General features: G+C 37.2%; 1 protein-coding gene across 1 annotated transcript; it reads left to right on the forward strand.

Moving 5' to 3' along the window:
• The first annotated feature begins 12,627 nt into the window (after positions 1-12,627).
• On the forward strand, positions 12,628-60,707 carry LOC112051759 (apolipophorins). The gene is made up of 59 exons (XM_024090538.2): positions 12,628-12,811; positions 23,305-23,331; positions 23,895-24,091; positions 24,373-24,537; positions 25,032-25,181; positions 25,648-25,840; positions 26,155-26,318; positions 26,848-26,918; positions 27,183-27,348; positions 28,204-28,386; positions 28,954-29,106; positions 29,829-29,976; positions 30,416-30,536; positions 31,319-31,481; positions 31,757-31,951; positions 32,238-32,417; positions 32,761-33,298; positions 33,568-33,744; positions 33,918-34,261; positions 34,379-34,594; positions 34,738-34,870; positions 35,140-35,515; positions 35,952-36,180; positions 36,820-36,974; positions 37,199-37,352; positions 37,766-37,990; positions 38,377-38,552; positions 38,791-38,899; positions 39,125-39,281; positions 39,933-40,102; positions 40,386-40,531; positions 40,653-40,907; positions 41,099-41,240; positions 41,653-41,797; positions 42,523-42,714; positions 43,301-43,539; positions 43,976-44,074; positions 44,156-44,209; positions 45,046-45,211; positions 45,563-45,744; positions 46,079-46,278; positions 46,760-46,889; positions 47,510-47,681; positions 48,444-48,562; positions 49,352-49,480; positions 50,295-50,435; positions 51,195-51,360; positions 52,034-52,239; positions 52,689-52,820; positions 53,415-53,519; positions 54,216-54,400; positions 54,836-55,067; positions 55,717-55,864; positions 56,803-56,943; positions 57,231-57,346; positions 57,733-57,856; positions 58,370-58,485; positions 58,913-59,107; positions 59,667-60,707. Exons 1-59 carry the CDS (start codon positions 12,730-12,732, stop codon positions 59,682-59,684), a joined length of 9,912 nt encoding a protein of 3,303 aa, XP_023946306.2. The 5' UTR covers positions 12,628-12,729; the 3' UTR covers positions 59,685-60,707.
• Positions 60,708-60,948: the final 241 nt, after the last annotated feature.

The raw sequence follows: 60,948 nt of genomic DNA on the forward strand, positions 1-60,948 counted from the left end.
AGGACCCTAACGTCGTATTTTTTCTTGGCCTTTGATATAGTTTGAGGTTATATTCGGTGCAAAGGACCTTACATTGCACTGAGAGGTCAGATAATTGTACTATTTATATAATAATAATATTATTTATGTTATTGAGTTCATTTAAAAACAAGATATTATTAATGCAGGATATCAAGGATGCGCTTACGAGATTCCTTATAGTAACGGTAGGTATCTGTTACTAGGTACCATTAATGACTGACGTAGTCATACTTGGACGAGGCTAACGGTAGAGCGCAGTGGGGAATGATGGACGAGGATTTTATTTATTGTACATCGGTATCAACCCATATTCCGCTCACTGCTGAGTCTCCTCTCAGAGTGAGAGGGGTTAGGCCAATAGTCCACCACGCTGGCCCAATGCGGATTGGCAGACTTCACACGCAGAGAATTAAGAAAATTCTCTGGTACGCAGGTAAGGCTGGTATTTCTTCACGATGTTTTCCTTCGCCGTTTGAGACACGTGATATTTAATTTCTTAAAATTCACACAACTGAAAAGTGCATGCCCCGGACCGGATTCGAACCCACACCATCCGGAATCGGAGGCAGAACTTACACGTGAACTAAAACGTGGGTATCAACTACAATAATAATAAATAACTATAATATACCGAGTAACATGTCAGATAGGCGTGATTTACAATAACTATTATATAATAAATATAATTATTAATTAGTTTTATTGTAACACATTATAACTTTATGATATCAAAACGTATAATTATATTTTTCACAGTCAGCACAGTCGGTAACTCGGGTTACAGGTCTTAGGGGAGATATGCAGCTTTGACCCACCACTCTCTGATATGGCTCAAGTTACTATCTCTAGCTAGTTACTTTTCAGTTGTGTGCATTTTAAGAAATTAAATATCACGTGTCTCAATCGGTGAATGAAAACATCGTGAGGAAACCTGCATACCAGAGAATTATCTTAATTCTCTGCGTGTGTGAAGTCTGCCAATCCGCATTGGGCCAGCGTGGTGGACTATTGGTCTAACCACTCTCATTCTGAGAGGAGACTCGAGCTCAGCAGTGAGCCGAATATCTCTAGCTGTTAAGTTAATATTATAAAACTTTATTAAGTTTACTAGTGATTTTTATAGTGGTCGTAAATTCATAATAAAAAAGACGTCATGTCGTAAAAAAAATTAATATTCTATAAATACGTAAATCGTAGTTGTAAAAAGATAAAAAACAGACAGATCGACTTACTTTCGAGTTTATAATATTAAGTATGGATATGACACCGAAAAATTTTAACTGTTGTATTTTCATACTTAGATCAACTCTTGAAATCTTCTTCTAAAGCTTACTTAAGATGGAAAACTTTTAGCATTTAATTTTTCTTTTTATTCTTTACAAATTAGCCCTTGACTGCAATCTCACCTGATGTTAAGTGATGATGCAATCTAAGATGGAAGCGGGCTAACTCGTTAGGAGGATGATGACAATCCACACCCCTTTCGGTTTCTACACAACATCGTACCGTTACGCTAAATTGATCTGCGGTACGTCTTTGTCGGTAGGGTGGTAACTCGCCACGGCCGAAGCCTCCCACCAGCCAGACCTGGACCAATTAAGAAAACCTCAATCGGTCCAGCCGGGGATATAAACCAGATACTCCGTCTTGTAAATCCATCGCACATGCGTCAAAAAATGTGGAAGATCTGGGTATGACAGGCCTTTAGTCCATTAGTATTGCTTATATTAATGTATTTAACAATAATAATATAATAATCAGTTAATAGGTACCTAGAATCATTATCGTCTGTCAACAGAGTGCCAACAACACAAGTTCAAAGTTTAGTGATAGCTTGGGTAAATGATCTGGGCACTTCACTAGTTCTTACACCCGGCTTTCGTCATACTCCGCCTCTGCTTTCACAGCCTATTTGAACGGCCCGCTGAAGGGCTGGGTTACTTATATGGAGCTTAGAACAACCCCTCTGCTCTTATGTGGGTTGGGTGATAATATAAAGCTGAAGAGTTTGTTTGATTGAACGCACTAATCTCAGGAGCTACTGGTGCGATTTGAAAAAATTTTTCGGTGTTAGATAGCCCATTTATCGAGGAAGGCTAAAGGCTGCATTTTATTCCCGTATTCCAACGGGAACGGGAACCACGCGTGCGGATATAAGTGCGGTAAGTTGAAAATTACAGCCGAGGCGATATTGCAGCTCGAGTCATTGGCGAGAGCTATTGTAAGGAAGCAGAGGCTGTAATTATCAAAGTGAATATCATACGACGTTTTATAACACTTTTGCGAGGAAACAAACTTTGAACATATTTTCTGAAAATGAATTACAAAATGTTACAATGAATCACAAAAATACCGATAACGATTTCCACACCATGGGATAGACGATAAAAAAATAATCCTCACTTTGCATTTATTTATTTAATTATATTTAATTATTACAATGATAAAAATTAAAAGGTGCAGACATAAACTTGTTAAAGTTTTTCTGCGCATCCTTCGCCGTTGACAATGCTGTAATTAAATCTGCTATGAACTTAAAAATAATTAAAAGTTTAAAAGAGAAATCTAATTTTACAATTAAAACTACACATAATACATAAAACACTACGTTTAACTTAATATAACAATAATTAGAAATATAACAATTATTTAGGAAGGTAAACTAAAAAAAAACTTTTTTCACATTTTTAATGTAAGTACATACTCATGCTAATTTACAACTTTCTAGTAGTAATAGTCTCTACGCTAAGTCACGGACGGACAGACAGACATGGCGAAACTATAAGGGTTACTTGTGGATTACGGAACCCTAAAAATACTTATAAAAAATTTCCGCACTTGCTAGGGTGCCTATAACGCAGGCGGCATTCCCGCGTTGAATTGCGATTGAATTTTTTGTGAAAGCTGCCTGCCCGAGGGTCGCCTATTGCCTCCATATAGCATTTACAGCGCTTGTAGCCAAGTTGCACGTCGATTTTCTTTCTACAAATGCTACGAAAACTAGAAAAGCGTGTAGAAATTACAGATCCGATCGACAACCTAATGACGTGACCTGTCAATATCAAATGTCATTCCTATACATTTTTGTAGCGTTTGCGATCGTAGAAAGAAAATCGACATGATACTCAGCTACAGGCACTGGATCTCCTTGTGGAGAGTGAGGCGCTCCTGCCCCATGGACCTAGTGTCTCGCTGACGAATTCATAATGGGCGCACAGACTTTTGAGCTACTTCGACTTGGTACCGAAAAAATTTCGAACTCACCTCAAGCGGAAAGAGTCTTTAACTATGGTTTAGCATTGAAAGTTACGTATAACCGCGCTCTCAGAACACGCTAGTTTGAATTTCATAATTTTCGACTTTTCAGCTACTTCGACTTAGTACCGAACAAATTTCGAACTCATCTGAAGCGAAAAGAGTCTTTGAATATGGTTTAGCATTGAAAGTTACGTATAACCGCGCTCTCAGAACACGCTAGAACTGTATTTCAGGACCTTTGACGCTCTTTGACTTTGGTTTTGCGGATCTTTTGTGAGTAGTCACTGATACGATCACGTAGTAATAGTAGGTAGGTATTTCGCTCCCTTATGAAAAACAGCAAAATTATAAATGTTCCCGACCGAATTGTTTTTTTTTTCGGCAACGGCGACCAATTTTATTTTGAGATTAACCATGTACACAGGAGATATTATAGTACACAAGTGTGTGCGCAAGCAAAGGTGCACTCTCTTTTCCCTCACTCTCATAGTCCAAAGGGACGGTAGATCGACAAGACCGGTGAAAAATCGGGCGCAGGATCGACGGCTTTACGTACTCTCCGAGGCTCGGATGTAATTCAACACCCCCAACTTCCAAACTCCAGGCTGCTATTAAGATTTTTATTGTAAGAAAAATCCCAATAACGTATTTTTTTTAACCTGACACGAACTCTGAACCTTATTGACCATAATTGAGCCAGCTAAGTGCAGGATCTATGAAGCAGTTAAATTATACACATTGTACTTAAGTTATAAATGCCTGATTCCACAATATTCCATCAAGGATGCACTATCTCAGTAATAAGTAAGTAATGAACTCGTTATCAGCCTAGGGGCCAAAGTGAACATTGTACTGCAAGCTTGCAACTATTTATCGACTTAGCGAGTGGCGGATGTAGGCATATCTTGCACGTGTATTGATTCCTAATAGGTATAATGGGTGAATCATTCCGATAAATACATGCCTAAGCAAAATGCTGTGAAATTTTCAGAGATCATTTTTGATTTCCTTTATACAAGGCTTTGCCAGTTGCGGATTTACTAATTTGCCGCCAGTAGACTTTATGTAGGTATATAGTAGGTTTTACAGAAGGTATAGTAATTTTTCCTAATGTTTTTGTTAATTATTTAACCAGATCTTTATTTATACATTATAATATCATCTCCGTATATTTTTATACGTGGGTATATCTGTGTTCCGGGGGCCGACGTTGTGATGGCCCGTGGGCATCCCCATTTGCTACCAAAGCTACCACCACAGTCCAAACTTTATTTTTTGGTGCCGTACTGAAGCTGACAAACTCTAAGCATTCTCTAAAATAAGATAGGTACCTATCTATACTAATATAAAGCTGACGAGTTTGTTTGTTTGATTGATTGAACGCGCTAATCTCAAAAAAAACTTTTTCAGTGTTAGATAGCCCATTTATCGAGGAAGGCTATAGGCTATATATAATCCCCGTATTCCTACGGGAACGGTAACCACGCGGGTGAAACCGCGGAGGCGTCTATTAGTGTCTAATAATGGCAGAGTATTATTCCAAACTAGCCGTGATAGCCCAGTGGAACCTCTGCCTCCAATTTCGAATCCGGAGGGTGTGGGTTTGAATACGGTCCAGGACATATGCATGCATGAATGGTGTGCATTTTAAGAAACTAAATATCATGTGTCTCAAACGGTGAAGGAAAAACATCGTGAAAAAACCTGCACACCAGAGAATTTTCTTGATTCTCTGCGTGTGTAAAGTCTGCCAATCAGCATTGGGCCAGCGTGGTGGACTATTGGCCTAACCCCTCTCATTCTGAGAGGAGACTCGAGCTCAGCAGTGAGGCGAATATGAGTTGATAATGATGATGATGTCTAACAATCGCAGAGTGTAATTCCAAAATGGATTTTAATTTAAATTGCGAGCAAACTGTCTATCTGGGTTCAAAAAATTTTATTAGTACCTAAAGTATTACGTATATGATGCTTATTTTAGACAGTTTCTTGACTCCGAGGCTACTTCTCTCGCCTTCGTGGTGGGATCAATGTTCTGGCAATATAAACAATGCTGTTATCATTTCGTGCCTCTTCATAATTGTTCAAGTTTATTACCATATAGGTCTATTTGTGTTCAATGATTTTTGATATTATTACAAAACATTTTTTTCTTTATTATAAAGATCACGGACTCTGAACGTTCTGTGATAAAGACCCATTTGAAAGGTTAAACGTAACCTTTTTTTACAAACTATTGATTTTCAGTGAATTACTTATAAATTATGTAAACTCCTACTTTTTATAAGCTAACTAGCGGACCCGGACAAGCTTCGCTTTGACATAATATATGCACTTCTTCCCTATTCCTACCCTACACTACCCACTTCTACCCTTACCCCTACCTTACCCCTTCCCCACCCTATTGTTTTGTTTTATATATTGATTTTTATATGCATACATATATAGATATATGCTGATAATGATGATGAATTCAGTGTAAAAGAAAATTACATAATTATAGAATTAAAATTAAAATTTTATTTAATTTCCAAAGGTTGTAGGTATATCTGCTGGTAATAGTAAGCTAGGTAGGTACCTATAACAGGTAGGTATCTACCCATATTGTAGGTACACGAATTTCCTAGTATCCAGATAAAAATATAAAAAGAATCAAGCCGAAGAAAATAAAATACTGTTTTACTTATATTTCGCCGTACTCTTTTATTATTTAAAGTTAAACCTTCACATCTGTTAAGAGTTAAATAAGCCAATAACAAAACTTCCCATCCGTAACTTAGGTAGGTACCTACATAATTATATCCCTTACTTTTGTAGAACTTTCGTTACTTAAAGTAACGTTAAGGTATAAAACATTTAGGTAAAATAAGCTGATTGGTCACTTTCAGAAAATGATAGACGTCGAAGTAGTTTTCCATTAATTAAATGCTATCTTCTATCTAAATATATACAACTCAAAGGTGACTGACTGACATAGTGATCTATCAACGTGCAGCCCAAACCATTGGACGGATCGGGCTGAAACTTTTTTTATTTTATTCTTTACAAGTTAGCCCTTGACTACAATCTCACCTGATGGTAAGTGATGATGCAATCTAAGATGGAAGCGGGCTAACTTGGCAGGAGGAGGATGAAAATCCACACCCCTTTTTTGTTTCTACACGACATCGTACCGGAACGCTTAATCGTTTGGCGGTACGTCTTTGTCGGTAGGGTGGTAACTAGCCACGGCCGAAAGCCTCCCGCCAGCCATAAACTTGGCAAAACTTGGCATGCAGGTAGATGTTATGACGTAGAAATTCGCTAAGAAAGAATTTTGCACAATTCTACCGCCAAGCGGATAAAATAAGGGTTCAAAGATTGTATGGAAAGTCCTTAATTTATAGAGTTATAGTTTCACATAAATCATAAAAAAATGAGAAATATAAAGTTATTCAAGAATTTTTAAAATTCAACACCTTACTTCGTGACATAGGGGTTGAAAGTTTACATTGACTTCCACGCGGACTAAGTCGCGGGCGTCCGCTAGTGAATAATAATAATAAATAATTCACCTTCTAGGCAAGCGTTCCTTCGTATACTGCATTATCGTCTACTTCAAAACGCGTGGCAAAAAGAAAATAAAAAACAAAAAAAATCTGTACCAATTTTTTTGGTACAGCAAAAGAAAGATGACCAATCGACAAAATAGTCTAGCTAAACCAATTCAGAAAAATAATACAATATGGAACTTAAGCTAACTTATCCTAAAAACTATACAAATCATGCCCACGTGGAATGGTGGCAAGAATACTGGCTGCATTTCCGCGCTGGACACCCAGGCTGATCCTTTGCGAAAAAATGAGCCAGTCCTTCTGTCACCAGTCGAGGCAACTAGTCGCGGTGAAATGATTCGGTAAAATTTTTTGGCACTGCGACTCCATGGCCCAAGGGTCTCCACGGCAAAAGGTACAAATATGTAACTCTCTGTCAGAGAGGCATATTTGAGCCACTTACCGGTTTCAGCTTTTTCTGCTGCGGCTCCCGGTCTTGATTCTGTCTCCCTGATATGATACGGTGCTAATGTGTCGACGCATGTAGCGTCCCACATTAGGGCCCGCCCCATTTCCCAGGGAACCAGCGTCAATCCATCAGGTCTCTTGCCATCATCCCGACTGATTCCTAACGGCTCGATTAGCGCAGGAATATTTATGGTGGCAAGAGCCCTTTTTATTACATCATTAAGAGAGCCATGCCGAAATAGCCTACCGCCACTCCTTTGGCATGAAAGCCCGTGGATTCCAAATTTACTCACCTCTTTTATATTTATATTCAGAAAATATAAATTGAATTGAATGAAGGACGTCACTTTTATTAAGCATGGTATTCTACTTTACGTTTCAAAATGGGCGGCAAATAATCTTTGAAAAAAAAAATAAGTAGGTATAACTACTCGTATAATACTAGTAGATAGTTATTATAGAATAGAATAGAATAGAATATATCTTTATTTGTCCACACACGAGTAATAAAATAAAATAAAATAAACAAACAGAACATACAAATATCTGGTCGTGGACAAAACAGGTATCCACCTCAGCACGATGCCGCAGCGAGCTGTGGCGCTGGTTTTCAGGTGAAACCTTGTGAGTTCACGGACTTGTCTACGTGACGTGTCTTAACTTAAAACTTATACATGAAAATAATATTTATTTATTTTTAAAATAATGAAACAAAAACGAACAGAGTAATAAAATAACAAAATTAACATTTTTATGGGAAACTAAATTAACAAGGAAAATCGAACAATAATTAATACGAGTCAACCTGTAAAATGAACGATCTGCCGCCACCATAGTGTTGTAGTAAGGAGAAAAGGAATTAGTACTAGGGGTTATTTGTTTGCTGATCCAATAATAAAAGAGCTTTATATTTAGTCTTAAACTTATTACGGAGCATCTATATTAATCCAGATTAGAAGATCTTAGAAAATAACAATTAGTGTAACTAAGAAAAAGAACTCTTTTTGGAACACTAATTACACGGATTTGTTTGTATTGTTTGTCTATCCTATTGTTTGGTTCATAGCAAACTTAAACCAATATGATATTGTTAAGTATTTCTTTGTTAATGACTATATTTTGTTTGTGTATTGTGTATTTAGATAGTGTGTGTACAAAACTCTCTAAGCCAAATTAAAGTTATAAGAATTAGGATAGTTAACTCATATCAAAATTAATATAAACAATATTCATTTCGTATAAAAAAAAATAAAAAGACAATTAATTTCTTACAGAAGTACAAGTTTACAAAGTTTGGTTTAGTAAAGTTTAGTTTAGTTGTGTTAGTATCAAAAAGTAGATGATTATTTAGTAGTTAGTGCTTATAGTTTTATTAAAGAAGTTTTAGTCAGGTATGTTAATATTATATTGCAACTATTCTGTAGGAACCCCTCTGCGGGTAAAGGCCTCCTCCAAATTATGCCAGTTTTCTCTGGATTGCGCTATTTGTATCTAGTTTGGACCCGTTGCGCGTTTTATTTCGTATAGTACTTAGAAAAAGCCTCTGAAATGTATCAATTTTAATAAAAAAAAAGTGTGTGTCAGCTCCGACGCACGAATGGAGTGTACTCTTTCAGGTCGACTGTCTAAACAGTGTATGTTGCCCCGCAGCATACACTATGCACGTCTCAATACCTACGCCTGATCAGTCACGGCGCACAATGAAAGGTGCGCAGAATAGGTTGCGCACAAAAACGTAACCACAGAAAAATTTTAATAAAAAAAATTCAACCGACTTCCAACTAAAAAATTAACCTAAACTAAAAAGCAAAAAATAACATCTTACCTATGTGCTACCTTCTGATCAGTTTGAAGGCGGTGCCAAGCCAGTGATGTTTTAATTTAAGCCGTTTAAATTACAAAATTTCTGTGGTTCTTTCAGAAACGGCTTTAATTAAAACATGACACTGGATTGGCACCGCCTTCAAACTGATCAGAAGGTAGCACATAGGTAAGATGTTATTTTTTGCTTTTTAGTTTAGGTTAATTTTTTAGTTGGAAGTCGGTTGAATTTTTTTTATTAAAATTTTTATTTTATAATTTTTAGTGTTAGCACACCTACTGAGTGTGAACAAAAATTAATAAGCATTATGATAAGTATCTAAGTCCTACAATCCCAATATTAAAAATACTACCTTAACTCATATACAAAATTTCACTCCCCCTTTATCCACACGTAATATGAATATTCAGAAAATCGTGAAAGGTGACTGTCCTCCGTCTTCATCACCAGACCCCCTATGCAGTCACATTCTCATCAATATAAAATTTATCAAGTCCAAACACAAGGTAGCTACTGTGAACCGTCGAGGAGTTCCCTTAACTATCCATCATCTTCGTCACCAGACCCCTTATACAGTTACAACCCATCTAGGTGGAAAGTTCTCATCAATACAAAATTATCAAGTCAAAACACAAGGTAGCTTCTGTGAACCGTTGAGGAGTTCCCTTAACTATCCTTCGTCTTCATCACCATACCCCTAATACAGTCACAACCCATCTAGGTGGAAAGTTCTCATCAATACAAATTTATCAAGCCCAAACAAAAGGTACCTGCTGTAAATCGTTGACGAGTTCCATCGTCTGTGTTTCGGCTCCATCATCAGACCAACTCCAGATCTTCATAAAATTGTAGTGGTTTAAAATACCTTATGGAAACACTAACAAACGCACTAGCCGTCCCTACAATTTTCGAAAGTTCCCCTCGATTTCTCCAGGATGCCATCATCAGATCCTGACATGAAAAAAATGGGACCACCCTGGAATTAAACCCTTCAAAACAAAAAAAGAATTTTCAAAATCGGTCCACAAATGACGGAATTATCGCTGGACATACATAAAAAAAAAAAAAAAAAAAAACATACATACAGCCGAACGTAGAACCTCCTCCTTTTTGGAAGTCGGTTAAAAAGATATTACAACCAGTAGTTGGACTTCATACTAGAGGTCGAAACGCGAGCTATACCTACGCTCCTTGAACATGGGGTGATCGTAGGGTGAAGACAGTCGCGACTGTGCCGCGGTGACGAACGAACGCACGGTGTATTAACAGAGTAAAGTGTATTAATAGTATTAGATTTTTTTAATTATGACCAGTAGGAAATACTGTGCCGTTTTTGGATGCATGAATTCAAAATTATCCCATCCAGAGATAACTTTTTTTAAGTTACCTGGAAACTCTGAAAGGTTAACTTTAAAATAAATTTACTTATTAGTAGGTAGGTACATAATCTTGTATTTTTTAATGGATAAGGTGTTTCCTTTTATCTCCAGAATAAAGGTAGGTATCTGGATTAGTAAATAAAGTGAATAGAGTAAAGGAAAGTGATTGACACGATTGAAATATGTAGCTATACGCGGTTCATGAATCACGATACAGTAGGTACGATAAGCTTGTATTAAAACCTCGACTGCTTGTACAATGTATTGTGTGACTGTGCTCGGATCATTTGTGTTTTGTTACCCGACTGCGGCGAAGCCCAAAGGAGGAGTATGTGTTTGAATGTTATGACTTGTTGTTGTATGCGGGCGACGGGAGGAAAGGACTGCGCGGGTGTGAAGTCGTACGCGCTGGGCATCGTCACCCCCCTCCCGGACCGCGCCGACCTTCGGGAGTGTTACGAACAAATTTGCCAAGCACACATACTGATAAATGATATGTCATTAGACTCGTCTAGATAGGCCGAGTGTCACTGGGTAACTTAGTTCTTAAAAAATCAAAATGGCGGATTTTATGCACTTTAATGTGCAAGCTCATAAAACTTTTGCTCAGCTTGGCATTGGTGACAAGAATTTTAACCGACTTCCAAAAAGAATCGTATCGTATTTACAGCGATATTTCCGTCATTTGTAAACCGTTTCTTTTTTGTTTGGATGAATATTCTTTCAGGTTAGTCCCATTTTTTTCATGTCAGGATCTGATAATGGCATCCTAGAGAAATCTAGGGGAACTATCGTATCGTAGGGACAATTAGTGCGTTTGTTCATTGTTTCATTATCTATTTTAAATCACTACAATTTCATGAAGGTATTTATCTTTTTTTTTATTTGTTCACGTAGTGTGGAGGTAATACCTAGATGGCATCACCGAAATAAATATGTTTAAGAATACGACCAATCCTTCAAGATCATTGACGTAGTATCAGCCTTAATTAAATCAACCAATCAAAAAACACGCATTTTCATTTATCACTTCCCATTTTACTACAATTTACAAAGTATTTTATTTGTTTATATAAAAAAAGTTTATTTACAATCACAAAACTAAGTGGAAACACAAAGTTAGCAAATGTAATTAAATTGCTGCATGCGGGCAGCCCTATGACATGTTTACGTACCGCGCGGCTGTAGGTATTTATTTCATAAATACGGCCGAGTTTTTATACTGCTTGTAATATCTTTACTGTGACGTAACGCTGTCATTCGTTCATCGAATTTTACTGCCCATATTTTTTTCATACCGGGGGACTATATATAAAAAATCGATTCTTAATTCCAAAAATAGTAAAAGTTTACTTTAGGAACTCAAGTTACTAGCTGCTAGCCTCAACTGCAACTTGGCAAATTTTTGCATAAAATTACCTTTATTAATAATTTATATCGTCTTTTTTTTATTTTATTTTTTATTCTTTACAAGTTAGCACTTGACTACAATCTCACCTGATGGTAAGTGATGATGCAGTCTAAGATGGAAGCGGGCTAACTGTTAGGAGGAGGATGAAAATCCACACCCCTTTCGGTTTCTACACGACATCGTACCGGAACGCTAAATCGCTTGGCAGTACGTCTTTGCCGGTAGGATGGTAACTAGCCACGGCCGAAGCCTCCCACCAGCCACCAGCCATATATATTTTGTTATAGTATGCACGTAGGTGTTTTAAGGATTTTAATTGTTGGTAAAAACTAGCCAATTTAAATCTCGAGCTTTAAATCTTCTAAGTTCTATAATCTATAGAGTTACACCACCACTTAGAAATCATTTATTTTGTTGGCATAATCGATAACGACACACATCACAGAATTTGTCTCCCATTTTCACATTTGTGTTTTGATGAGATTATCTAGATTGAACGCGTAGAAACGAAGCGCAGAATATTGTAATCGGTTATTTCTTAGTAATATCATAATTTCTAGTTTTATCAATCAAAGCAAATCCTGGTGACCTTTGCCACTAAGCTCCATTCTACGTATCAATATCGACAGTAAATAATCACAATAAAAGTTTTATAATTCGATATTCAAACACCGCCCGGTGATTGGTTATAAGATGGCGCTGCATCTATAAAAGGAGGAGAGGGGCGCGCAGTCCTGCATTTGCCATCCAGACGTGGTGGTAGCGATACGTCTATATAGTATTTTTAGTATAAGTATCTAGAGACTGATATATTAAAGTGATATACACCCCGTCACAATGGGGACATCTAGCATAAGTTTAAGCATTTTTAGTGTTATTTTATTACTCTCTGTTTTGTGGACCCCTGCTCTCTCCGATGGTAAGTTTTTTTTTTTGTAAATTTTACTGTATATTTTGAAAGTAAGTTTATAAATAATTTAATTTAATTTTTTTTTTCAAAATACATAGACATATGAGTAACAATACACTTAACTAAACTTTATGAAATCTAATAATTTTTGAAAGTTACAAAACTTTATTTTTTATGTTAAAACATTTTGTCTATTATAAAATATATTCTTAAAAAATATAAGAATTATGGATATTCTTGGTTCTTGAAAATTTCAATAAGATTCTTTTGTTCGTATTATGTTTAATCGCCATATTGATAAGCTCTTCTTTCTTAAATAGGTATAGACATTAGTAAATATAAAACCTTTATAAGTTTTCAGATTTTATTTACTCTATTTTAACTATAAATCTATTATTTTTTATATTTTTCATGCCAGAAGTTAGTGGTGTATAAAATTCAAGAAAAGTATGCATTATAATGATTTAAACAGTTAAAAAATAATTGTTTCTACAATCGCACCCTAAAGAAAAAGCTCGAAAAAGACTAAATTAGTAACACACTTAAATTTAGTAGATTAACATAACAAGAAAAATTTTGTCAATCACTCTGGAACAACAGATAGGCCCTGGATTCGATTCTCAGATCTTAATCCTGATCGATGCAATGTAGGATTTTATACTTTTTTACAATAGACTTCGGCCGTGCTTAAATACTACCAGTAAGGATGAACTGGCAATTTGTCAAACCATGATTTTATCGTTCCATTGTGATGTCGCATCATCATCATCATTATCAACCCATATTCGGCTCACTGCTGAGCTCGAGTCTCCTCTCAGAATGAGAGGTGTTAGGCCAATAGTCCACCACGCTGGCCCAATGCGGATTGGCAGACTTCACAAACGCAGAGAATTGAGAAAATTCTCTGTTATGCAGGTTTTGTCACGATGTTTTCCTTCACCGTTTGAGACATGTGATTTAATTTGTTAAAATGCACACAACTGAAAAGTTGGAGGTGCATACCCCGGACCGGATTCGAACCCACACCCTCCGGAATCGGAGGCAGAGGTCATCCATTGGACTATCACGGCTCTTACTAGGCTATCACGGCTCTTGATGTCGCATATAAACCGACAAAGGTAGGGGTTGAATAAAATTGTGTAATATTAGAAGATAGCAGCTTAGATTAGACCCATCATACAGTTCCCATGCAAATGGCAGGATTGGGGTAAAGTGATTGACTAACTATCACTATCTCCTACTAATATTATAAAGCTGAAGAGTTTGATTGTTTGATTGAACGCGCTGATCTCTGGAACTACTGGTCTGATTTGAAAAATTCTTTCAGTGTTAGATAGATCATTTATCGAGGAAGGCTATATATTATCACCGTATTCCTGCGGGAACGGGAACCATGCAAGTGAAACCGCGCGGCGTCATTAATAACCGAGACATGTTATAATAATGACAGTCTCCACGGCGCAGTGGCGTGTGCGGTAGACTTACAAGAAGAAGGTCCTGGGTTCGATCCCCGGCTGGGCCGATTGAGGTTTCTTAATTGGTCCAGTCTGGCTGGTGGGAGGCTTGCACCCTAACGGCAAAGACGTACCGCCTAGCAATTTAGCGTTCCGGTACGATGTCTTGTAGAAACCGAAAGGGGTGTGGATCTAATAAGTGAAATTGCAGTCGAGGGCTAATTTGTAGATAATAAGAAAAAAGGAATTACTATAGAACGTGCTCTCCGAGGCTCAGGAATGTTCAAACTTCCAACACCGGCCTGAGAATGTTGTACAACCGCCAACTTTAATGGCTAAGAGCGAAAAAGGCTCTGGAAAAATCTATAAAAAAGATAATCTATGAAATTAGAGAGAATTTTAGCAAAAAAAAACCGACCGATTCGAATCCAGGACTTCAGATGCCTAAGTTAAACCAATGAACCAATGACACAGTTATTTCACTTAATTTACCGATTAATTAGACAGTCCGTCAGAGCAATCAACATGTTGATAACCTTTTTACCCCCTAGGTGGAAAATTATTCTAACGCTTCTCAATAGCACTTTTATAACGGAGGTCAAGGCGCAAACGCTAAGTAAACACATCTCTAAATGTTAAGGTTAAGGTGTTTTGAGATAATGTGTAAAATAAGTAGATATCATTTATTTATTTACACGTTATTTGTTCACCAGAATATAAGAAGAAAAAACAATTAATAAGACAGAAAAAGAATACAGAATGCCGCCTTTTGTACCGATACGTAGCGATTTCTTCCAAGCATCCTGGATGTTCTGAAATTTATTCTGAAATATTAGGATACCTATTCTGAAATTTGCTAACATCTAGGAGGTACCAGTATAAATAGGTAAATCATTAATTTATTTAAATTCCTTTTTTTTTTTATAAAAAATTCAAAATTCATTTATTTCAATTAGGCTTAGTTTACAAGCTCTTTTGAAAGGTCAAGATTATGTCATAATTTAATTTAATCTAATGGTGGTAATAAAAGTCGAAAACTTAAAATTAAAGTTGCGAGGGTTCCAAACGCGCCTTGGTCCGAGAAGAGCCCACAGCAAACTCAGCCAAAGTTTATAATCTACGCCAATACTTTGAAAAGGAAAGAATGGACTGTTTTAAATTGAATTGACTGATTGAAATTTTCAGTCAATATTCTCAGTAAACATTCAATAAATATTTTCAGTAAATATTCTGAAATGAAATGAAAATTTCAAATCCGATCCGATCCGGATCCGGTCCGGGTCATGCACCTCCATCTTTTCAGTTATGTGCATTTTAAAAAATAAATATAGCGTGTCTCAAGGAAAACGAAGGAAAACATAGTGAGGAAACCTACACATCTGAGAATTTTCTTATTGACATATATTCTCTACGTGTGGTCTCTACTAATTTTGGCAGCGTGGTGAAATATTAGCCTAAACCCTCTCATTCTGAGAGGAGACTCGTGGCCAACAGTGAGCCGAATATGGGTTGATAATGACAATGACGAAGAACTATTAGGCACTTTCTAGGCAAGAGCGTCTCATCCTAGAACTCATCTCCATCAGGCATGATTGTCAAGCGATTATTGATCATAAATTAAAAAAAGGGATTCAAAATTGAAAGCAACTCAGTACCAGCAGATATGTCTGTTGCTAACACAATGATAAGTGAAATAATTGGCAATAAACATCGCGACAGATAGGGGCGCCCTCTGACCCCAGATTGCGTTATCAATTCACTCCAACCATTATGGTGTTATTACCTCTACTGCCGACCACGGATCTTTTTATTTCTGTAAAAAAAAATACAATAGAAAAAATCACAAAACCGATAAAAATATTGATATATAAAATCGAAACATACCAGTTAAAAAAGTAATTGAAACAAAAATAATCTTACAAGTTTTTAACTTTTGTATTCGAAATCCCTTTCATAATATTAATAATGATAAATGCTTTCATCAAATCTATGGTCTGACTTAAAAGCTAAGAAATAGGTCCCTGAAATCAGCTTTCTTAAAAAAATTGACAAGTGCAAGGAGAATTCACATACCAGTGGTTCCGTACAAATGTGAAATAGACAACATTCCTAAAATTCATAATTTGTGAAGGCCTAAAATTTTAAGGATAATATAAATACATACTTAATTCCTCATCTACAAAGATCACAGTAATAAAAACTGGAAATAAATATTTGATTTAATTGACCTTTTAGCTGCTAGTCAACATATTTCAAAATATGAAGTAGGTATAACACGGTATCACGGAGTAGGTGCGGTTGTTTATTTTCAGTACTTTGCTTTAAATTTTCATTTTTTCACAGCTCATAGAGCCTTAAGGTATTGCAAAACTTTGAGTCATCATCATCATCATATCAGCCGATGGATGTCCAATGCAGGACATAGGCCTTTTGTAGGGACTTCCAAACATCACGATACTGAGCCGCCTGCATCCAGCGAATTCGCTGGAAACTCTGAGTATTTAATAATAATACGCATTAGCGCTAAGAGAAAGGAATTCGAAAGACAAAAGAACAATAAACTCATACTATACCTAAGGGTTTAATATTTTGTCCTTATAAGGTACGGGACCCTAAAAATTAGTGTCTTACAACAAATATTTAAATAAAACAGATACATTATCAAATTAACCTTGTAGAGAAAAAGTACGTTGATGTAAAGTTAGTTAAATTAAAGTAATTTTAGTTCTCCTTGGCAATGAATGACATACAAACATACTGATAAACTTGGACGTTTGCGCGAATTATCGGCGACCTTTTTATCAAATTGGTTTATTAATAACGCTTTGTATATTGTAATAGACTATTCATTGTGTGTGGACTTTTTATTGAGATAACTTATTTTGTAGTAGAAAAGCCCGCGGTCTCGCTCATAGGTATATGTTTTTTGACAGGAAGGTAAAATCTATACTAATATTATAAAGCTGAAGGGTTTGTTTGTTTGTTTGATTGAACGCGCGAATCTCAGGAACTACTGGTCCGATTTGAAAAATTCTTTCAGTGTTAGATAACCCATTTATAGAAGAAGGCTATAGGCTACATTTTATCCCCGTATTCTTACGGGAACGTGAACCACGCGGGTGACCGCGCGGCGTCTACTAGTGCCTTAATACGATTGAGAGGTTTAAATAGATTTTTAGTCCCTACTTAACTGTGATAGTATTTATTTCTATGTCATTATATTTACATTAAAAATCAGTTTTTGACGTGCCTATCGATAAGTAACCGTATAGCTGGCAGAGAGATGATACCTTGACTCAAACAAAAATCAGCTCTTTAAACCTTAACAAACATATCGCTATAACAAAAAAAAGTTACTACATCCACAATATATGTTGATGATGTAGTAACATCATATAGAATAAGTCCTATTCAACGTTGTCTTACACTATGAGGTAAACGATTTTAATAAAGCATGTACACTTTACATGTGCCTATCACCGGCGAAGAGTCACAGGCCGATTCCTGACAGGTTACCTTTTAAAAATCCAAAGGTACATACATAAATTCATTACTATAATGAATATATACAAATGTATGAGAAACCGAAGTTTGTATCTACCGGTATGAATTGCCTTTTATTTGGGACGGCTTAACTTCGTCAAAATGAAATTTTTCGCCACTGTTGCCTACCTATCACTAAAAGTCGCCATAAAAAAATATTTATCAAGATTATATTTCACGACCTAACGTGCTTTTAATGTAAATATACTTGTGCTATATCACAACTTTCCTAATACTAATCTAAGATAAACCACTGACGGACAGACGGACATGAAGAAACTGCTGTAGATAAATTCCTTGTTGACAATTCAGCAAATAAATGATTATTATTATTATTATTATATTATCTCTGATTTATTTATCTCTTCTTTTTTTCTAAAATGTTTAACAATGTTACAAATACAAAATATAATACAAAACACTATTAAAAATTCAACTCTCCCGCTGCGGTACATTTGAGTGCCCAAGCAACCGGTGATCAGGGCTCTAGAGTGAGGAACCTCCTCACAATGCCGTCTCAAGAATCACTGCCTTCTGTATCCGACTCTTGATCCAACAGTTTAGTGAAAGCTTCTAAGGTGTTGGTCGAAGGTTTTCGCTATTAGACCATTGACTGAAACAACTATCGAACAATAATAGTTGACTCAACATTCCTCATGGCGGTAATCTCGTGAGCAAGGTTACTATTACGGATCCCTAAAACCCCATAGGCCGTGAACATCCGTTTGTATTATAATTACAAAATAATATCTGAATATGCTTCCCAGAATTGCGTAAAAACTACGTTGTTATTGTAGAATGAGTGCAAAGGTCCCATTGAGAAGAGATGCCAATCAATAGCCGTTACGTTTTAGTATTGTTTAGCAAATTGTGATAAATACTTTACGCTTAGATCAAATGTTATCAACTTATCAAAACATTTGGACAGTTGAATAACTTACAGTTAAAGAAATTAATGAATTAAACAAAATCATTTACACCTTTTTGCATCATCATCATCAACCCATATTCACTGTTAAGTACGAGTCACCTCTCAGAATGTTAGGTAAGGCCTTAGTCCACCACGCTGGCCAAATACGGATTGGTAGACTTCACACACGTAGAGAAGTAATTAAAAAATTCATCAGGTATGCAGTTTTCCTCACGATGATTTTCCTACACCGTTTGAGACACGTGATATATTTTTTTTTTTGAAATGCACACAACTGAAAAGTTGTGCATGTCCTAGGCTGGATTTAAACCTACACTCTCCAAGTCGAAAGCAGAGGTCATATCCACTGGATTTTCACGCGACTTGACGACTCAGCCTATTTTAATACTACTTGATCAGGCCTTCCTACTTGAGTGGAGCTTAGAGCCTCCACACTCTATGAGAGTAGCTTCATCATCATCATTATCATAGGCCGATGGACGTCCACTGCTGGACATAGGCCTGTTGCATGAACTTCCAATCAAAACAGTCTCCAGCCAGCATCCAGTGGCTCCATGCAACCCGCTTGATGATCTCAATCGACCAACACTGCGCTTTACGGTGCGGGGTCGCCATTCCAGCTTGGGAACCCCAATGTCCATCGGCTCTTCGAACTATATTATGTCAGAGTGTCAATTATACTTTCCAATACCGGGCCTCGAATTTTAACTAAAAATATCTTAAACAGAGGAAATCTCAGAAAACCTAATTACCCGATTATAGAAGCAATCTAGATCTACCTATATCCAATATTGGTTTCCCACGTTGTAATACCATCTATATAGTTGAACGGATGGCATCTCTTGTCTGTTTATTCGTCAACTGTGTAATGTACTAAACGATTATATCCGATACTCAATTGACTATAGGTACAACTCTTCACAGCGTATCTCTCTCTCCTTAGTTTAATAGTTAACGGTATAAGCAAATAACTCTCTTCCTAATTTCTAATTTCGTCTCTTTTCCTAATTCTACGTAACAATCCATTTATGTCTGGTACATTTTCAAGGAATTTTGGTATTCTGGATTTTAGAGCAAAATATACGCTACTTTTTATGCCTGAAAAATCCATGGCTCCGTTTAAATTAAATAACAGCTATCTATCTATTAGTACCTAAAGGCTTGTTCGGACTACTTTAGCAGTTTAGTCGAGTTACATAAAATTTAGCTGCTAAACGTGTCTGAACACCTATAATTTTAGTTTAATTTAGTAAATAGCTTAGTCGACTCAATCCATTTTACTCTATTTTAAAGGGCATCTAGCGTCTCCGACCACGCGTCCACGCTAACTTATTCACTACTAATCACTCAGGCCAAAACACCCCTTCCGAACGGCACTCTAAGCCGAGGTCCGAGTCTCAAAGGAGACGCCCTTAGAGAGTCGTTCCGCCCATCTACTCTGCTTCTGCCTTCGGGCCCTATCAGACGATGCTTCTGCGCTCGCCCAAACCCCCCGGTGACGCCGCTGAGGTCCCATAAGGAGCCTACGGAACTTACACAATAAGGAAAAAATCAAGTCCGAACCAGACGAATTAGTTGAGTTCATTGGTTGCTCCTAAAATCATAAAGTGATGTTTCGCTGGTGCGAAGAAATAATTCGCCGTCAATTTTCGTACCCATAGCTTATTTTTATAAATCACATAAATTCCCTCTTCCACTTCTTCTATTATAGCCATTGTGATTAGCTTAATCAGTTTGTTTACTTTATTGCATTGTAGGTTCATCTTGTAAACCACTCAACTTGTGAACTGTACTCGAATAAAGTGCGAACGATTTTTGGGCAGTAGCAAGTAGTTTACTACGCTACTCGACTAAAATGCTAAAGTAGTCAGAACGAGGCTTCATAGTCTCTTAGCTAAACCAGGGACAGACAGACAACAGACAGTTCAGACATGGCGAAACTAAAAGGGTTCCTCGTTGGTTACGGAACCCTAAAAACAACAATGTTATTGAATACATAAGTCGTAATCAATATCTCGTATATTGATTTGATTAATATATAATTATTTATGTAACTTTACTCATTATGATTGAATGTTATGAGAAAATAATAAAGTTCGCTTTGTTCTTCCGAATACGGTAACTTTAATGCAAGTAATTAACCGATTTACTTTTTTTAATGTTGTTATGTTGGTGCATTGCTGTTTTTAGTTTTCTATAGTTGGCAACATTGATTGTGTAGCATAATTTGTTTTTTCATTTCACTTGCACGGAAAAGTTATACTTTCATTCTTTTTCTTCTTCCTAGCCTGGCCCCACTACGTGGGGTCCGCCCCCCACTTTGCCCAATCTTGGACAAACTTACTTTGTTTGGCCATAGCAAGTTAAAATTAACTTTTTTATACCTACCTAACTTAATTTTATAATATGGACATTTAGAAATGAGGTTGCTCTTAGAGTATTTATTACATTATAGTTATCACAAAGGGTACCTCTCAGCGGCGAAGAGTTCAGGCAAGCTGATTCCCGTCGGGTTACCTTTAAAAATCCATGCATATTCATTGTTGCACTTTATCTAAATATATGAGAAACCGTAGTTGACTTTTCTTTGGGACTTACCTTCTACTGAAGCGATTTGGCTGAAATTTGAAATGTTGTGTGAAAATGTGTAAAATTTACACATAGACTACTTTCATCACAGAAAACTCCACAGTCCCCGTAGGAAAAACTGAATTCCACGCGCTTGTATTTATTTCAAAATAACTCGTCAAGTTGTCCAAAATACATGAAAATTTCTGGATGATTCCGCGCTGTACATATACCATACTCTGGGCCCCAAATAAAGCTATAAAGACAATCGGGTCCCCCTGCGGTTGTGACAAATTGGGTAATTGGTTCACTCATGCCTGAGATCGATCATACACGGAGATGGGAAGATTGATCGTGGACCCCAATCGGGCTTTCTTTTGACCTCGGTAAAGATATATTTAAATCTGGGTGTTTTGTTTTGTTTACATCTTTTCAGGGGTCCATTTTTCTATAATAAAGAGATAACGATTTTATTTTTGTGACCATTTATTTCAAAAACTATTTAGCGTTTTTTTTTTAATTTCTTTCACCATTAGTTAGCTACAGTTTCACCCAGCATAAGCTATATGAATATTACAAGTTTGCTTTCTTATCAAAAAGTACAGAAGTACTTATACCTACGTAAACAAAATAACCGGAATCACCCAATAGGTATGCAAACATCCGTCAATAATTAGATCACAAATATGTATTAATTAATCTAATTACTATTTGCTATCGTGCTGTAAACATAAGGGTCGTGATAGAGGGTCGAGGGTCAAGGTACAGAGATAGTGGACTCACTACATAGTAAGAGTTCCTTTAAATGGATCAGTTAAATCGCAAACATAATGATTCAGAACCTTATCATAACTGCGTGCATATATAAACAAGTGATAGTTTTAAATGAATTATAATATACTAGCAGACGCCCTGTCTCGGCCTCTAGGTGTTTATAAAAAAAAACACTTTATTGACCCCTAAATGGCTGAATGTATTTTGAAAATGTGCACGTAGAGAAATTATAATCTGGAATAGCAAATTTTATTTATTTTGTTGCGATATATTCACAAGAAACAGACATAAATTTAATAATTCTACATTTATGAACATTCAGATTTACATATTCATCATCATCATCATTATCAACCCTTATTCAGGTTTAATCTCAGAATGAGACGTGTTAACTGAATCTAGTTTTTATTTTATATTTCTATAATTTTCGACTTTACACTTCAAATAGGGATGATAACAGTTTTTTTAATTAAAAACAGGTTCTCCGCTTTATGCTCTGTCCTAATGACCAATTTATCTATTTACAAAATTTCATCCAAAAATTTACAAATTCTGCGAGAACTATGGATTTTTTCGGGATGAAAAGTATTATATGCTCTGTTCCAAGGTCCAATTTGTGTATTTACCAAATTTCATCTAAACATTTACAATTTGCGAGAACAATGGATTTTATCTGGACAAAAACCTACTCGTATGTTCTGCTCCGAGGTTTAATGTGTTTTTACCAAATTTTATTCAAATCGTTTCAGTGGTTTAGCCGTGCAAAAGTTACACACAGACTTTTTCGACAGACACAGATTTTTAATAATAATCTTTTAAATGAGGTCAATATTAGAACCCTTAGTATGGCGTCACAGTGTTTGCCTAGATAAAAGACTTTGTACTAAACGCAAGTTTGTAGAAATGTTATAAAAATGTTAAGTAGGTATATGAACGACTACCCAACGCTCCGCTTCCTCCACGTGAGAATACGGGAATAAAATATAGCCTATGACACTCACAAATAACGTGGCTAAAGAAACTTACTTACTTTTACTAGTGGTAAAAGAATTTTCAAAATCGGTTCCATAAATCCAGAGATCTAGGGCTAGTTGACTAAAACTTTATAAAAACAACTAGGTAGGTATAATTTTGTAATTACGTCAATACTATCGATGTTTTTTGTACTGATAAAATAATTATGGTCATACATAATAATTATGGTTTATTTATGAATGTGTTGTTTGTTTCAGATAAATGCGATCTCTCGTGTAAGAGGTGTAAGTAACTTGTCATTTTGTTTTTAACTACAACATAGACCCGACAGGACTTCCATCATGCGCGTTGACTTAAAATTATTTATGAATTATTTAGAGATAGAGAAAAAGAAGTCCATTTTAGATCAGCAGCACTATTTTGAAAGAAAGAAAGAAAAAAAGAAAATTATTTTATTTGGACACACACACACACATAATAAACAGCAGACAACAAAAAAAACATATTAAATTAATCCAGAAAAATATGTGTGTGGTACATTGACAGCACTCAGCATGTGCTACGCTAGTGGTGGATGCACCAGCGCAGCGCTGGTCTTCCGTTTATTCTTTTGTTAGTAAACAGTGCACATCCAGTATGGCTTTAGTATAGATAAGTAAAGGAAACTATCGAATTACCTAATCAGCTACTGTCCACAAAGTTCTGATCCCATGGAAACACTTCATCGTACAATTAACATGTTTTAATGGTGGTGAAATTTGGGAGTTAGTTACAAGACAACATAACTATGCTGCTTCGTGGCAGAACTTCCTCCAACTATAATTAATGAAACATCTTTTTCTTCTAGCATCATCCGGAGCGTCGTTTCTAAATGGGCATACATACAACTATGCGGTGGACGGCACGGTGAGAGTATACCTGACTGGCGGAGACAAACAGGAGACTACGGTGAAGATCTTCGGGCAGGTTGCAGTCACTGCCTACGGCAACTGTGAGCTGTCGTTGAAGGTCAACTCGCTGGCAATATCTGGACCTGATGGAAAGGTAATTATACGTGCTACTAGTTGACGGTATAAGCAGATAGATCACCTAGGACCAAGATGCGCATCACGACATCATCCATCCTGAGACGAAAGAAAGAATCTACCAATAGAAAATTTTACTCTTTCTCTTCTCTTCCTCCGGTATGATTGGGTTCAGAGTTCGTTATGAGTCCACGGTCCAGGCAGTGCATTTCTGCATCATGACGCGTCTAATTCTATGATACGAAGTTGCATTTCAATTTGAAGCTGTAAAATCTCAACCACAATTCTTCTATTTTCTAGAAATACCCAGCTCCGAAAGGAATTGAGAAAGTCGTGAGGTTCAACCTGGAAGACGGCCGCGTCGGACCTGAGATCTGCTCAGAGGACGGAGACACGCGCTGGTCCCTCAACGTGAAGAGAGCGATCATCTCACTGCTGCAGACAGAGCAGAAGCCTTCGACACAGGTACAGATAACTTGCCAGTCATTTAAACTGTCTGCTAAATCTACATAGCTGTTCATTAACTCAATTAAAGGTATTTCAAAATCAAAATTCATTTATTAAAAGTAGATTTAGACAAGCACTTTTGAAGACTCTACCACCGGTTGGAAAGGCAGGTTAAAGGCAAAATTAATGGCACCAACTTTGGCAATGATTTTCCATGGAAGATATACTAGAAATATTTTATTGTGTCACTTCAATTGAGGTGCAATGTAAAACAGATCAATGTGGACTTTATCATCCAAAAGATACTTAATCTGTGGAGTGACTTTTAAGAATCATCAGTGAGCAATTCAGCACGTCAAAAGGCCGTCTTTATCCGCAATAAGAAATACCCTAGGTTAAATAGCGGTGTTGCCGTGAAAAGGTTACAGATTGAGTGACAGACATACGTACATTCGAATTTATGATGGGATGGATAGATAGACTAAATTTTATCAATGTGTTTGTTTCTACAGACCGACGTGTTTGGCGCGTGTCCCACGGAGGTCAGCTCATCGCAAGAGGGCGGAGCGGTGCTGATCCACCGCACGCGGGACCTGAGCCGCTGCGCGCACCGTGAGCAGACCAGGAACGAGCTCATCACAGCCGTCTACAACCCTACCGCTGTAAGTCTCTCCCCTAATCCCCAATCCACACACCATAAGCCTGAAAAATTTCATCCTCAGTTGGCTGGTCTTCATGCACCAACTGATTTACCTACCTGATATTTTTTTGCGAAATGCAAAACCTCCAGGGTATCCTGGAAAAATAATTATTACCATAAGCCTACTTTAAATGTCGACGTCAAGAGTAGAGGTCTCTTTTCCTATAAAAGAGGAGAACTGACCTCACATGCACTATGGCAAGATCAATCAATCTACCTCAATCGTTGTCTACCTCTTCGTTTTTTATCAGGCGTTATGGTAGTTTAGAATTAACCTATAGATATGGAAGACTTATCAATATCAAAATCAAAATCTGTGATCCTATTAAAAATTTCTTTAAGTAAGAAAAACCTATATCAAAATAAAGAAACAAAAGTAAATTATTTAATGCATACAATTTCTACATGACAAATGGTTAATTCAACAGGAAATCAAGAACACCCAACTTCTCCAGTCAATCCTGAACGTAGAGACCAAAGTCAACAATGGAGTGCCGGAGAAGATCGCAGCAGTCGAACAATACCTGTACAGACCCTTCTCTGTTGGAGAGAACGGCGCCAGAGCCGAAGTCAACACTAAGCTGTCCCTCAGTGGCACCACTAAAGGAAACGGAGCGGGAGGTAAGAATTATTCATAAATTGAAAACTTTGGATCTGTTTTGAAGATTATTGCTCTACAGAATTTAAAAAGAAATTTAATTGAACCAGCCTGTTAGAAGAGTGATACTGTTTTAACTATTAATTTAATAATCTATTAGTAATTTATCATGAAGCATAAAGGCGTCCTAGGATGTATAACAGGTTTCAAGTGGCCATGCAAGAAGCCCATACCCAGCAGTGGACGTCCATCAGTTGTTAAATGATGATGATGATGGCAAGAGCATGAATATCCATTTACTTACTTCCTGTACTATAAACTTGTGAATAATTTCAAGGTCACTGCACGGTACCTCGCTCCATCATCTTCGACAACCCTCACGACGGCTCAGCCAAATACAGCAGCCCGCAGAACGTGCTGACCGCCGTCAAGGAGGCCTCTAAGACCCTGACCACTGAAGCCAGTTCCAAATCTGCTGGTACTTTCGCTCAAGTCGTCAGGGTAAGAACATACTATAGTTAGTGACTAGACCTTTTTAAGTCTGTTATGATTTAGATGTATTGATGATATATGATGTTATATGATTTTCAGACTAAAACATTATTCTCTCTTTAATTCTTCATTTAATTTTTACTTGAATTATTTTTAAATACCTATAATTATCGATAGTAAAAAAATCAGTTGTCTGTAAAGTCGGTTTACTGACGATAGTTGAACGTGACAACGTCATAAAAAAATACTAATGGAATAGTTGCATTTTTCAAAAGAAAATGTTCGTTTTTCTAAAATACTGTTTATAAAAATAATCTTCATAGACCAGAATACACCTTATTTCTTGTAAAAAAGTTGGCAACCCTAGAGCGAGGAAACGAAACATGACGATCTTTTTTCGAGTGTGCAGCCGGCTCCATCGAATTATTAGACGTCGTCACGTCAAAAAGAAAACGTTTATATTATTGAACAGAGTATCTAGTAGTAAAACAATACTTAATGGAGAAATGGAAAAATAAATTATATGTTTTTTTCACAGATTTTCCGAACAGCAAACAAAGAAGACTTGTTGAAAGTTTTTGGACAAGTCAAAGGAAACAACTTGGAAAAGTAAATTTTCATTTTATTTATTCTATACACTCTATCTCCTGTCTTTTTTCCTAATTTATACTCGTAATTATTTTATCACACCTTCAGCGGTGACATGAAAAATTGTGTATTATTACTACAGCCACAACTAGATCGAATCTAGATCCGTTGAATCCTAATCTGCAATTTGGATTGTATTTCTTGAATCTTGAATCCTTTGCTTCCTCCATCTTCAAACACCTAGCTGCAGCAAATCATAAATTTTAAGCTAACTTAATTTTTCAGGCGTGTATACTTGGACGCTCTGCTCCGTGCTGGAACAGGCTACAGTATTGAGGCATCCATCCAAATTCTGAAGAGCAAGGAGTTGAATACCATTGAAGAGAAAGTGGTCTTCTTGTCCCTAGGAAACGCTAGACATGTGACCAGTGAGGCAGTCAAGGCAGCTGCAGTGAGTAAATCCCATAATCCCTATTTTAATGACTCATGATAGGGCCTTCGTCCCCATAATCAGCCTATTTTATTGCCTCATGATAGGCCTTTCGTTCTTATGAACATAGATGCTAACTACTCCAATGTAGGTAGGCGGTTAGGTTATGTTTGAATCTAGCGATCGTTATCAGATGAACTCCTTGTCAGCCGCATTATAGGTCCAAACCAAGCTAACATTTTACTCTGAAAATATTTAGTTACTGGCACCAGTTCCAAGCTCCTTCCTTGCATAGTAAATCTGTTCGGAGAGAGCATACGTCCGGACGTCATGCCTGGGACTTGATAGTTACGCACAAAAGCAGTTAAGGATACGACCGCTCGTAACGCTGTCAATAACCGGGAACGACAACTTAAAGAACGAGAGAAAAACTCAGCTCTTTATAGCGCGATAAATCCTTGAACTTCATGAAGCGAAGCCAAATAGGCTAGCCCACAATCTACCTTTTAAAAACGCATACTTGAATGCAATGTGACAGAAAGTAGAACATTCAAAATATTTTATTGTAGTTCTTTTACAGCCCATTTTTGTTTTTGGTAGTTTTATTGGAAGTAGGTACATTCAGTTTCTATTCTTTTATTATTAGATAACAAGCAGACGCTGCGCCACTCCTCTTCCACTTTTCTGGTAAAACTTGGAGATAAAGTGGTAAAGTGTAGTTTCACAAATAACGTTGCGTCTTATTGGTAAAAAAAATTTCAAAATCGGTTTATTAGATCCAAAGAATATTCTCTACAACCACACACACTGACAAATTTTACTTTTTTTATTAGTACATATGAGGATTCTATAAATACGATTTATTGATTTCCGTAGAGTCTTCTGGACCTTCCCAACTTGCCAAAAGGCGTGTACTTGGGAGTAGGTGCGCTCGCAGGCACGTACTGTCGCGACCACAACTGCCACTCGGACAAGTCGGACGGCGTGGTCGCTCTGAGCAACAAACTGGGCGCTAAACTGCAGAACTGCAAGCCCAAGAGCAAGCTGGAAGAAGATAATGTAAGTTTTTAAATAAAACTTCTTTGCGAACTACATGAGTAAGTTGGTAGTGCACGAATCACGGTGATTCGTGCCGCCACCTACAGGCATAGTTTAAAAGTGTGTATTATTTTAAACTACCAGTAGATGGCGTTTACAAAGAACTTTGAAACAATCCCTGTTTGCGCACTTCTAGAATAGATTCTTGAAATGAGGTTTCTCAGTCTGGAGCCTTCTTGACCGGTTGCTTGGGTACTCAAATGCGCCGGGTAACTTCAAATGGGAGAGCTGGATTTTTGGTTACCATACCTACGGTTGAACGATTAGATGGCGAATGTATTTTGTAAATATTTTTCTTTAAATTGCAAGCCTCTAGAAAAATAAAATACTGTGGCAAAAAGGAACAAATTTATTCTAATAACACAACAAAGCACAGGCTACTAAAAATTATTGTGGCACCCCTAATCCAGGTTTTTATATTTCTGGTTCAAGAAGTTTATTCAGATTACGAGAATTATATTGTGGTTACGTTTTTACTTTTTATAGTTTTATGGTGTAACTTAACATACTAAATATTTCTTCTTCCAGGTCGTGGCAGTGCTGAAAGGTATCAGAAACATCGGCCATTTGGAGAACAATTTGGTTGACAAGGTGGTCCATTGCGCAGTTGACAACAACGTCAAAGCTAGACTGCGAGTAGCCGCCCTGGAAGCCTTCCAAGCTGACTCCTGTGCAACTAAAGTGAGATACCTTGAACTTGTGCTAAGTATATAAATATATTAAGACAATACACATATCATAGCTATCAAGCCTCAAACAAAGTAAGGATCGAACCCAAAGCCTTGGATGCAGTAGGATCATTACTTAGTGTGCGACTCGGCTGTGAAAATCATCATAAGAACTTTAGCTATTATGAGGGCGTACTAGTAAATCAATTCAACTACAAAAAGCGTTTCACCGAAATCGATCAAAATTTAATCATTAAAGGCAGTTTTAGCTGGGTTACCAGAAAGCTACATGTTTGATATGAAGATTATTTGTCATAATTATCCCAAGGAAAATGAAAAAACACGCTGTGTACTACGCTTGAGTGTCTGGACTTCCAAAACTTGTTACCTCGCGAAGCTGCCATGATCCAAACTCTATTGCTGCGCACTACCTATGAGTTTATTAGGAACTAAAGCTGACAAACTCTATAAAAAGCTCTAACTTTCACACTTTCTTATGTCCATATTAATAAACGTTAGTCACCGCAAGAACACGTACATGAGTGCAGTGTTCAGTTACTCACCATGTGAACAAACATCGCAACAATAAGTTGCTAGAACTTATAAGATTCAGAGAATAAAGAGAAGAAAGACAAACGAAAACTTAGTGAAAACAAAAAACATCTTACAATTCAACAGTTTATACACGGTATTCACAAAAACGGATTATTCTGAAGCATTGTTTTCGATTTTTAGATAAAGAAGACAGCTTTAGACATTATGAAGAACCGTCAACTGGACTCCGAGATCCGCATTAAGGCATACCTCGCCGTCATCGACTGTCCCTGTGGAAAGTCTGCCAACGAGATCAAGACTCTACTGGACTCTGAACCTGTACATCAAGGTATGTAGTTTTTAGAACTTTACTGACTCGCTTGAAAAAAAAATCTAAGAACAATGACGAACTTCTAAACAATTTCTTGTTAACAATTAATTTTTGCGTCTATGGATAACAATTCTGTGAAATTATAAAAAATTAACTCCTAAACAGTTTATCCTAAAGTCAGAAGTCTGAAATCCAAAGTAATTCCGTTTAAAGTTTGTATTGTTTGCTGCTTATTTCTACTAATAATATAAATGCAAAAGTTCGTACGTTTCTTATATTATGCTTTTACTAAAAGTACAAAACAGATTCGGCTGACATTCTGATTGGGGATAAATTATATCGTGACTACAAAGGTTACTTTTATCCGCAAAAATCCTAGTGGTCTGCAGAATGCGGGGCTGAAATTCACTACTACTACATGAACGTTAGAATATATTATCATTTGTTTGTTCTGCAGTGGGTAGATTCATCTCAACATCTCTGCGCGCCATCCGCGCGTCAGCTAACCCCGACAAGCAGCACGCCAGACAGCACTACGGGCTCATCGGTATCCCCAACAAATACAACGTTGACGACAGGTAAGAAATTAAAAAGAGAAAAATCAATATTATATAATCGACTCCCTGGGCCATATCATGCGAAAGCAAGCTTATTATTCAGGGAAACATATTATCCAAGGAAAGCCTGTTCTTAAACGTACATTTTAGAACAAAAACTTGTGCTAATGATACAATATGAGTACCAGATCACTGTATCGTGAAGCAGTGATCAATGTTAAATTAGCCCTAATGATTGCTAACCTCCCAAATTAGATGGTACCTATTATTAACGAAAAAAAATCTATATAAAATTTGTGTTAATGGCAGAATAGTAACTAATAAATATAGGAAGATAGCAGGTTTCAAGGATCCAGATCTGCAACCGACTAAGTAAATATAAATGGTATTTTTTTCAATATTTTCCTCGCCTTAAAATGTGCGTCAGTGTCAAGTCACTTAGCTTCGCAGCAACCATTTAACAAACCTCAACAGTTTTTTCTCGAGAGAACTTTAAGACTCCTTAGCGAAGTTGCAACAAAGTTATGGGTCTCGCGATACCTGGGCCTGATACATAATTGTTTGTGATATTCAGTATCTACCATAATATCGAAACAAATAATATATTAAGATTGGACAATTATTGAGAATTTGGACATTTAAAACTTGCTACCTTCCAAAGCTCCTCAAACAAACTCCTTGGCTATCTCCATAATTATTTACCTGTGACGGTGCCTTGGTTTGATAAACTTTTAGCCTTCATAAAATGAGATCTGTCAGACTATCAGAGGCTCCTTGATCTGAAAGATAAACTTGATTTCCAGGAAGTATTCCTTCTACCGTGAGATGAGCTACAACGTGGATGCCGTGGGTGTGGGTGGTAACGTGGAGGAATCAGTCATCTACTCGCAAGACTCCTTCCTGCCCAGATCCGTCAGTCTCAACCTCACTGCTGAAGTTTTTGGACACAATGTTAATATTCTTGAGGTAAGTGAAACTGGTACTAACTTCCTTTATTACTGCAGGCGGTTACAAAAATAATTTTCAAAAATCTATTGTATACAAGTAGATGATACGTTTTAGAAATCTATCTCCTTTCTTTACTCTAGTTCTTTCTTCTTTTTCGATGCAGAAAATTAAAAGAAATAAACATTTGGCGTTATAATCAACATTTTAAGTTCTTGCTGTTGCTCACAGTCATTTGTGTTATAATTCTGGTTTCTGACATTTACGCATTTTAGCAGAATTTTTGATTATTGCAGGTCGGAGGACGTCAAGGTAACTTAGATCGCGTAGTGGAGCACTTCCTGGGACCGAAAGGTGTCTTCCGTACTAAGGATCCACAAGAAATGTTCGATGAATTGAAGACAAAACTGGGAGAATCTGTACATAAAGCCGAGAAAAGTGTGAGGGGAAGACGGTCCATCAAGAGTGAAGTTGACAATTTCGATAGACAGGTAAGACATTTTATAAACTTCATCCAACATCTACTTAAAGGAACAATGTCTCCCTTTCCGCTAGTGTCGCTAATCCACACTTTAAAACTCTAAATCATCAATTTCCGCTATTTTTAGAACTATGTCAATCCACTGTTGCTTTCGCTACTAACTAAATTAGTACCTTCTATAAGCGGATGTAATCCTCTGTAAGTTTGTTATGTGCTTATCACAAGAGTACTCATAAATGACTGGGATTACTTATAAACATATTTGTGCTTTTAACATTCTACTTTTTTACTTCAAGGTGAAAGAAGAGGCAGCACCATACAACAATGAACTGGATCTGGACGTGTACATCAAACTCTTCGGAACCGACGCTGTGTTCCTATCGTTCGGTGATGGTAAAGGTTTTGACGCTAACGGCTTCCTTGACGAATCTCTGAAGATGGTGAACGAGGGCATGAACAAAATGAAGCACTTCCAGGTAAAAAACGAGTTTTAATGGTACTTTAGATTTTGATAGATAAAGTATTTCAACCCGTATTTATAGTTAACATTACACTTGAATAACCAAAATAAATACAATCATGACGATTGTTTTTGTGTTGGTTACTATTCAAGTTGCTCACAAGTCAAACAATCGTTTCAACATTTTAAGATCAAGTTCACTTTTGGATTTTCAATAACAGGTTCTTGTAGTTAAAGAAACGCCCATTATTTTGACCTGTCATATTCTCTACATAAACACCCTAGAATCTGCTCCCTTGCGCTCCAAAATCTAAGGTCTCCTGACCTTCACATTATTAACATGTCTTATTTATTTGCAGCAAGAGCTCCGTGGTCACCTTCTTTTCCTCGACGCCGAATTGGCATACCCAACCTCTACCGGTCTCCCTCTTAAACTGGACGCAGTTGGTGCAGCCACTGGACGCGTCGACGTGTCTTCTTCCATAGACATCCGTCAATGCCTCAAAAACCCTGAATCTGCTAAAGTGGACATCAAATTGATACCAAGCACTGATGTTGAAGTTTCCTTAATGATGCTCGTAGATGCTGGCGCGGTTGCAACTGGTCTCAAGGTTATGACAAACCTTCATTCATCTACCGGTAGTCACGTCGTCGCTAAGGTCATTGAGAATGGTCACGGAATCGATCTCCAATGGGGCTTGCCTCTTGACAAGCAGGAAATCCTTACGGCATCCAGTGATATGGTATTCTTTACCACTGAAAAGGGTCAGTTGGAGAAACAGAAACCTATATCGGCTGCCACTGAAAAGAATGAATACTCCGGTTGCTTCGACCAGCTGTCGCAAGTGTTGGGCTTGACTTTGTGTGGAAAAGTGTCTTTGCCTTTCTCATTCTCTGGTAAGTAAAATAGTTGGTTAATTTTTATTAAGTTATTGTAATTTAGTTTCCGTAAACAATGTTCAGTCGATGATGATATTAAAAACTAAATTATAAGTTCTTGAATTTTTTTTTGAGATGATTTAGAAACATTTAATTTCTTAAGAAGAGTTAGCATAGTCATTATTTAATTATTATTTATTTTTATAACCTAAGCTGAAATTGCATACACAAATAAAAAACAAAATCCGGATATACTTACATTACTTTATAGAACTTATTATTTGCAGGACCAAAGTCACAAAACTCAATATCCCAGTACTTGGCCCACTATCCACTTGTTGGATCAACGAAAGTTAACTTAGTTCTGGAGAAGAATGACCTCAGAGGATACCATCTCAAGGGAGTTGTTCGCTCTGACTCCAACGGCGGACGATATGGAATCGAACTGCTATTCGATGCTGAAGGTATATTTTAAACATCTAATGTATTAATAAAAATAACCACATGGATCAGTATTTGCTCTGAAACCGATTCAGATCGAATAATTTGGATTTCTCACGTTTTGCATTCAGTTAATTAGATCGAATTCTCGAGTTTGTTGATCCTAATTAATCAGTAAGTAAACATGATTTTACAGGATCCAAAAACCGTCGTACCCAAGTAATAGCAGATTTTATAAACAACCAAGAAGAGAAAACGATTAAAGCAAGTCTGGAATCACCTATCAAAACTTTGTCTGGCCAAGTCTCAATTTACACTAAGTCAAATGAATACGCCCTTCTTCTGAAAGCAAAAATGGATGAAGCCTCATACTACGGACGCGTTGGATTAAACATTGAAGGAAATGATAGACGCCATGTTTACAAACCAGTTCTGGAGTACCAAGTGCCGAATAGCCCTAAAAAGAATATCAATGTTGATGGGCAAATAGTAGAGGAGAAATCTGGTGGTGGCGTCAAATATACTGTATCTGGTGTCAAGGTAAGCATAAACACATAGATAAACTGAACAACGATCAAAATTTTGCTGATTTGGTTAAATAGAAAGTTGAAATTATGAAAGACTGCTTTTACTGAGGTCTATTCCACTCTGTTACAGTTTACGCTGCCGGAAACTAATGAACCAGTGACCTTGATGGGACACTTCAGTAGAGAACCCAGAAAATTGGACATGGACTTAAAACTGATGAGAGGACAACACAGCATACTTCTGTCTAGCTCTTTAGCAAATTACGACTTCAAGGCAGATTTCCAAAATACATTGAATCCTTATATAAACTTCAAAGTTAACGGTCACTTTGAAAATGGCGGAGATGTAAGTAATGAATATTATAGGTTCATCTATATTTGATCTTTATGGGATGGTAGCTTAATAATATCGCTTGTTATTTCAATGTAAATACATTTCATATTTTTCTTTTAGATTAGATCAACATTTAACTCTTTATAATTTTACAGGTTTATCATAACGATATTGATCTCTACTACAGCGAAGATTGCCGCAATCCTCAGAACCGCGTTACTTTCAACCAGTTGTACAAACGCCACTACGTTTCCTCCGCTGAGTTCACTGTTATTACCAAAAATAAATGTAAGTTTATCTAGCATATTATTACCATAAACCACATATTTTTTAATTGTCACATTACACCACAAAAATGAATATTATAAAGCTCCTCGCAAGGAATTCGTAAATGAAGGTAAGTATTGTCCCGTTCCTCGGAAAGACGTAAAATTATTTCTCCTAATATAATTGCTCATACACCTAAAATCCTTGCAAACTGTTCCATCCTATTACATTTGGTTGAATCTTTAGTTACTTACAGTATTATTGAGCTTTATTTTTTATTATTATTTCAGTTGAAATTCATGCACTTCCCTTCACACTTAAATATGATATGGAAGTCGATCCCAAAAAGATCGACCTTGATGTTGGTGGAGTATACATGGACAAAAAGGCAAGCATTGAGCTAGACGGACGTACGCATATCAAAAAGGAGGGAGACTACAAAGTTAAATGGGTGGTCAATATTAACAATCAAGAAGTCGAAGGGTTTTACAAACGTGACATAGTTTCCGCTGAAAAATCTAATCTAGAGAACTACATTGACTTCAAGAAACTTGGCAAATACGAGCTCTCTGGTGTTGTACTACACAGAATGAAGGCAAACGATGTGAACGTTGGTGTTATTGGACACTTCAAGATTTCTGGCACTGGAAAAGATTCCGATTTGAAGTGAGCATTTAATATAATTATAATTTACATAGTTATTGCGTTTTAGTAGTACAAACACTCTTTATGACAGTTTTTATGAAGTAATTATACTGCCAAGTTTGTCACAGTAGTCTTAAGAAAGAAATATTTTGAAAATAGTTTAAATAGTAATAACCTAAAAAGTACGCTTTTAGCACGCACTAAAAATTACTATTGGATTTAGATCACGTGATAATTTGATTCGTATCCCATGCAGCAAACCCTTTCATTCAATACCCATACCATGAAGGTGCATTTCAAATAACCAATCCACCATCTTGGATCTCCGCCATGTTCAATTTAAGTTACGTGTCTATTTTTTTCGTATTCCCATCAGTCTTTCTATCTTCACAAATCTCATGGTGTGAATCTCTCTCACTACAACAAAAAAATTAAAATCTCATAACTTGTCCCATAGATTTGACATTGGTTACATCGAGACCGCGAAGTTGTACTCCAGCCACGCCACCATCACCAGCTCCAACAAGGGCGAGTTGCTGAACTACTTGCTGAAGATCAACACCGGAGCCAACACCAACGGACAGCTCAAGTTCAATCTCAAAGACGCCATCACGGCCAACGGTCAGTTCCAAGTGACTGACAGTGACGGCAAAGGCAATGGAAACATCATGGTGCACTTCAAACCTGTAAGTTAAATTATACTACTTGTACTCAGTATACATAATGTATGTATTAGTCGAAATCCACATAAAACACTGTTAAAAAGAACCTAAATTTGCAATTCAGAGTGCTATTTAAAATTTCCTGGCTTTAATAATATTTTTTTTTAATTCCAAGAAATATTCATTAGTGTGTGAAAGAGTTACAAAAATCCATACATCAAAACAATAAATTTGTTTGGATTTAATAAATGTGGGGTATGTTGAAAACTCAAAAACAACAATTTAGGCTAAATTGTGTTATTCACATCAAATGAATCTATGTCTTATATCTCTACAAAAAATAAATAACTTTAAAGGATCTCATGTAAATGCTTTGCCTCCCTTATTAATCATTTCATTTCCACCGTCGATATTAAAAAAGTGATAGGCCTATTAAGTCCAGACCAGGAATTCAAAATGCTCAATTTGACTATATTAATTCTACCTACCTACAAAACTATAATGTCCTCTGAATTTGCTGTTATAACATGACAGAAACAAATTATTTCCTAAGAATAAGAAAAAGACGATAAAATATATAATCTTGCCTACTCAAATAACTTTTTATTAAGGTTGTACTTTGATTTAAGTTGTTATATAGGAAATGAATTCTTTCTGCCGCAGATTGACCGTGTGATTAAAGGGGAAGTTAAGTTCGTAGTCAAAGACCCAACATACAATGCTGATGTGGATCTCTACCTCAACTTCGGAAAGAGCAATAATGACAAGATACATTTCTCTACTGCAACCAAAAAGACTGACAAACTTTTCGACAGCAAGTAAGTATATAGTTTGTGGTATTGTAGGGATCTCTGGGTCTACTGAACCGATTTTGAAAATTCATTTACTACTAGAAAGTCACGTTATTTATGAGTACGTAGGCTATATTTTATCCCTGTATTTTCACGGTAAAGAGAACAACGCGGGAGAAACCGTGGGGCGTCTTGTATTAGATAGTATTCGATAATAGATAATGAACCTTACACAAAATGATTTTTTATAGGAACAAGTTTGCGTACGGTGGTAAAAACGCTGAGCTGAACCTTAACGGAGAGTACCATACTCTTGGAAAGAACCACGGCAGCGTAGAGGTAGTGCTGCCTGACGAACGGTGCTTGAGCCTGAAGGTCGACAGAGATTTTGCCGAGAAAGATAATGTAAGATTTATTTATTTTACCTTATTCTATTCGAATAATAAGACTTAAGGTACTAGTACTACAGTAGGACTTAAGTACCTACTATGTCAGCTCCAATTACAAAAATAAAATATTAAGATTCAATTAATTTTATTGAAAAAAGTCATTTTCGAACATCAGATTTTTCAATTGGTGTTTCGTGAAACTATGATCTATGCTTTTAAAGTAAAAAAATCTTCTTTATCCGCTTTAGCAAATTGTTTCAACATCACGGTTTAAAAAAAAATTCAACGGACTACTAACAACGTTACGCAATTTTTATAGTACTATCAAAAGAGAAACAAAATTACCATCACAATTGAATTTGGCACTCCGATTTAGAGCTGCAAAGTAATCCTTTTCTTACAAGTGAAACGAAACATTTTTACACACAGGTTATCAATGGCCACGCCGAAGTAGTACTTTCCGATGCTTCGAAACGCGGAGGACCAGCTTCGACTATAGTATACAAATCCAAGGTTACCAATACCAACTGGGAAAAAGAAACCATAGATTTGGAGGGACAAATCGAAATGCAAATAAATGGTGGCAAAAATCTTCTTAACACTTTCAGCTATAAAAACATCCCCAAGGGCAAGAACAGTGATGTTGCTTTCAAGGTAAATACATTATTAATAAACACAAGATCTCCTCATTATTAACTATAACGACACTCATCACAATCAGCAAAATATGTCATTCTCTTCTATTTATCAACTTATCATTTTTACACACAAGTTCTCTTTCACTACTCCTACTATATTTTCTGCGTCCATTCTCTCTTCTTTTATCCTTCCACAACAATACAACAAATAATTTAAAACGACGCTAACTACGAGTACATTTTCTCCATTACAATTTCCCTTTTCCCATATTTATTTTTGTTTTATTCAAATGTTTTTAAACATATTTAAAAGGCAACTTTTATATTTTACCTTAATGAACTTAAAACAGAATATTTTAATTAATTATATAAAGTGAAAAAACGTTTTTTTTTTTATTTCAGAATGAAATAAGTGGCACTATGTTACCCAAGAAGGGAATCCTAGATGCATCTGCCACTTACACAGAGGGCGATAGCATGGACGACACATACAGAGTTAAAGCATTCTACGGTGATGACTTGGGTATGGAGTTAGTTGGAGTATTCCAAGCAGCCTTCCCTGACAAAGGACTGAAGAAGTAAGCATCTTAAAATATTAACAAAGTAACTTTTCTTGTTGTTCTAGTGTGCCTTTTTTAATTCAGATCATATATTATGACCCTGGGTTTATATCTACCAAAGTAAATTCTAAGGCTACCGAATATCATCACTAACTTAATATCCTGATAGTAAAGTTTTATTAAAATTAAATTGTGAATCTAAACTCGCAAATCTTACAACCCTTTTATAAAAAAATCATTATTTTCTGTTTAACAGGTACGTAGATGACTACACCATGAATATTCGATTACCTTTTGAAAAGGCCCATGACATTAAATGGATTTCCAAATTGGTTTATAACCAACCAGAAAACCAAGCAGTAGAAGTAAGTTTGATATTGGGTTATATTAATAACAAAATATATTATAGTAAACACTCAAGTAGGTACTTAACTTAAAAGCTATATGTTGCGTATTTCTGTACCTTGCTTAGATTTTATTCCAAATCTAATTTTGTTATAACTTTTGCTGCAACTAGAATGGTTCTTTTTTCTTTACAATATCTGATCAAAGAAGAAAGCCCTTAATCGTAAAACACTTATTTATTTCAGATTACTTTAATTGAATCTGTGCAAGTGAATGCTGACCTCTACAAGTTCGAATCAAACGGCAAATATGATATCAAGAACGGAAACACCAAGTTGAAGATTATCCTACCACATGTGGATCCTGTCAACATTGATGCTAGCTACAAAGTTGATGATACAAGTTAGTACTCAGTTGGACATTACATACAAAATACGAAAATAAAGATATCGGTAAATCTATAATACCTCCTGAACCAAGCCAACCTATGTTTTGCTTTTTTATAGAAGACTAACGGACGCCCGCGACTTCGAATCAATGTAAACTTTCAATCTCTATTTCAACACTTTAGAGGTTGATTTAAAAATTCTTGAATCCCATCATATTTCGTATTTTTTATGATTTATAAACAAATTTTTAAAACTGTAACTCTGAAAATGAAGGACTTTCCATACAAACTTTCTACCTATTTCACCCCCTTCTAATTTTATTTTAGAATAAACAAGTACCCTATTTTGCTCCAAGGTCCCATTTACCATTATACCAAAATTCTTTATCGGTTCAGCCGTGAAAAGGTAACAGACAAACAGACAGACTTCCTTTCGCATTTATAATATTAGTATAGAGGTTACATATAGATTACCAAAGGTGTAACTGCATTACCAAACGTTTACTAATCAATTAGATCAGATAATAAGTTATTAAGATGAAATAAGTATACAGTAAACATTTTATGTTTAAAGTAGCAAACGTTAGAGCTAAACATACAAGTGTAATGTTTTGGGTAATCCTAAAAAGAGAATTATAAAAATATTTTTCCAAAAAACTTTACAGAGGAAAAGAGATCGGGTGCAGTTGATGTACAGGCTCACTACGGCAAGGGCAAGACCACTTCCATCTCAGTGCAAGGCTCTTCTGGCCAGAAAGAACTTGACCTATCATTCTCTGCTAATTCACCACAGAATGAGAAATTCAAGAAGTTTGAAATGAAGTTCAATACCAAGGTAAGTAACTACTACTACTACTACTACTAGCAAATAACACCCGCACCATAGACAAAAGTTATAAAACATAAGAAGCTACTATAAAGCTATAGCTACCATAAAAACAACCATACTATGAAGAAAAGTGTTGGACATATACGGACATACATGAACGGGTTAATGTTAATAAGAATTAAAATAATATATTTATTAAGACCTTATAAGTTGATTGTAATGTAGAAGAAACGGCAAGTTTAATTGTTGTATGTAGTATTTCTTCTAACAATTGAAATATTTCTTATAGAATCCATCTCCCGACACATTCAATTCTCTGGTCCTTATCGATGCCGATGGCAGAGTCTACAAGTCTGAAGGACTCGTTGTCTACTCTGCTTCTCAACCCATATTTGATCTGAAATACAGCAGTCCTGCATCACCAAAACCATCAAGGTATGTTTTGAATACTGACTTCAAAATGCGAATCTTGGAAGTATTCGTAAAATAATTTTCAGTAATCTGATTACAAGACATTTATCACTTGATTGTTTAATCCACGATAATTGTTTTCCAGGCTGTACTTCAAAGGTATCGCTCCCAAATCAAACCAAGGACGTATGGAGTTCAAAATAGAGAACTGCAAGAATTTTGACCTGGATTCCTCATTTGAAATCAGTTTTGAGAAGGATTTGATACTGAAGTTCCACGCTAATGCAGAAACCCTTGGACTCAAAAACTATAACGTCGATATTTCGAGCAAGGATGCTGGCAATGGCAAACGATTGGAATTCAATGCTATCAATGACAACAAGAACATTATAAGTGGAAGGTATAATAATCTTTTAGACGTAAAATTTTTATTTTTGCATTTATTTATTGAATTTTCACTTCTGAAACTGATCATGCTATAAAAGCACGAAAATAATAAAACAAAAACTTGAAAAACATCTTTAGCAACTCCTAAAGCACGTCTTTTTGATTCAATAAAACTAGGGCTTATTTTTATTTATGTATCCACAGCACATCATATATCAGCAAGCAAGAAGGGCCAAAGACCATCATTGAGGGTTCTGGTAATTTGAAGGTTAAAGATGAACAGAAACCGGCCAACTTTAAGTACATCCGCACCATTCTGACAGAGGGCAACGAGCAAGGAGTTGAGGTTTGAATTCTTTCTTTGCTATCACAAATGTTTACTCTAGGTTTTCTTATATTTTTTTTTGTTTATAGTCATTCACTATGTAACTTCGACTCTTATTCTTAAAATTAGTAACATGCATAATTATTCACTTCTTTATTTGAATAAGCTTTAATTTCTATTGTTTCATTGTAATTTAATTTATCTTGCTTTATTTAAATTATTTTTACCTAGTTCCATAACATTTTGTTTGTCTCATCTATGAATTAAATATATGCTTAAACAATACACAGGATGAGTCTATGAATGAACAGAAAAATATGTCTTTTAAATCGTTTCTTTTTTACGTGCTTCTTTTTATTAGAAAATTTTGGGTGTAATTTATTTTGATACATCCATTAATTTGTCTGTTCATAGTCATGATGAATTTTCGCAGACGTTCGTCAACGTGGCATATGGAGACCGCAACCACGTGGCCGAGTTCCGCGTCACCAACCTGGAGTACAAGACCTCTTATGTGTACTGCGAAGAGAAGAAACAATGCGCCCACGCTGAAATTAACGCTAAACTAGTTACCACCAGTAAGCATAACTTCTGCCTTTTCTTCATATTTATAACCACACCTTCAGTTTTTCTTTATCTTCACCAACATCAAATATGACTACTTATTATTTTCTTATGTCTTCTGGCTAAGAATTCCAAAATTTAATCTAAATTAGATTTTTTACATTGTTTTCTAAATTTTGGCTCAGGTCAAATCTGGTAGGCATTTCTGTCGTATTTTTAATCACTTTATGGCATATTTTTATAATGTCACGTAAATATTAATCATGTTGTCAAGTTAAATATTGTACCGCCGCCAAGTTAGAACATGTAGATCATCATCATCATCATATCAGCCGATGGACTACCACTGCAGGACATAGGGACTTCCAAACATCATGATACTGAGCCACCTGCATCCAGCGAATCCCTGCGACTCGCTTGATGTCGTCAGTCCACCTGGTGGGGGGTCGGCCAACACTGCGCTTACTAGTGCGGGGTCGCCATTCCAGCACTTTGGGACCCCAAAGTCCATCGGCTCTTCGAACCATGTGTCGTTGTCGTCACCCCCCCCATTGCCACTTCAGCTTTCACCGAACATGCAGATAGTACCTACTATATAAATATATAGAAGAACTATATAAATATTTCATATTACATGAATTTATCCAAAATATCTAAGAACAGATTTAAAGCATATTTGTGTGTAATAATTAAATTAACTTCCAAAACCAGAAAATATATATAATCACCTTATTTCCAGAACTTGGTTCCCTGCAGCACCAGTTCAACGCCGGTTTCGACCTCCGCAAGCTCGGCTTGGCAACCGAATTCGGCCTTCAGGTTTCCAACGAGTTCTCCGACAAGAACTTCCCTCAATATGACATGAACCTACACGTTAACCGCGAGAGTAAAAAGTACCACTTCCACGTCTACAGCCAGCCTGAGTTCGGCAGTATGTATTTTCATTTTATTACCAAATTATTTTACTAGCCACTGATATTGTATTAACGTAAATGCTTTTTTCTAATCTTCGGAAACAATGCAATACCATAATCCGTCTTTTTATAACGAATCCGCAAAATTTCATGATTTAGTTGTTTCAATTTTAAGTAGTTAAAGCTTGAAAGCAATACAAACAACAACACATATTTTTCTTTTATTCTAGATTTTAATCTACTGTGCCAAATTGATCATCAAAATCTGTCCAATAATTTTAGCGTAATTATTATAAAAATCTATACTAATATTATAAAGCTGAAGAGTTTGTTTGTTTGTTTGATCGAAAGCGCTAATCTCTGGAACTAATGGTCCGATTTGAAAAATTCTTTCAGTGTTAGATAGCCCATTTATCCAGGAAGCTATATAGTATCCCGTATATTCCTACGGGAACGGGAACCACGCGGGTGAAACCGCGCGGCGTCAGCTAGTATCAATATATTTTTTGTTTACTATGAATACTCGTGACTTCAAACGTTGACTAAAGTTTCATCAGATTTTTAGCCTCTGCATTTTGATAAACAGATTGTTCATTGTTCTAGAATTCCCGGCCGGTATTGTCCTGACGTTCCCACAAAGGGTCATCGCCCTAGAGTCCCTCGTTCACTACCCCACAAACAAAAACCTTCCGTTCCCCGTAAGAGGCGAGATCTCCCTCTACCCTGACAAGAACAAGCCTCAGTCCAAAACAGCTGTGAGGTTCACCTTCGACGTCTCTGGAAATGAAAAGCAAGGGGAAGCATCCGCTCTTGTTGGTTTCAGCCACCCTAGAATTGGAAAGGTTAGTAAATACATTAAAATATGTTGGGTAGAGAGACAATAAATCAATTCTTATTTTTCGAAAACCAAACTCTGTAAACTAGACTTGCTAGATTTTGTCAGTGGAAAGTTTCGTCACGTTTTAGTAAATAAATTTGGTATTAAGAGTAATTGCGCATTATGAGTTGCTTGAATTAAATGATGCATGGCAATTTTTTTTATATCATAATATATTCTAAAATATTTTATAAGTCAACTTCTTCGTTCAATGAATTTTCATAGGATCTAAAATAGCGTCATGAGATTCATTAAATAAAGCTGCCGTGCGCATAATATTTCATCTCACCACAGCGAGGAAATTGCTAATTATAAGCAAAAATCTCAGTCTGGTTTTACGTACAAATTGTAGCAACCTTGTAGGTGTTACATTCTTATATTTTTGGTTTTTTATTCATCAGGAAGCTCTGATCACTTTCCGTGGGGCCCTCAACCGCCCCAATGACAACACCGTCAGGATTGAAACCAGAGGAGTCATCTCTCACTCATGCCTTGGACACGTAAGCATATTTGATAGATTTTAATTAATAGTATCGCATTTTCCCTTTGCGTGTATTTTAATGAATTCATATTGATTGCAGGATCGGGAAGCCAAATTTTTGATGGAAGTCAATCCTGTACACATCAAATTATTGGTAAGGTGTTTTTCTTTATTCTTCGATGTTGATTAAGTTGTGAATTCAGTACAAATGAAATTTTTGGGATAACATTAATAAGTTTATATAGTCCATGAGATGACATGACAGACTGCACTTATTTTACGAACACTATACATACTTATATGGACTAAAGATCAACCACTTATCAACGATGCTAATTGTTGTCTTTGTATAAGACGAGAGATAGCGGCACAATCCTTTTCTATGTGTAAATATTACAAACCTGGTCGTGGTTTGTAATATACGTGCCAAAAAGGACTCATGCTTCGCTTAGGCGTTAGGTCAGGTTAGCCGTTAGTTCAGGAACCGGTGAAAGACGAAGGTATAAAAGCTGTTAATCATAGCTTCAAACTTAGATCCATCACGCTGGTCCACTGCGGGTTGCTGGGAATGAAGTAATAATGTTTGCCTAAAATGATCAGTGATCACCCTTAGATGTTAGTGGTGATTTAGACTGACGACTCTACATGTACTCTGGGACACAAAGATACCCTTCTAAATTTCAAACTGAGAATTACTACTGAAAACTTCTTGAAATAACGTAAAGCTTAGTAATTCATAGATTGACCCAGTATCCTGTGATCCGTAGGCAGACATATAGACATATAACAATTGAACTACTGTGAGATAATGAGACTGTTAAAGTCAAAACATTTAACCCAAAAATGTCCATTTGTCAAAAATGGAAAAAGTCCAAAGCGCGCCCTAAAAATAAACGAAGAACCATCAAAGTTCTCAACCAACAATAAACTCCCATCACCATATGGATTTCCTCATACTGCCATGGTGATCACAAAAATATTTCTTCGCAGGTGGATACTCCACTGGTGAAGGTGATCGACTTGGAAGGCTCCGCAACGGCTAAGGAGAACTTGCAACAAGTCGACTTTGGGTTCAGTCTGCTTGAAGGAAAACCGGTGACCATATACGCTGTAGCCAAAGACTTCCAGTACTACGAGTTTACTACTGGCTACAAAGGTACGAAATTATTTTGTTGTAATGATCGTCTTCAGTGAAAACACTAAATGGCATTTTTTCCTAGATTAGTTTTCAAAATCAATTAGTCTGATTTTCTGACGCAGCCTTTAAAATATTAAGAGAACAATTCTTAGCTCGAATTAATTTGGTAATTAAAATTTTCCAAGTTGGCCCTTTCTGTCGCAGTCTATAATGTCTTGATTTAAACTAATAAGATCAATCTTCTAATCTAAGAATATTCTTAAAAATATAGTTGGGTTCATTTCTCAGAAGGTCTTCTTTTGAGAGTCAATTGTCTTCGCATTATGGTACTCGTAGATGTGAGATCTATCATAATGTATTGTATTTCAGACGAATCCGAACGTAAACTGTCAGTCATAGCCAATCTGAACCCGGAGAAGCGAGTGGATGTCTCCGTAGACATCGTACTCAACAAGAACAAGAAGAACATCGTTAACGGCGCCATCTTTATCGAGGACAATCTCGTCAAGAGCGAGTACGGGCTATCTAAGGACAATTTCAACTACTTCGTGGTAAGTTTGATCACATTTTTCTAAATGAAAAAAAAAGTATTTAAATTAGTATAATTTAAAAAAGCACGCTCAGTTTTTTGATACTATCAAAATTCTAAAGTCACATCACATTACGAAAATCATGTTGTCAAAATTTAGCACTTCGTTCGTGGACCCAATCATAATCATAATAATCTCAATAAAAATCCGGTCAAGTTTACCCTAAATCGATGATCTTTTTTGAGAAAAGAAGAAGCTAGGGAAATATTCGAGGATCGTAGCAAATGGAAGAACGTTGCTGCTTATCACTACGGGAATGAGAAGTGGCGATATGTATGTTAACTATTTGTTACAGAGCGCACTGAGAAAGGATCTAGGTGTTCTACAAGAGCGCGTGAAGGAGATCGGCGAGAAAGCCAACGATGACGTCAAGAAAACACTACAGCGAGTCGAGCCGACTTACCGCCAGCTGGAGCAAGCGTACAGGGAAGACATGGAGAAGCTTACCCAGGACATTGCCAACGATAAGACTTTGAAGGAGATCTCTGAAGCTCTGTAAGTGTACATTGTGTAATAAATGAAATGAAATGTTTTTATGAAGTAAAAGTTACAGAAAGTTTACAACAGTATCGAAAAAGGCTATATCTATTTAATGAAAATTAGCCTATTTTAATAGAAATAATGTTGTGTCAATGAATTCGAGACTTGGTGCTAGACTCACAAACGCCCAAAAGTGTCCATTCTTTCACAGCTTTAATTTAAAGCATGTGCCTCAGCTATTTGTCTTCAACGCTAACTTAATTATTGTGGCCAAATCACGCTGTTGAAATAGTATATATACTTAGTTTAGAGAAATTGAATGTGGTGGGAACTGTAAGAGAAAAAACCAGGGGGTAGATCTCCAGTCAGAGCTCCTACAGAAACGTTCAAACATCCATGGAAACCCTAAAAATCTAAATCCCCCAGAAGGGGACGTTATCACATTAAGAACCAATGATAAACGTAAATATTAATTTGTATGTTTTTGTGGTTGCAGGCACGTTGTAACTAAAGTGATTGCGAAGCTGATTGACGACGTAATAACAGTCTTCAAGCCCATGGCAGACAAGTTCGCGGAAACTGTAACTGTATTCAGCAAGAAGGTTGCCGAAATGTATGAAAAACAGGTAAGGAATTTATAACTATATGATTATGTGTAATTTGAAATATCGTTTGTCTTCGCAAAGCTGCGTGCCGACGCTGCCCAGCCACAGAATAAGTAGTCGTAAAAGATTGAACTTGGATGGTGGTTCTAAGATGTTGACGCGTTTGGCTAAAAAATGCCTATTCGCCCTTGCCTTGAAGGTAAAGGGTTATTGTTGTGTTGGTGCAGATAGAGAAGCTCGCACAAATCGCATAAAAGGATTTTGTTTTAAGGGCATGGTGAACTTATGATGAAGGTATATTAATTAACCTGAGACATATCTATCGCATATGAAAAAGTGCAAGACACAGCATTGGAAGAAATTCCTAGCCTAACCTGTGAAGAAGTTTTTTCATTTAAAATAGACTTGCGCTTAGCTACAATCACGTCTGGTGGAAATCAGTTCTGCGGTTACAGTTGGAGCGTGCCTTAAAAATGCCTATTCACTTTCTCCCTAAAGGTGTTTGTAAGTGGTAGAACAACATCATAAACAACATTATTACGTGCTGCAGAGATAGATATATAGATAGATAGATATTTGTCTGTATCATCATGTGATATGTATTTAGAAACTACTAGTACAACATGGTTCTCTTTACCCAGATCGCGCCCGGCTTGAAGCAGCTGTACACAAACGTAGCGGCCGTCATCCAAGCGTACTTCGACGGCATCATCGACGCGGCGGCGCACTTCACTGCTATCATCATGGACTTCTTCGAGAAACACAAGCCCGAGCTACAGGAGCTTACCAACATCTTCACTGAAATATTCAAAGGTACAGATTTTGTTTTTATTCTTTACAAGTTTGCCCTTGACTACAATCACTTGATTGATGGTAAGTGATGATGCAGTCTAAGATGGAAGCGGGCTAACTTGTTAGGAGGAGGATGAAAATCCACACCCTTTTCGGTTTCTACACGGCATCGTACCGGAACGCTAAATCGCTTGGCGGTACGTCTTTGCCGGTAGGGTGGTAACTAGCCACGGCCGAAGCCTCCCACCAGCCAGACCTGGACAAATTAAGAAAATCTCAATCTGCCCAGCCGGGGATCGAACCCAGGACCTCCGTCTTGTAAATCCACCGCGCATACCACTGCGCCACGGAGGCCGTCAAAAAGTTACAAGTTAACCTGATGGTAAGTGATGATGCAATCCTAGATGGAAGCGGGCCCACTCGTTAGGAGTCCGATGAAAATCCCCTTTCGGTATCTACATGACATCGCACCGGAACGCCTAACCCCTCTGTCTGTCTGATATGGGTTCATGATTATGATGATGACATATTTATGTATTTTGATCACAGTATTTAACTGCTTCGTTGGTTCAGTGGTTAGCCAATTTGGCTGCAGATCACTTTTCCTCAAACTATTTTTCCTTCACCATTACAGATACGTGATATTTAATTTCGTAAAATACACATACGTAATTAAAATTTTGGAAGTGCATAGCCCGGATTTAAACTTACGCCAATCGAAGTCAGGGTAACCTAGCCAATGACTATGACAATAACATTAAAGTCATATAACTTTGCTTCCAGACATCACCCGCATCGTGGTGGCTCAGCTGAAGGAGTGGCGCGCCAAGTCTTCTCAGTTCATCAGCGACATGTTCGAACAGATCAAGGAAATGCCCATCATTGCGCTCATCAAAGAGAAGGTATCGTTTAGCATAAAATTTCTTAATTACGGGGTGTCGAGTAACCATACACTATAATCTGTTTACACAACGATACAGGTATTAATTGATTATGAAACACGGCTAAAACTCACGTGATATTAGGTCGGAGTATGCCCGACTAGTTTCTAACCCATACGGAGTCATGAGCTGGTTATTGCAACGCGGCACGATCCAAACTGCGAAGCGGCGGCGCGACGCGCAGCAGCTCTTATCACGCGCGAAGAGGCCAAATCCAAACACTCATTCACTCATCTGACGCGCTGCCAACGTTTGCCAACAATCTTAGGTACCTACTAGTAAACGCGTAGTTTCCGTTTCCGTAAGAATAAGGGGATAAAATATAGCCTATAGCACTTGGGGTTAATGTAGCTTCCAAACAATGAAAGAATTTTTCAAGTAGTAGTTTCGGAGCGTATTCAATGCATACGAATAATAAATACAACCTTTCCTCTGTAGAATATTAGTATAAATAATAATTGATGAGTCAACCAGATGACCCACCTGATGGTAAGTGATGAGCAGATTGCCCATCGAAAAAATCTTTGCCCACACCATCGTAAAAACCTTTGCCTATACCTTCGCCTTACAGAGCAACACTTCGCATGGTTTACAGGAAACACATTCTACTAAGTGTTGTGCCATCAACTTGAAGCTTAGATTTAAAGGGACTAGGACTATACTGAAATGTATTTCTATTGAGCTGTCATAATAATTTCTTTATATATATTCATTTTGTAAACTCTTTTTAATTCTTTTTCCTGTTTCCAGTGGCAAGAGTTGGCGGTCCCAGAGCAGTTCCTGGGTATAATGAACGACGCGTACCACACCGTGCGCGAGGTCATGCCCACTGAGGAGGCGAAGACGTTCCTCGACGTCCTCCGCAACTACGCTCAGAAGGTAGATCAGCTGAGTAACTACGATACTCATCATCATTATCAGTCTATTTTAATAACCTGTAGTAATACGACATATCTAAAAGCGATCGTTTCCATCAGTATACTAGTAAACTCTTCCCATGCGTTAGGATGAAAGTACCAGCGATACTATCGATTCTGTCGCTATTGTTTGACAACATGTCTTTCTCTATATATATGTTTGTCAGCGGCGAAGAGTTCATAAAGCCAATTCCTCTCGGGCTACCTTTAAAAATCCATGCATATTCATATTTGTACTGTATCTAGATCCGGAGTTTGTATCATCATCATCATATCAGCCGATGGACATCCACTGCAGGACATAGGCCTTTTGTAGGGACTTCCAAACATCACGATACTGAGCCACCTGTATCCAGCGAATCCCTGCAACTCGCTTGATGTCGTCAGTCCACCTGGTGGGGGGTCGGCCAACACTGCGCTTACTAGTGCGGGGTCGCCATTCCAGCACTTTGGGACCCCAACGTCCATCGGCTCTTCGAACTATGTGCCACGCCCATTGCCACTTCAGCTTCGCAACTCGTTGAGCTATGTCGGTGACTTTGTGGATCTCCTCATTTCGGATTCGAGTTTGTATCACGCTAATTGAACTTCCTTCTTTTTGGGATGGCTTACCTTCATCTAAATTTCATCCTTCGCCACTGATGTATAAGTCTTATCAGGAGATATATCATTGACACATGCTAGGCGTACAATATGGCCATCTTCTTGCTCCGTCATTATAAAGAAAAAACATATTGATTTGTACCCAGTTTTACTAAAAAGTTATATTTGTACAGAAATTACGCCAAGAGAAGTTCGACGAACAGAAGGAGCTCAGGATCGTATATGAGAAGATGATCGCAGCTGTCAGCTCGCTGGTGGCATTCGTGCGCCAGGCGGCCGGGCAGTACGGCATCACCTACCCCACCTTCACCTACGTAAGTATTACCCCATCTTCACGTGTGTATCCATTACCCTTAGTGTTTATACCTAAACCAGAACTTTCGCTTAATCATTAAATCAAGGGTCGAAAACAAAGGTCAGTAATCCTTGAAAAGCGCGTATTTTTAGGTGATTTCTCAATCACGAATGATGGTAAGCAATGAAGCAAAAATTGGAGGTAGTAGGAAAAACGGAAGCTGATTGGGCATTCCGTATATTGCCAGTTTATATAAGGAATGAGCAACTAAACACTCAATACGCGTTCAAGGGATATCCACAACGTCGAGGTGCATGCTGTAATGTCTGACAGTTCTATTATAGAACGGTGAAGGATGTGTGTTTGTTTGTCCGTCTTTCACGGCAAAACGGAGCTAAAAATTTGAGGACGTGATTTTTTAACTGGAGATGGTTGGAGCGTGGCATAAGCTACTTTCTGTTTTTCTAACCCCCAACTTATCTAAAACGGGGAGTGGAAGTTTGAATGGAATATTCCGCAATTTTCAAGATAGAAAGCTAAAAATTTTTATGCTGACTATTTGTGACTAAAAAATGCATCATTTTTTTTTTGAAAGTTCACCCCCAACCCCTTAAAAGAGGGGGTGAAATTTTGTGTGGGACTTTTCGCAGTTTTCAATGTAGAAAGCTGAAAACCTGTACACGGTACACGTAGGTAGGGGTAGAGTGGGAGTAGGGAAGAAGCGCACATTAGTCAAAGTGAAGCTTGATAGTATAAAATATTTCATTACGTTTTGCAGGGAAGCTTCCCAGGATTCTCACCTGTTTCTATGCCGAGCTTCAAGGGATCAGCCGGCTGGAGTCTGCTATCTCAGATTATCCAGGGTGACATCCCGAACCCGTGGGTGCAGTTCAGAACTTATAGACCACGCAGTCTCAACCCACTTGACGAAGTACCAACTAAGAGTGAGTAAAATATTATCTTTAACTACGTTCTTTCTAAGATTCAATTATGAATCTTTAAGAATAAGTACAAGTTACTGTGTAAAATTACTGTTTATAAACTTATTCTTCTCTGATTAGGGACTATACTGCTTGTTTTTGCCATTTGATAGCTATGCAGCTGGACTCATTTTTCACTATATGTTCCCGTATGTGACCTTTAATCATGGTTGCGGAGTAATTACAAACAGTCTTGACATTTTACGCCTTATGTTGATTCGAAAAAGTTTAACACTTAATCAACATGTTCCATGAATGCTCGTAATGAAGATTGTTACTTAAATTCAACTAATTTAGTCTCGATAGCTCAACGGTAAGGCGGTCGGGCTCATCGGAAGGGTGGTGGTTCAATCCCCGACCTTCTTGACTATTGTCGTAATCACTCCTAATACAGTCTGTCCCGACTAGTTGGAGGGGTAATGGGAATATTGGTTATATTTAAAAGATATCGCAAATATTCTTTTTTATAAAAAAATGACATTTGTTATCCACAGGTCACTTGATCATGTTATTGATCAGATCTGTCATTTCCATAAATTTTTTTTAGTTTTCTAAGCGTTAGCGTTTGTAGAAAGAGAATCGATTCCACATGGCTAGAGCCTCAACAAACTTGACCTGGAAAATGTTTCATTGTCAGTGCGCGGAGTGATCATCAACGGCCAGCACATCTTCACGTTCGACGGACGCCACCTGACGTTCCCGGGCACGTGCCGGTACGTGCTCGCCCACGACCACATCGACCGCAACTTCACGCTCATCAGCCAGCTGCAGAACGGACACCCCAAGGCCATCATCCTGGAAGACAAGAGCGGAATCACCATCGAGCTCAAGGAGAATGGACAGGTGATTTTCAAACGTTCATATTTATCTATTTATAGTCCACACAGGTAGGAGTTGTGAGTTATATTGATTTATTTATACACTTTATTTGTCCACCACAAAACAAAGAAACAAACGATATAACAAAAAATCAAAAAAATAAGAAGTAGGATACAAAAAAGGCGGTCTTACCGTTTCATAGCGCTATTTTCAGAAATATTGCGGGTGATATGTATAAAAATATTTCACCCGTAGTTTTCTGCGTAGTTGCCATTCCCGTGAAAATACGGGACTAAAATATAGCCTATGACACACACAAGTAACGTGACTTTCTAATTGGAAAGGAAATTATTTTAATCAGTTCAGTAGAGATATTGCGAGCCACAAACTTCAACTCTTTATAAAATATTCAATAAATAATAATTAGAGTTATTTATCAATTAGAAAAGAGTTAAATTATTGTACTTTTACAGGTTGCTCTCAACGGCGCCAACCATGGCTACCCAGTCATCGAGGAAGATGTGTTCGCATTCAGGGAACCCAAAGGAAGAATCGGCCTCGGCTCTCGCTATGGTCTGATGGTGTTCTGTACCAGCAAACTTGAGGTAAGTCAATAATACTCTTCAATAACAGTTAACCTGGAAAGTGCAGTGTTGGTCGACCCCTCACCAAGTGGACTGACGATATTAAGCGAGTCGCAGGGAGCCACTGGATGTGGTATGAATGATTGGTATTTTGTGGTATACGTGGTGACTCAGGATCGTGATGTCTGGAAGTCCCTACAACGTCCTGCAGTGGATGCCCATCGGCTGTTATGATAATGATGATAGTCAATATGACTGGAGTAACTCGGAAGTAAAATTTGACCACGAAGTCTGATCAAACTTCTGAAATTACACCCTAATTTCCACATTTTCCAGAATTTTACAATGACAACATCTAAATTAATAAAAAAGAAGAAATACTTTATTGCACACAAACGATACATAATTAAAAACATACAAATTTTTCACAGAAATACACAGTTGTGTTAACTTACATCGTATTTTTCCGTTAAATGATTTAGCAACCATTTCCTTATGACTCTATTTTTAAGCAACATTGACCATTCTCCTGACAAAAACAACACGGAGTTTCAAATAAAAATTGCCTTTTTGGTTAACTTGTGAGTTTTTCTAATACCAAGAAAACATTTCCAGGTGTGCTACGTGGAAATATCCGGCTTCTACCACGGCAAGCTGCGCGGACTGCTGGGCGATGGCAACAACGAACCTTACGATGACTTCAGGATACCCAATGGAAAGGTGAGCTCTCTTTCTGATTGGTAATCTATACACGCAATATAGCCGTGATATCCCAGTGGATATGATCATATGATCTCAGCCCTCGATTAGGAGGGCGTAGGTTTAAATCCAGTCTAGGGCAAGCAATATTTCAGTTAAGTATGTGTATTTCAAGAAATTAAATATGTATCACGTGTCTCCAATGGTGAATAAAATTATTTAAGGACACCTGCATACCCGAGATTTTTTTTAATTCTCTATGTTCGCGTTTGGCTTTGCTAGGAAAGGAGGGGTGAAGGACTTACTGGAAACTGCTTCTTATCTTCACTCGCACTCACAATCACAGCCAAGATTTATAACATAGTTTTTGATAACATAAAAGCGATTAGCGAACAGACGAATTTGTCGCGGCGCGTGCGTACAAAGCGTATATAGGTTGCGATGGGTTACGTGCGACTACTAATTTAGTTTTCAGCGGCGTTTAGGAATAACGGGGATTATGCGGGACAAAGAGGAACTTACAGGATGCGTTGGAGTAGGAGAGGGATAGAAAGCGTTAGCTTTGCGCGAACACTCTACGTGTGTGAAGTCTGCCAATCCGCCTTAGGCCAGCGTGGTAGACTATTGGCCTATAGCTTGGCAAGTTCGTTGTTGACACTTCCATGAAATGCGGGCGACGAAGGGAAAGGCCTATATATATTTGTATCTCCCCACCAGATCGTCAACACGGAAAGCGAGTTCGGCAACGCCTACAAGCTGGCCGGTAGCTGCAAGCCGGTCCAGACCCCCGCCCACGACCACCACCAGATGCACATGGCTCTGCCGGCCGCCTGCGAGACCGTCTTCGGCGGCACCTCACCGCTGAGGCCTTTGGCGCTGCTCATGGACAACTCACCCTTCAGGTTTGTGCTGATTATATTTACCTAAATCTGTGATAATCAAACCATCATTTTACCTACAAGTAGATATATGTTTTGTTATAGATACGTCCACTTTCTAAAGTGTGCCATTTTATAAGTCTAAAATTGCACACGTTTGTCTTCATATTCATACACTGTATGTTAGATTACCATTTTGCTATTTAGTCCTAACACCACAACTTTCGACAGTGCCAACTTCAACAAAATCAGTTCATACGTTTTTGAATGAAAGTGGGTCGCTTTTAATTTTTGCCTTACAGCATTTCAGATTTATGGACAAAGGGTGGCACTTCTTAGGGCGTATTCCTTGAATGATCTGTTCATGCTCAGTAGTTTACTTACAATCAAGCAAACAAACTGCACGGCTCTCCAAAAACAAAGTTTCAATCTAAAATTAATATAATATTTGACCAACAGACAAGCCTGCATCCACGCTTGTGGGGACAACTCTCCTAAATCTATCCAAGAAGCCTGCGACTTGGGCCGCGGGTACGCTACCCTGGCGCAGACCGGCCTCCTCCCCGCCGTGCTGCCTTCCCACTGCTTGAAGTGCACCGATGCGGACAAGCCTAGAGAGATCGGAGACATCTACGACATCAAAGTACCGACCAAGCAAGCCGATATCATTGTCACTGTTGAGGTCACTGAGGTGAGTAATTCACTTTCTCATAATAAAATTCATTTTTCCATCTAATTCTAAACGTTGATGAGTTCAGGAATATATGCCAATGCACTTAATAAAGTGTTTATTAAGCCGTGTTTTTACCCCAAAATGTAAAACTGATACTACAGTCTGTAGTCATGTGGCACATCTATTTTCTTTCTACAAACGCTACAGCTTGGAAAACTAAATAAATGTATGGGATCATGTGATCTGTCGATAGCAAATGTCATTTCCATACATTCTTTAATTTTCGTAACGTTTGTGATTGTAGAAAGAATGAACGTGCCACATGACTACAGATCCTGGCATCAGTTTTCCATTTTGGAGTACAAACATAGGCTCAGTATTGATAATGATAACTGTTAATAATTCTCTCTAAGGCAAGGGAGTGTAACACCCCAACACCCAATTCTGGGGGTAGGTACTGAGAATTCATTGTTACAAAGAGAAGCTCAATGTGTTTTTGCTTCTATTTTATTGGACCTTATTGATTCGAAGCTATACAGAATCACAACTAGACAGCAGCTAATGTTATTAGCTCGTTGTATATCCACATAGTCTTACTTCTCTGTACATGTAAAACTTCAAGGATCTTCACCATGACGAAGATTGTAACGTTCTTCCATATTTTCAGTCCACGGAGAAGATGTACAAGGACATCATCGTGCCGCTGGTGGGGCAGGTCATCGACGGGCTGAAGAGCAAACGCGTCACCGACGTCAAAGTGTACTTGGTGGGCATCACCTCCAGGTTCCCCTACCCCATCCTCTACGACACCGATCGTAAGTGCACTTTAAATTATACTTTATTAGCTGACGCCGCGCGCTTTCACCCGTGTGATTTCCGTTCTCGTAGGAATACAAGGATAATATATAGCCTTTCTAGATAAATGGGCTATCTAACACTAAATTTTTTTTTCAAATCGAACCAGTAACCAAACAAACAAACAAACTTTTCGGAACAAATTCTTTATGTACAATGCTCACCCGAGGAAGTAATACTTCGATGTTTATTATTTCTGCCACCAAGTAGTACTGCTGTGTTCCAGTATAAACAGTGTGATTGCCGGTAAAACTGCAGGCATACGATACCTAATCTATATCTCAGGTTGACTAGAAGGAGACAGGAGAAGTCAGCGCATTGTAGGGCGTGTTTCTTTCGTGATTTCAGAGTTGGTCATCAAATTAACTGTCTGCATCTTTATTAAGAAGACTTCATTCGGGAGTTATGGGATACGTTTAAGTACTTTATACACTTATTATGATAGGAAAACATCGCGGGGAATATGCCAGACACTGTTCCACGTTTTTAAGCTGTTATGCAGTAATTTGCACTCGGACAGTGTGGAAAGCTGCAGCCTAACTCTTTGCATTTTGATAAAAGAATAGGAGAATATGGTGTTTTATTGTAATTATTTATTAAAATGGCAAAATTTTAGTTGAGAGATCATTGCTATCAATAGTTTGTGGTTGATTTATTTTATCCAGATTGAAGAACGGAGTTCAAGCAGCTTAATATTAGAGACAAAAGAAAAAAAATATAAAAGACGTTATCTATAAAAAAAAAACAAATATAAAGGTAATAGGTAGCCCAAAAGGTTATGTAGCGTCTTAAAGATACGAGGATGTTCATGGGATTTCTTCCTTCTAGAAGAAAAACAATGTTGGTTATTAATGTTTGGTATTTGTTTCCATTGTTACATAATGATATCTTTCCACAGTGAAACTGAAGAGTGCGAAGGTGCAGTTCACGGACAAGTCGCGCTACAACGAGCTGAAGTCTGTGACTGTGGGCGACGAGCGAGTGGACAAGTACGCAGAACTATTTGCCAACGTTGTGAAGAACTTCCGACTCACTTTCGGTACGAACTTTTTATCCCTAGATGATCATGCTCTTAAAGCCTATAGTACCCATGTATGCAGTATCTATGTTTCGGTCTGAAGTATCTAAAGTTGTCCGTGTAATTACAGTTGGATCTTTGGGAGTGTTTCTTGCTTATACAGGATACTACGATGAACTAGTAATAACAAGTGTTTGCAACTTAGGCCTAAAGAATCACACTGGTCTGAGCCCACAAAATGAATTCCTTGACAAGGGATTACAAGGTAATTCAGTCAACTGGATAGTTACATATAATCATGATTGCAGGTATCCACAACGTGATGTTCGCCTACGACTCTGTGTTCGACCTTCCTCTGAGAGCTGGTGCCGTGAAGCATCTCATCAGCGCCATCGGTGACTCGTGCCACAGACAGGACGTATTTGTGAGTTATTTATTAAACTACACTAACCAACGCTCGCGACATTGCCAGCGTCAGCAACCTATCAAATCTTAAAGCACAGACATTTAGACGTTAGGGCGAACTTTGCTAGGAGTAACTCTGTGTTATCAAATCAAAAATGAGAAGATATGCTAAAAAATCAAAGTCACTGACAGAGCTCAACGAGTCACGAAGCTGAAGAAGTGGCAATGGGCGGGTTCCAAGAGACTATTGACGTTAGGGTCCTAAGGTGCAGGAATAGGGACGCCCCACTATGTGAACTGATGACTTCAGGTGAGCTGAAGCTTACTTAGAAAAAGTATAATAGGGATTATACTTTTTCTAAGTAAGCTCGGCTCAGTTTTTAAGTGTAACTTTTTATTTTCAAGGCAAGCTCACTTCGTTCGGTCGTGTACAGCGGATTCTTCAAAAACCTAGGCCTTTCGTACTCCCTCATCAAGAACACGCCTGATCTGAAGATCGGGGGCGGCAAGAACGTCAACCAAGTTGTTGGTAAGTTGTCAAAAGTCTTTCAATCTAAAGTATCATTCTTCTGTTATTGCATAAAAAGTTTAGCAAACTTTATGCATACCGGACTACTGTAAACAGTGTTTTTAGTACTTATCTTGAACTATTGGCGTAAGTTCTTGAGCCAAGACGTAATTTATGATAATAATGCAAGTTTATCATTGAACGGAAGCGACCATCAGAAAACCAACGCTTTTCAAAAATTTGTTTATCTGACAAGCCAATAAGTATAAACACTCTAAACCTATCGAAAACACTAGAGATTGGTTAGTTTCTAAATTCATGCAAAAAAATTAGTATTACGTGTTAAAGCTCTGAACCGATAGTTGAATAATATAAAAAGTAAATCTAGACGTATCAACAGTGCACCTAAACTTACCTTAATTAAAATAAGAATCTATAGGATCACTATAAGCAGACAAACTTGACGTTTTGAGTATTCAAGTAAACAAGCCATCCTTGAAATAAACTATTACAAATTGAAATGTATTCCCTCAGGTTTCTCCAAACACGGCGTATTGCTACTGGGAGACAAGAAACAGAAGGAAACTGAAACTCTAAGGAACACTCTTCACCTGGAGACATACGATGACTGCGTAGACTTCTCGCAAGATGTAAGTCATTCATTATTCTTGCGTAAATCCAAAAAAAAACGTTTATCGTATTTTATCGGTAGTAAAAATTTTACACCAATATAATTGTTATTTTAGAGTCAGTTTAGTACATATAATTCATAATTTCACACTACTTGGTGCCGATTTATAATATGCTGTTTCTCTTCGGGACTGTCATCATTAACAATTGACAAGTAGGATTTCTTGTTCTTGTCCAAATCGCTTTCAATTTCAGGTAGCAAAATGATCTCATCGAGGTTTTGTTGTTCCATTTGATACTTAGATCACAGATCTTCATATCAATCATGATACGAGTAAAATACACGAATGCATTTTATGCTACAAATAAATCTTCTGTGACTTCATAATTAAGCTGTTTGTCTTTGATGTTCTGACAATCGCTGACGACAATGTTCTTTTTCCCCAGACGGATGGCTACACGTTCTCGGCCAGCACCTTCCAAGCATGCAACCCTGGGCAGCAGAAGCAGTATCTGCAGACGGCGGCAGCTTCTGTCGTGAATCGCTTGCTGCAGGAGAATCTGGTGCAGGCCTGCACGTGCAGCTACGTCGACGTGTACCGGGCGCGCTCTGTCTGTGTCGTCAAGGAGAGGAAGGAGGCGGTGTGTAACTTAAACTTAACGTTACCATCCATCACCACGTTTTTTTTTTTCAAATAAATCTTTACGATTGACTTGGGAAGTAATCTGGTGAATGCATTACGAAAAGTGTGATCGGACGAGGCTTTTTAGATGCGTGCTACCATCTACAGAAATAGTGAAACAGTATTTGTTATTTAATACTACCGACAGATGGAGTTCTCAGAGAATTTCGAAACAATCCTTTTTGTACACTTTAAAAACTTGTTGCGATACAGTTACAGCTGAGGCTCCTAGATGGCGCTTTGTTTTTTATTTTTGAAAGAAGTTTTACTTCAAAAGTGTGGTATAGACTACTCATTTTTTTATTATTCAAAATATGCGCTTGACTACAATCATGCCTGGTGGAAAGCAATGACGAGGTCTAAGTTGGAGGGCGCTAACCTAGGAGATGTTTATAAACTCTTACGGTTAATGGGTTAATCACGTGACCTATAACGAATAACGAATGTCATTCCCATACAGTTTTTAATTTAAAATTACTTGAACTAAGGTTTTAAGTTTTGTATCGTTTTATTTACAGGCTCGCAGACGGAAGTAAGGAGATTACGGCGACTCTTAGCGATGCATCTATCAAATACTCTTTAGTTATACATCTACGGGCTCAGCAACAATAGAAAAGATCTCTGGAAAAGTAAATTATCTTATAAATTGATAATGAATAGGAAATTTTAATTGTATTTTGAATGAAACCTTTTTTATTGTATTTTCTATACCAGCAGTGTAGTCAGGGGATTCCAGTTTTAGAAGATAAAAAATCCACTTGGAAATATTTTGAAATGAAATTTCGAAGTCGGATTTTGTATATAAGTTTAGAATTGGTTGGAGATTACTTCGTTTTATTTACGTAAAATGATAAACAGTCAATATCTAAACCTAAAAATGTATAAACAATTAAAAATATTCCAAATAAAGTTTGATAGTTTCTCCATTAATTATTATTTTACGTAGTTTACATGCGTGAGGGTTACAAAAATTGTGAATATGAGTGGGGTATTTATCTGGTATTTGTAATTTATGAAAGTATATGAAATGCCTTCATAAAACTGTTTCCTTTGGCTACATTGCTCATTGCTAAGGATAGGAGGAATTAGGAGTTTCTGTTATTTATAAAAAATAATATAATGAGATCTACCGTAATAACTCACTACAAGATGGCGTAAGTGAAGGAACACAAATAATCAATAAAAAATACAAGTTAACTGTCCTAAAAAAACAATGTACTGTATTTGTAGTAGAAATTGTTAGAGACGATTAAGCTAAAACAAAATACTGTATTTATTTTTAAGTAAAACTTGGTTTTTATTTACATTTTTTTAGTCTAGTAGTTACTAGCGCCATCTACTCGTAGTTAACTTACAACGTTTCATCTCATTTTACAATACTAATTTACTTTAATAAAACAAATAATTCTTGATTATTATCAATTCATACAAGGAGCCCTGTATATTTTAGACTTGTTATTACTTTTTAAGAATAGAGTAAACTATTTATGACGAACGTGCAGAGTTTAATCGAAATCTGTATTAAAAAAATGGTAATGTAATAAAAATATATTATTTTATTTCTTTTGTATCATTTAACCTTACTGTTTATTAAGCTGAAGAAGGAATTTTTGGAAGTATGACTGTGTTAAATTCGTGCTATTTTGTATGGAGCATTTTTCAGCGATCCGCGGCAGTGCCGCAAATGTGACCCTTTAAATCCCTGTAGCTCCGAAAGGCGAAAGTAATGATCGCAGATACCCTGTTATTTTTACAAAATTGCTTTTTAACAACACAACTAGCGGATGCCCGCGGCTTCGT

This window comes from Bicyclus anynana, chromosome 25 (assembly GCF_947172395.1).
Source record: "Bicyclus anynana chromosome 25, ilBicAnyn1.1, whole genome shotgun sequence".
NCBI lineage: Eukaryota > Metazoa > Arthropoda > Insecta > Lepidoptera > Nymphalidae > Bicyclus > Bicyclus anynana.

Coding starts and splice junctions, on each gene's coding strand:
- LOC112051759 (XM_024090538.2), top strand. CDS start 12,730: ATGGGGACATCTAGCATAAGTTTAAGCATTTTTAGTGTTATTTTATTA. Junction 33,745..33,917: donor ACTGCTATTCGATGCTGAAG/GTATATTTTAAA, acceptor ATGATTTTACAG/GATCCAAAAACCGTCGTACC. Junction 38,553..38,790: donor CCTGACAAAGGACTGAAGAA/GTAAGCATCTTA, acceptor TCTGTTTAACAG/GTACGTAGATGACTACACCA.